Source organism: Quercus suber, unplaced genomic scaffold (genome assembly GCF_002906115.3).
Source record: "Quercus suber isolate HL8 unplaced genomic scaffold, Cork oak 2.0 scaffold_41, whole genome shotgun sequence".
In the NCBI taxonomy this organism is placed as follows: Eukaryota; Viridiplantae; Streptophyta; class Magnoliopsida; order Fagales; family Fagaceae; genus Quercus; species Quercus suber.
Genome location: NW_027069506.1, coordinates 1,470,031 through 1,542,119, shown reverse-complemented (window position 1 = coordinate 1,542,119; position 72,089 = coordinate 1,470,031). Strand labels below are relative to the sequence as shown.

General features: G+C 35.8%; 5 protein-coding genes and 1 long non-coding RNA gene across 6 annotated transcripts in view; 2 read left to right on the top strand and 4 right to left on the bottom strand.

Moving 5' to 3' along the window:
• The window catches only part of LOC111990179 (uncharacterized), a 13,587-nt gene extending 11,931 nt beyond the window's left edge, over positions 1-1,656 (top strand). The window contains 2 exon segments of the mRNA XM_024021969.2: positions 1-255; positions 703-1,656. The exon segment at positions 1-255 is cut by the window's left edge and continues 500 nt beyond it. Coding sequence (XP_023877737.2) covers positions 1-255; positions 703-1,416 — 969 coding nt within the window. The 3' untranslated portion in view covers positions 1,417-1,656.
• Positions 1,657-12,131: 10,475 nt separating this feature from the next.
• Positions 12,132-16,776, bottom strand: LOC111990209 (probable WRKY transcription factor 43). The gene is made up of 2 exons (XM_024021991.2): positions 16,289-16,776; positions 12,132-12,479 (listed from the first exon to the last, which is right to left on the bottom strand). The coding sequence occupies exons 1-2, from the start codon at positions 16,672-16,674 to the stop codon at positions 12,302-12,304; spliced, it is 564 nt and encodes a 187-aa protein (XP_023877759.1). The 5' UTR covers positions 16,675-16,776; the 3' UTR covers positions 12,132-12,301.
• A 13,510-nt stretch (positions 16,777-30,286) lies between these two features.
• LOC111983704 (uncharacterized) lies at positions 30,287-37,817 on the bottom strand. The gene is made up of 10 exons (XM_024015361.2): positions 37,349-37,817; positions 35,903-36,039; positions 35,627-35,800; positions 34,577-34,813; positions 34,361-34,461; positions 34,202-34,274; positions 34,041-34,109; positions 33,827-33,934; positions 31,029-31,154; positions 30,287-30,794 (listed from the first exon to the last, which is right to left on the bottom strand). The coding sequence occupies exons 1-10, from the start codon at positions 37,635-37,637 to the stop codon at positions 30,600-30,602; spliced, it is 1,509 nt and encodes a 502-aa protein (XP_023871129.1). The 5' UTR covers positions 37,638-37,817; the 3' UTR covers positions 30,287-30,599.
• Positions 37,818-40,991: 3,174 nt separating this feature from the next.
• LOC111983706 (uncharacterized) lies at positions 40,992-53,513 on the bottom strand. The gene is made up of 3 exons (XR_002879885.2): positions 53,241-53,513; positions 52,222-52,273; positions 40,992-41,236 (listed from the first exon to the last, which is right to left on the bottom strand). It is a non-coding gene; the product is annotated as an uncharacterized LOC111983706 (long non-coding RNA).
• A 120-nt stretch (positions 53,514-53,633) lies between these two features.
• LOC111983705 (3-methyl-2-oxobutanoate hydroxymethyltransferase 1, mitochondrial) lies at positions 53,634-55,224 on the top strand. Its single transcript, XM_024015362.2, has 3 exons — positions 53,634-54,241; positions 54,766-54,972; positions 55,054-55,224. Exons 1-3 carry the CDS (start codon positions 53,774-53,776, stop codon positions 55,207-55,209), a joined length of 831 nt encoding a protein of 276 aa, XP_023871130.2. The 5' UTR covers positions 53,634-53,773; the 3' UTR covers positions 55,210-55,224.
• Positions 55,225-59,853: 4,629 nt separating this feature from the next.
• On the bottom strand, positions 59,854-60,708 carry LOC136066618 (3-methyl-2-oxobutanoate hydroxymethyltransferase 2, mitochondrial-like). The gene is made up of 2 exons (XM_065771249.1): positions 60,602-60,708; positions 59,854-60,512 (listed from the first exon to the last, which is right to left on the bottom strand). The coding sequence occupies exons 1-2, from the start codon at positions 60,659-60,661 to the stop codon at positions 60,249-60,251; spliced, it is 324 nt and encodes a 107-aa protein (XP_065627321.1). The 5' UTR covers positions 60,662-60,708; the 3' UTR covers positions 59,854-60,248.
• Between the last annotated feature and the right edge of the window lie 11,381 nt (positions 60,709-72,089).

Genomic DNA, 72,089 nt, shown 5'->3' with positions numbered 1-72,089 from the left:
ACTTCAACTCAGGGCCTCACAGCCCAGGGTCAGGTGCCCACTTCATTTGAACAAAGAGCTTTAAATTCATTAACACCCAGTGGTACCATTTCGTTTAATTATCAGAGCACTCCTTTTATGGTACCTAATATGAGTGGATATTATGCATTTTGTGGGGGCAATGATAGAGATAAGCAACTACTCAGGCCACTTGTGAATTCTATACCAGTCTCAGACATGGCTTCGTCTTTCATGCAAAATCATTCATTCACACAGGTTTATTTGATCTTACTTTGTTTTGTAGCTATAGCCTTTCTTTTTCCTAGTAAGCTTGATGCATCTGCATATAAATAGATATAATCATCATATATTGCTTAACTTGATGCGTAAGCTAGATTAGATATGTTGCTCTATGGTGTGTTCCTATTACATTGATTTTTGCAGATTAAAATATTTAATGTGATTTTATCTATTATTTCAATTATAAGGATCATTTTTTGGGCTAAGCTTTTCAAAATGGGATTTAGATATTAAAGAAAAGAGTTTTCATGTGCATAAATGAAACTGCTAAGTAGACCCTTTTCTTTCCCCTCATTCCATCTTGGAAATCAGTTGACCAAAGAGGAAGAGTGTATACGTCTATTTAATTATTTTTCTTCTGACATCATTTTTCGTCCTCTTCACTCCTCTTCCTTTTTTTTTTTTTTTTCTTTAAAATTACAGAACTGGAATGTTGATAGGAACCATTACATTTCTGGTCAAGCAGTCCAACAGGCTGGCAGCTTTCCTGCTCAAGGACTTGGTGCACATCACATTTCTTCCATATCCTCCTTTGGGCATCAAAATCCACACCAATCTAGAGCTCCCTGCTTGAGGATGACTTCAGCTATGACCCAGCCTCAAAATATTGTCCATCCATCTATTCATGAACAAGCTGTTCAGTTTCAGCAAGGAGGTGTCAATAACACACAAACTCAGCTGAGGGCTGCTGCTCCACCAATGGCCCAGATGTCAAGAACAGCACCATTCGTACCAGTTCAACTCCAGCCATCTAGAACAGGTTCATCATTGTCTCATTTAATGGCTTCTGGGCGGTTTAGGACAGCTAATGAGCAGAGAGGGAGAGTGGATGAGACAACACAGCCAGTCTTGTGTGGTGATAGCTCAACAACGGTGGCATCAGTAGATAACTGGCAGCCCTCGGGCAGAATGAGGGGAAGCCTCAGAGGCGATGCTTATGCTGCTGCTCTTAGACAATTCATGCTTAGTTCAACCCAGTGTGCTCAAGTTTCCCAAACCTCATCTGGGTTGATGACTACCCCTCATGGTCCATTGCCAATGCATGACCTTGTCCCAAGTAGCATCAATGCTCAAATTAATCCACCGGTACAAACTCACCTAAGGCCTGGAGGTGCAACTAGTTGGTCAAGCAGTTGATCTGCTTTCCTTAAATCTTTAGGGATGCTAATCGTCATCATTTGAGTCGGGGTCACCCTCTTCTCAAATTTTTGGGATATGCATGATAATTTGCCGAGGTGCATCCTGTAACCATCTTGTGCAGTTACATGCTATCGTTTTGAGATGTTACACGAGTATATTTTGTGTAGTATTACAGAATTCGAGGGTACTTTTAGTTGTATAGTGGTTATCCAATATGCAAGAAGAGTGTTTTTTTTTTTTTTTCCTGGAATCATTGAACTAGATTTGAAAATTTTGAGGGGAAAAAAAATCAAAGGCAAGAGTATTAAAAAGTTACTAGAATGAAGCAACTGTAATATGTCATGTTTGGATAGAATGGAATAGGGGGCTTGTTGAAAAGGTTTAGAAGAATGGTGGCTTAAAACATGATTGTTACTTCAATGCCTACACCAACTAAAAATGAAATAAATTTGACTTCGCAGCCAACATTTACGATAGCTCACTTTATCAACACCGACTCTGTGGTAGTCCTTTCTTTCTTTGGTGGCTCCACTTACCTATTAGTTATTTTAATCCAACCTTTAAGTCACCTTCTTTGGGATTCAACTACAAGGTCACAACTCATTTGATCTCATATTCAATGAGTTACGTTTGATTACTTGACGTGGTGGTTTGTTCTTATGCCAAATGTTAGAAATCTATGGAGAAAACTCACCCTTGAAAATTGACTTGCAAAAGGAGGGTGCTTAAGAGCTTATAATTAATCCCTGTGAAACACTAGGATCATAAGAGTGTGGCTCCATCCAATGATTTAAATGTGTATGGATCGAGGTGTATCCCATACACCACCTTGATAAAAATCAATTCGAATAGAGCTATAGCCCTTTTGAAAAGTTGGTACCTTTTATTACAAGCACTTGCCTAGTACCTAACTTGCACTTGCCTAGTACCTCACTTACTGGGATTAGGATCAAGTGGGTGCAATTACTCCATTCCCCTCTCACTTTTTAACTCTTTCTCAATTTTTTTTTTCAATGGTTGAAATTGAAAATTGTTTTTTTCAACTCTCAATCTCAATCATTGAGAGCTATTATATCAGGTGCAATATCCTCTCAATCCTACTCATAGTTATTGCTCCAGCAATGTTGTCTGACGCAAAGTTTACAAAAGGGATGTCCTAAAAAATATGGTCCTCTTATGAAATTTAATGAACAAAATATTAATGGCTTCCCTAACTTACCACTAATTGTATCTGAAAAATTAGTACCCCTCTTTCATTAGAGTTTAAATAAAACTAGTATTATGCACGTGCGATTCACGGTTTAATTAAAATTATATATAAAAAAAATTGAAACTATACTAATAATTTGTGAGACATTTTAAAATTTAAAAAAAAAAATTACTTAATGTAAATTAACTATCTTAATGTGCCACATGACAAAAAAATAATAATAATAAATAAATAAATAAGAGAAGATATTTTAGTTCCTTTCTTGAGTAACTTCATTATCATCTCCACATATTTTAATTGGTAAAAATAAATATTTTGAAATTTTAGTAAAAATGATTAAATCCACATAATAATAATAATAATAATAGTTTAACCAAAATTATTTATATCACCCTGTTCTTGTCATATATTTTCTTTTTCTTTTTTGTTGAATTTGATTAAGATTTCTTACATGAGTTACATCTTTAGTTGATGTACTCAAAATTTTATCCTTTATCATCATACTGTAGACATTCGATTTTGCACCTATAATTTAATTAAGATAGATAACTAGAATGACCATTCATATACCCAAAAAAAAAAAAAAATCATAGTTGCATTACATGCATTAATTCATTCATTGCATAACATAAAATTGATCTTGAGATTCTAACGGTCATGACGGTATGCCTGATTTCCAAATCAGACCGTTGAATTGAAAGATATCATGGGATCAAGTTTTCACGGTATGCATGCATTTTGTTTTGGTAGAACCAACCATGCATGATTAATTTAAATTAATTCTGATTGGTTGGACAATTAAAATTAATTAAATAATTTTGTGATTGGTTCTTAGTTAGTGACAAAAATAGACTTTCTTGCATGGGAATAAAGTGGATAATCAGATAACAATGAAATTATGGATAATCAAGACTTTTTGGGATATTTATCTACAAGATAATCATTAGTTTAGAGACTTGAATATCCAGAAAAGGGGTTTAATTTTTAGAATACGGATTAAAAATGCGTCTAAGTGCAATTCCTGGCTAAAAAATCCTCAAAAAAGGAGTTTAAAATGAATCAAAATTCAAATGCAGGTCTAGCACCCAAGAGGGCCAATCGGCACTTCCCAAGTGCCGATTGGCACAAACTTGAGGCATGGCCCGAGGACTCTTGGATTGAGATAAACCGTACCATTTTCAATTTATTAGAGATAAGGATGCGTCCCAATTTGTATCTGATCATTCAGCTAATTTTTCGAAGCATTCTCACTTCTATAAATAAAGGATGCCTCTCAAAATTCAGCACACTTTTTTACACTTTCTAAACCCCCTTTTTCTAGCTCTTCTCTTTTGATTTTTAATCCCCTTACGTTAAAGACATTTTGGAGGCTTTTTGCCTTAGGAATTTGTTTTTTGTAAGTAAAGTCTTTTAGGCTTCAAAGAGTTGAATAAATTTCTTTGAATCCTAAAATATTCTTTCAACTAGAAGAGCGTGCTCATGCAAGAGGTATTCTATTTTCTTTTCCTTTCCATTAGTTTTGTTGATGATGCATGAATATGTTTAACATGTTTTATTATTTCGTGCTCTTAATGTATAATTACCATGTTTTGCTTGAATTTTTCTTCAACATGTTCTTAGATGATTACTTATTGTGGTTCTCTTTCTTAAATTTCAAAGTCTACTAACGTCTATCAAAGATTTCTTTAACAAAACCAAAAACTGGTCTAATCTTTCAAATCTAATTTTTCTAAACCAAAAAAAAAAACTGATCTGATCTTTCAGATCTTTTTTTTTTTTAACCAAAAATTGATTTGTATTTTTCAGATCTGATTTTTTTTTAACACAAAGCTGATATGTTTTTTCATTAAATATAGATCTGATTTTTTAGGAAAAGTTTTCTTTGACACAAAATTGCAGATTTTGAAATTTAATGAAGAGACTAAAAGTTAGGTTGTAGTTTTTTTAATATGTGATGCATGCGTAATAAATTCATCATATGAATGTGGATCTTCTTTCAAAAAGCTTTTTATTTTTTTATTCATAAAAACATATATGATTTTTCTTGATAAAATCTTTTTTTTTTTTTAACTTTACACAAAGACAGATCTGATCCTTTTAACAAAAATCTTATTATTTTTTATTCATTAAAACAGATATGATTTTTTTTAATAAAATCACTTTAAAAAAAAAAAAAAAAAAACTTTACACATAGACAAATCTAATCCTTTTAACAAAAATCTTATTCTTTTTTATTCGTAAAAACAGATCTGATTTTTCTTTACAAATCAAAATTTCTTTTATACACAACATATCTGAATTTTCTTTAAAAAGAGGACACATCCATAAGGTAAATTTATTTGAATTAATTTTAGTCAAGTGTTTGTCATGTATATTCAACATGTCATTCACATCATGCAAAAGAGGGTATATTGGTCATTAGAGTCTTGAAGACCAGACTCTGTCTGGGCGGAATGAGTGTCTAACACATTCCCATTCCGTAACCTAGCCCCCGAGCTTAGGGTTTTTAGATAGGTAGATTAGTGTTTTTTTTTTAATTATTATTTTTTAAAAAAAAAATTTTGGTAGATTGTAACTATTTTTTTTTTTTTTTTTTGAGAAACCAACTTCAACTTTATAAAATAAAATCAGCCACCATCGGCTAAAAGTACATCAGCTACTTGTGGTGAGACATCATCCATCCACAAAGACAAGCCAACAATAGTTCTTGCATGTTTAGCTAAAGAATGAGCGAGTTACCCATCCTTCGAGTATGTGAAAAGGAAAAACAATTACAAAAAACTAAATAATGCTTAATAGAAGAAATCAAATGACCAAAAGAAGAAAAAGATTCCTCTTCCTTTTTTAAGGCTGAAATAACCACCTCTAAATCTCCCTTGACGATAAAAGAGGGTAGGTTGAGGTCCTTAGCAAGGGTGATAGCTCGAACAGCAGCCAGCGCTTCCACTTCGTCTGATGAGGATGGCAGCTTGATCTTCTCCGACAAGGATGCGAGCACCTTTCCATAAGAGTCACGAACAACCACACCCAACCTAGCTTCCTCTGTTTCTCTAAAAACTGCACCATCGAAATTAATCTTCAAGTGCGTCGGAGGAGGGGGTTCCCACTTAGGCTGAGACCTGTGAGGAGAAACCATCTGCATTGGAGCTGTTGGTTACACATCAGTGAACTCTTGCAGCATATGCATGGCTGATGGAACAACTTGGGATAGCAGGAAAGCCTTGTTGCTGGTTCGGAGTTGATTACGGCGAAACCAAATTGTCCACGTGATCAACGCAAACAGCTCAGGTCGCCTATCAGACTCCAGCACGAATCTGGTGAGCTCGTAGAAATTTGAGAACCTTTTAGACCTGCAAAACAACCACATTATGTCAGTTTCCCAAATGGCCGAGAGTGCAGAGCAGTCCCACAGTGCATGGAAACCGTCCTCAGCCTTCAAGTTACAATGGTTACAAACATCTTCTTCAATGACTTTTCTGCGGACTAGGTTCATTTTCAATGGCAGAGCTTCCCTACAGGCCCTCCAAAGAAAATTTTTGACTTTGTTTGGCATCGAGAGCCTCCAAATACGTCCCCAAACACTTGCACTTTCACTATAGGAGAAGGGAGATGATGGTGAATCAGACTTTTCTTGGACAAGGAATCTATAACCGGATCTCACGGTATAGACACCATTAGGAACATGTGGCCAAATGAGCTTGTCCTGTACAACGGTTGGGCTGAGTGGGATTTTTAAAATCAATTCAGTTTCCACAGGGGCAAAATAACCAAGTAAAGCAGCCCTATCCCAACTTCTAGGCGTAGGATTGATAAGACAATCCACTGTTGCTTCCTGTAAACCATCTAAAACAGGGGACAAAATTCTTAGGTGCTCTAAGCTAGGAAGCCATGGGTCACTCCAAATCTTGATAGATTCTCCGTTACCCACACGCCATCTAGCCCCTCTCTCCAATACTTCCCTCCCCTTGAGAATACTACACCAAGCGTATGAGCCACTTAGAGAATCCGGGGCTTCCATAAATGAACAATTTGGGAAAAATTTACTTTTGAAAACTCTGTACAATAGAGAATCTTTGTTGTGTAGGAGACGCCAAGCTTTTTTGGCTAACAAAGCATCGTTAAAAAGAGCTAAATCTTTAAAACCCATCCCACCAACAACCTTAGATTGGGTAAGAGTCTCCCATTTCACCCAATGAATCTTTCGCCTATCTCCACGTTGACCCCACCAAAATTTTCTAATAAGGCTCTCCAATTCATTACATAGGCCAATAAGGAGTTTGAAGCAACTCATGATGTAAGTGGGTATTGCTTGCACTACTACTTTAATCAATATCTCTCTCCCAGCTTGTGAGAGTAATTTTTCTTCCCACCCTTGCAACTTCCTCCAAACCCTCTCCTTTATAAAGTTGAAACTAGCTTTCTTTTTTCTCCCCACAAAGGATGGTAACCCTAAGTATTTCTCATACTGCTTGATCTCCGGCACCCCCAAGGTTTGTTTGATATGCTGTCTGATTCCTTCTAAAGTAAGCTTGCTAAAGAAAATGGTGGTTTTATTCCGGTTTATTTGTTGGCCAGAACAACTCCCATATACTTCCAGGATCCCCAAAATATTATTGCATTCCTGCTCAGTGGCTTTGCAAAAGAGAAGACTATCATCTGCAAAAAGAAGATGTGTTAGTCTCAGGCTATTTCTGGACAAAGCAAATCCCTTAATGTCACCACGGTTGGCAGCTTGGGAGATTAGACCATTCAACCCCTCAGTACACAGCAAGAATAAAAAAGGAGATAGAGGGTCACCCTGTCTAATTCCTCGGGTTAGGACAATCATACTAGTAGGCTCACCATTGACCAGGATTGAGTAGGATACAGTGGTTATGCAAATCATCATCAATCTAATCCATTTTTCATCAAACCCCATTCGCCTCATCACTGCTTCCAAATAGACCCATTCCACTCTATCGTAAGCTTTACTCATATCAAGCTTTATGGCCATAAATTCTTCTTTCCCTGTGTGTCTCTACATACTATGTAAAGACTCAAAAGCCACCAAAATATTATCCGAAATCAGCCGACTTTTCGTAAAGGCACTTCGGTTCTCAGTTATAATTTTTGGTAGAATTTTTTTAAGTCTATTAGCTAAAAGCTTAGAGAAAATTTTATACAATACATTACAAAGGCTAATAGGCCGAAATTCAGACACAAATTCTGGATTTTTAACCTTAGGAATGAGAGTAATAAAAGTGTGATTAAGGTTAGCAGGTAAAGATGCAGAGTTGAGAAAATAAAGCACAGAAGAGGTGACATCCTCACCTAATAAATCCCAATAGTTTTGATAAAAGATAGGAGGCATACCATCCGGACCTGGGGCTTTTAGAGGGGCCATTTGCTTGATTGCTTCTTGTACTTCCAGAACTTCAAAATCAGCCACTAATCTTGCATTCATCTCATCACTGATAATGGGATAAATAAACTGAGTAGTGCTCTCTAGATTTATGGGATTGGCCGATTTAAACAAGTCTTGGAAATAGGCTACAATTGTTTCTGCCACTTCAGTTTGGTCCCCACACCACGTGCCATCACCTTTTTCGAGAGAAGAGATTGAATTTTTCCTACACCTTTGTGTGGCTCTTGCATGGAAATATTTGGAGTTCTTATCTCCATGTTTTGCCCATTGCACTTTAGACCTCTGCAACCACATCCGAGCCTCCTTGTCCCTGAGTATGTTAAGTTCCAGCATCAATTCCCTTACCCGAAAATTATGCCCAGATCTTATAGCTTCCTTTTCGGCCTGCACCACCTCCTTCTTCTTTTGTTCTAGCTCTTTTCTTACACTACCAACATTTCTCAAACTCCACTTCTTAAGCTCAACCCCACATCTCTCAATTTTTTTGATTACTTTAGTACCTAGATCAGTTGAATCAAGTTGAATCATTCACGGCCCAAACAGCTTGAATAGTATCAGTACACTCTCTCTCTGTAAGCCACATTTCTTCGAACCGGAAAGGTTTGGATGCACTCGGTAAGATCAAGTTCCTCGGCACTATCCAGATTGGGCAATGGTCTGAAGAAAAAGATTGCAAGTGATGTACAATGGTCCCAGCAAATCGAAGTAGCCACTCACTGTTAGCCAAACCCCGGTCTAGTCGCTCCCATACCGAATGACCATCATTAAAGTGTTTCTTCCAAGTGAACTGAGAACCAGTAAAGCCAAGGTCCATAAAACCACATTCATCAATAGCATCTCTAAAAAGTTTCATTTGAGAATGGCTTCTAACACTACCTCCCAATTTCTCCGATTGCCTCGTTATTTCATTAAAATCCCCCAAACAAATCCAAGGGAGTATCATACGAGAATTGAGCTTTCGAAGTAGATTCCAAGACTCTATTCTTTTGTGTGTAACGTGCTCACCATAAAAACCAGTAAATCGCCAAGCTCCCTCTTTACCTTTGTCTACCATAGCATCAATATGGTTTTTTGAGGACGTTTCAACATGTAAATCAACATTGTTCTTCCAAAAAAGAGCCAAACCTCCAGCTCTATTTATTCTTCCCACAAAGTGCAAATTCTCAAAACTTAAATCTCTTTTGATTTCTTTTAGCCTAGCTTCATCTGCCCATGTCTCGGCCAAAAACACGACAGAGGGATCTTTTGCCCGGATTAAATCTCCAAGCTCTCTCATTGTACATGGGTTCCCAAGCCCACGACAGTTCCATGCTAAACAACTCATTGGGACTGGCAGGGCTGCTCAGCAGCCTCCGCCAATAAACTGTGATCTCCACTAGAAATCTGTAACTTCTTTCGGGATTGTGTTGCTTCATCATCCCCATCCAGTACTGAAGGACGTTTGCCTAAAGTAGGTGCATGTATGTTTTGCTCTTCACTTTGTCTCAGACGTGCCAAACGTTTCCAAGTTCTCAAACATAATTGGTTCTCCTCAAGACCACGTGGCTCATTAGTGGAGTCATGTGCATCATTATGGGTCAAAGGAATAGTCTTGTCACTTGAATGTACCTGAACATAATGACTAGACAAGCCAGGAGACAACTCATCCATAATACCCGGGTTAGCTAAACCAGAAGTATGAGAATGATATTTGTTAATTTCCATATCAATCTCCTGGATTTGCTCTTCAAAGTTAACCAAATTTGTATGCGTGTTACTAGGCATCATAATAGGCAAAGAATCAGAGGAATCCTGAGTTTTACCTACATGGGAAGTATGCGTGACAGATGCCCTATTACTCGGGATTTCAACATTTTGATTAACCTCAGAAGATTCGAGATCAACTAGGTTTGTGGTGGCTTCCCGCGGCGGTGCCGTCCCTTGCATTCTCACCTCTGGTTCACGTCTAGACCTTGCAGAAGCATCTTCACCACCAAAGTCACCTCATGTGCCTGGCACAAACACAAAGGACTTTTTTCCCACTGAAAATGGGTCAGCCCTAAGCCATGAACCATATTCTTGTTGATTTAGAGACAATGAACCCTTACTAGATAACCACACACTACATTCCTAGGCATCATGCAACACCATCCCGCACCAGTAGCAAAAGTCAGGCAACTTCTCATACTTAAAGTTTACCCAAACCTCTTTGCCATCGCCAAGCATAACCTTACGTCCTCTGCTGAGTGGTCTTGTAACGTTGATGCCAACTCTGACTCTTAAGAAATTACCACCAATTAACTCACCAGTTTGTGAGGCTTTTGATACGTCCCCAATGCTTTTACCAATCCCATAGGCTGTCCTCTCATTCAATTTGTTCACAGGGAGTCCATGGATTTGAACCCAGAAAATAACTATAGGAAATCTCAAACTCCGGATAGGGCAGGATCCATCATAATGAGAGAGGATTATGAGGTGTTTATCATAAGTCCACGGTTCGGTTGCTAAAACCCTTGCAGCCTCGTTTTCATTAGTAAACACAAATAGCAAGACATGGTCTCCTACGTCTCGGATCTCGAAACCGTTCCGGGTTTTCCACAACGGCTTGAGAGTTCTTCCAACAGCCTCAACGCTAAGTGCCCTTCGCGTCATAAACTTACCTGCCAGTATCACCTCTTTAGTAGCAGGGTTATCTTGATCCAGAGTAACCTTGCTATTTTCTTCTTCCAAGAGAGAAAAACGTTTCCAGTCGTTCAGTACTTCCTCCATTGTAGCAGGTCAATCCGTATTGTAGAAGGAGAGAAAGAAAAGGATTACTGTTTCCCCACCCCAAAAAAACAGAGACCACTAGCCCTACTATTGACGTATCAATAGAGGGGAAGAATATCACTCCTAACGGAAGATAATAGGTTCTACAGTCGCGCCACTCTAAACTAGGTTAGAGAGGCGTGAACAGAGAAAAAAGTAGTCTATTTTAGAATAATAAAAGCAATAAATTTGGTAGATTGTAACTAGGACCAAAAGCTTTGTATTCTTTTGCATAGATTGTAACTAGGACCCAAAGCATTGTAAGGTTTAATTTACCAAAATTGTACTCTTCTTTATTCAATCAATGACAATGAAGCATTTTATCATGTAATTTGTATTTATTTTTTCTTATTTTTTTGCATAAAAAATAAGTGGCGACTCCACACTTGAAATAACATGTATTTTTTAGAGATTGTGGGTATGACGGTTGGAAGTCTAAAAGCATTGCCAAAGCAAAAATAGATATTGTAGGTGTAACAGTAATGGTGGGAATGATAAAAGGATAGTGGGAATGCTAATTAGAGTAGAGGAAATGCTGTATGGTATAATTAGATAATAAACTGCTAAATGCTGGCCCTTTTTTTAATAGATGTAAATATATAATAGGTAATAACTAAGCAATTGAATTGAAGGAAAGGCAAACGGGATACTTTTTTATTTTATTTATTTTTTATATTTTATATGAAGGATCTTTAGTATAATAAAAAAAAAATGCAATATTTATGGGGGTTTCAAATGTAAGTGATTTTTTTTAAATAATTATTTCTATTTTATAATTACATTGTTCATTATCAAATGGTAATATATATATTAGTGAATAATATATACATGCATCATCACTTTTAAGAGCATTAAATACTAAAAATTTGTAACATACCAATAATTTAGGATTAAATATGATGCCACATGTTAGATGTGATGTGTTATAGAAAAATTATTACTTACCATGTGACATCATTTGTACACATCATTCTAAATGGATAGAAAATTGCGTCACTTGTCATTATTGTGTGCATTCATCAATTATGGAATCCAACTTTTATATTATATTATAAATAGGGTAATTTTAAAAACTTATACATTTTTATTTGAAAGACAAATGTATTAAATAATGTGCGCTTAAAAAGTTAGATTTTCTAAACATGGCGAAAATAGTAATTCAAACTGCACATCTTTAGTTTACATTTCCATCATCGAAGAACATTTTTGCATTTATAAAAACAAGTATTTTAGTGTGGTCATGATGTTTTGGCACAATTAGAATTATCGAAAACGATAAAGATAAAGGTGATCATTATAGAATACGCAAAGTAACATACCAATGCGATCTTGACGATGGTATACAATGAGAATACGTACGGTTCATTTACACAAATTAAGTCACAGATAAGATGCACTAGTATTTGGGGTTATGACCATGAAATAGCAAGAATGAAGACACTTGTGCTTGTTATGTTCTTGTACCATAGCACACAATGAGCTTAGAACCTAGATAGAAATTGCATTTGCTTCAAAAGAGGAGTTAAGGTTTCCATCAGCTTCTCACAGGGATGATTGTGAATGCCCTCATATGTTGTCACCACAATGCTCGTATCTTTGGATAGCCTTTGGACTTGTTTCTTCACATTGCATGTGTGATGCGTGCACCGATAGTAGCTCCTTTGTCCAAGTTTAATAAAGAAAGTCAAAATTCATAGTTTCTTTTTTCAAATCAATTCAGTAAAATCAATATTTCTGGATAACTATGATTTGATTACCACTATCACTAATCCATATGATTTCAGCAAATAAAACTATACATAATTATTAGGATATCCTACAATAATATTAATTTTACAAATCGTAATTATGAAAGTACTATGGTAGCTCAACAAATTTAATTGAGAATTAATTATGGCCAAGGCTCTCTCTAATTCATGAGTAATACTAATACTCAGATGCTCCTAAAGCACATAGAATAATGATCATTCCCTTCACATTTATAGTAGGATCCATTTATTAAATTCATGATGGACCCCACCATGAATTTAATAGACCCTATTATTTATCCATGCTTCAAAAGTACCTAATAATTTTTCCTAATTAAGACAATAAATAATAAGTAATTGATGATATACAATTGATCTCCTAGTTTATAGTCTCATCTCCATAATTAAGAGTGGGCTAATATATTTAAGATTTCGGTTTTATTTTTTACTTTTTTTATGTTCACTTTATTGTGATTGCTCTTTATCATTAGGTGAATATACTAATTTTTTTTTAGTGTAGGCGGGTATATTTGAATTCATTCCCCTTGATGATAAGAGACTTTAATCGTTAATCTAACTAAACTAAAATTCGTATACTCAATATTTAATTGGTATAATTTATTTAAAATTTAATAGTATTATCAATGTTGACATGGTATGCTAAACATTAAACTTGATCACAATAATAACTCTAACGTAATTTCTTTAATGATTACATATGTATTTAGAAGTGAAGTCAGGATTTTAGTTTAGGAAATTAAATAAGATTGAAATAAAAGGTTGAACACAAAGTTAATTTAATTAAATATATAATGTATAATATAATGCAAGTAAAATGTTAATTAAACATTGATTGACATTGAAAATTGGTTTAGCCAAAAAAAAAAAGATTGACAAAACTTAATGTAAATGTTACCTATAATTTATTTTTTCATGCTTAGGGTTAGAGTTAAGAGTTAAGAGCTAAAATACTCATTGTTATTTTTAAGATAGGTGACTATAATTACATATTTCAAACAAATAAAATATTTAAATAAAAATAATCAATATATTATTATAAATTATTTAATTAAAAAAATTAATTTAAATATTAGTTATTCAAAACATTCATTTGATTAATTAAAAGTAAAAAAAAAAAAATTTAACTTAGAATTATTACAAGTACGATAAAATACTCAATATATTATTATAAATTATTTAATTAAAAAAATTAATTTAAATATTAGTTATTCAAAACATTCATTTGATTAATTAAAAGTAAAAAAAAAAAAATTAACTTAGAATTATTACAAGTACGATAAAATACTCAATTTTTAAAAATGTTATATGTGTACTTTGATTTTAAAGAGATTGTATGCATTTTTTTTTTATTAATTAAATTAAAATCATCAATGTTCAAAAGAGATTGTATGACTTTAGATTTTTTTTTTTTTTTTGAAATCACAGTGTATATTCTTTCTATCTTAGCTTCAATGTCCAACTATCAACAGGTGGGTTTATTATTAAAAGCAATTCTTAAAAATTATGTATCGATATAGAAGAATTTAAAAACAACAAATAATAGTAATAAAATTTTGGCACATTTATTAGGGGATGTAATGTATTTTATAATATTAAGACACATATAGACATATTTTCAATAAAGAATTTTTGAATCCATATTACTATTAAAAAAAAATGTGTAAAGACAATATTTTTCACAACCGTATGTTAAATAGATTGTGATGGATATACAATAAAAACGATGTTGCTGGTAGTCCTAGTGAAAGTATCGTTACATAATCATAATTTGTTACATTAATAAGTTGTGAATTATATTGTCCCTAAAGTATTAAATTTTGGAATTTTTTTTTTTTATTTTTATTTTTTTAATGTAAGGCCCCTTCCTCCTTGATCCCTGGTTTCGCTTATATATGTACATCAGAGAAAGAATGCGGAGACCTTGTGCCATTGATGCAATTGCTAAAACAACAAGGAGGAACGGGCCATCCTGAGTTTATTCAAGCATAAATCTATTAAATTCTAGTGCAAATTGATTTTGTTTTTACCTTAAAATAGCAAGTAGGAATAAGAAACATGGTTTGTTCAAGACTTAATTAACTATGTTTGAAATAGAAAGAAATGAGGTGAAAGGTGGCCAAAATATATTAATCTTACTATATTTTGATTGCCCTTCCCTTCTCCTCTCATCTTTATCTACCCAAACGCATGATAAATGAATGGAGAAGAAGGAATGTGAACTATTATAAATAAATAACCGAAAAGTAAAACAAATTACATTTTTTGTTAATATTCCTAATCCATTTTTTGGGCTCCAACCTTACTCCTCAAGCTATCATTGCCAGTCCACTTAATTTCTTGCACTTAAGAAAAAGAGTGGGATGAAATATGGGTACCCTTCTTCTATTTGGATGCCCTCGCAAGGCCCTTATCTCAATTTTCTCTCAAATTTGAAGATATTGAAAGGGAATCATACTAATTTAATGAATTTTTTTTTTTGTTTGTACTTCCCTTTTTTTATCTTGATCTATTATATTTACTAACATTCCAAGAAAACCCTAATCACTCATCACTCTATAATACATTAATACTTCATTTTTTTTTCTTCTTCTCCATTCTGCGGCCAAATTAATTAGGGAAGGGGTACTTATATATTCCCCCCAGCCTCCTATCAAACATTCAAACATCCCAATAATAAATAAGGCATAACTATTTGCTCCTCATCTCTCTCTTCAAAAATCCAAACCTTGGAGGCCATTAAACTTAAAGGAGCAAAGTCATTGTGTAGTGAAAAATGGCAAGGATACAAATATATATATATATATATATATATATATATATATANAGCAATAGATGGTAAGTGTTTAGGACAATAAGAAATTGTTTTGAAAAATTTGCAGCTTTCTAATTCAAAAATAAAAATGTGTATGCATGAAACTTTTATTTCTTTCCATATATAGAGCCAGACATGTTGCTTGTCCTTAGCCAAAAAATAAAAACGTTTGCTATCTTTAGAACTTTAATTAAATGATCATAAAATTATTGAAATCAATGTGTGATCAATAACTTTCTTTTATATATATATTATATATATATATATATATATATATATTTATCTTGCAACACCTTTCATTGTTCTAACATTTGTTTTTTTGGTTCATTGTTCAGATTAATGACAGTATCTACCAATCTTGCTATATATATGTTAAATTTGTTCTCTAGATTTTCTAGACGGACTAAAAAGCATATGGCTAGATTTGTGCTTCATTGAATGTGAAAATTATATATATATATATATATATATTTATCTTGCAACACCTTTCATTGTTCTAACATTTGTTTTTTTGGTTCATTGTTCAGATTAATGACAGTATCTACCAATCTTGCTATATATATGTTAAATTTGTTCTCTAGATTTTCTAGACGGACTAAAAAGCATATGGCTAGATTTGTGCTTCATTGAATGTGAAAATTGAAGTTCGAAGCTGGGATCAAGATTAACGACCTATAATTCTTAATTTGAGAAGATATATATGTTGGTTAAAAGTAGCTTAGCTAATAACAACCAAGAAACATGTAACAAAGCTTATATAGAACCACCATATACACACACACACACACACACACACACACACACACATATATAATATATATCTGTAAATAAAGCCATGCAACGTAATAGGTATGAAAACTTATATAATAAATGAGTAGCCAGCACACCTGGGATAAACGCTGTTCTTCACAGCTTTCTGCCCATACTTTCTCCATCGATACCCATCATCAAGTATATCATCTGCACTCCGAGTCTGAAATGCAAACCTAGGCCGTGTTGCTTTTTTTATCCTACCACCACTTTTCCTCTTCTCCTTATTATTATTATTATTATTATTACCCTTTTCATGATCCAGTACAACCCCATTTGAGGAACCACTTAATTCCATGATAGGCTTAATATTATTCTCAGCTGATGGGAAGCCAGTTGGTTGAGCTGTAGAGAGAAGGCTGATCCAGTCAATTTCTGGGTCTAATGAGGGTGTGAAGAGGAAGGGAGGGTTAATGTTATTTGGTGGTAGTGACGATGGGGTTGAGGAGGTTTGGCCTTCCATTGATGTGTAATGGGCTAGCTCCACTGAGAATATGTTGAGAGAGAAGATGAAAAGGTTGGAGAATGAAAGCTTATAAAGAGAAAAATTTAGGATGGTGCGGAAGGTGAGAAGGGGTTGGACTGACACACAGAGAGAGATATAGATGCTTAATTATTAATATGAAACTTATTATAGGGGTTGAAATGAAAGTAGAGGTATTTATGTCTTGCAACTAAGGTAAAGCCAACAACATTTCAACTACTTCTGTTCAACTGCCCCTGCTGCAAGTAAAAGGAGACGTGCCCCAAGACCTATATCGTTATCATCTATGCATTATTATGCATATATATATATATGTATATATATATATATATGCATTAATGTCTTATCTTATATATTCTCTCTCTCTCTCTCTCTACACGTTTTATATTTACATATAATGTACTATATGTTAATTGTAGAATATATTATATACATACAGCCAGGTTATGACTCTATTGGATCATATTAGAGCATGACAGAACAGAGCTTCAGGTACAGAACAGAGCTTCAGCTACAAGTCGTTTTGTATAGATAATTATAGAGCTACAAGTAGTACAGTCTTGATGTAATTAGTTAGATAATGATAGACACATGTTAGCTCTGTATTGGTAAGCTTGTTAGTTAGTTAGATTAGTCAGTTAGCTTCACCGGGTGATTCTCATTGTATATAAAGTACTGAGTTCCTTTTTTTATCAATACACTGAATCTTTCACATACATATTTTCCCTCTTCTTCCTTTTTCTGGTTCTTCATGAGTTCCACCATTGTTGAGGGTGTATGTGCTTGAATTCTATTACAAAAAGCTAAACGTGATTGTGGGATCCAAACGGTCACTAAGAGTAAGTGAAAACTGCCTTGTTAGAAGTGTTGACAAATGAAATCACAATCAATCTCATTGTTTTTGTTATTGAAAGGCATCATTATGGGTGATTTGAATGGCACTACAATTGTCAGTCGACAGGTGTACTAGTGATCTAAGGAGCATACATGTTAATCAAGAGCCAAAGAAGTTAAGAGTAGCTTGAAGGTGGTTATCGACACGGTATTTTATTCACCTTTGTTTTGCCTGTAAAATCCCAATTTGAGCAAAAAAATAAAAATACAATTTTCATCCCAGGATAAGGAGAATGTTTGATTTGATGTCACTTATCCCAACCAAATGTTGGAATTGTCAATTTTAAATGCCAAGGGGAAAATGACCAAAATATCCTTTGTTGATCAAGTTTTAATCGAATTAAATGAGGGACAAACAACTTCAAAATTTTATTCAACTACTAAAATTCATCATTTTACATTAAAATTGACATTGTCTATTGCTTTTCCCAAGTTTGGCCACGGTTGACCTGGGTCTAACCAATGTTTGACCAAGATTTGACCGTTTAATCTTGATAAATTTGGACACACATTATGAATAATTGAATTCTCTTTAAAAATGATAGCTCATAAGTCGAAATAAGGCTTGAAACAAGCAAGATATTGCAAAAACAGTAAAATGGAATTCATCCAACACTTGTGCAATACCCTGCAAATTTTAACATATTGATTATTATTTTATTAATTACGTATTTTACACAACATAAAAAGGAGATTAAAATTTTTATAAATGGTTTGCATTGAGAGTGGCAACTTTGGGCTGAAAAAAAAAAATTTAATTAAGAGATTGGACTTTGTTTATAAAACCCTAGCCCACCAACCTATCTATATAGTATTAGGCTCCGTTTGAGAGGAGTGAATGGAATGGAATGTAAAGGAATAAAAAGAATAATTTTAGAATATTCTTCCCTTCTCTTGTTTGGGAGTTTTAATAGAGGGAATGGAAAGTCCATTCCTTTGTTTGGGAGTTTAAGTGGGAGGAAATAAAATGGGTAGGAGAGAACACTCATTCCTTTCTATTCCCTTAAAACCTCAAATTTTCATTCCCCCCAAAATTGGGAGGAATGGGAGGGAATGAAATTAGATTTAATGATTTTTTTACTAAAACTCCCAAAATACCCCTATATATTCAACAATTTATTTTAAAACAGGGGTTTAATAGTAATATTGTCATAAAATGATTCCATTCCATTCCCTCAATTTTCATTCATTTCCATTCCTTTATTTTAAGACATCCAAACAAGGTTACTTAATTCCATTCCATTCCATTCTTTTCCATTCTTTTCCCTTACTTAAATACAATCCATTCCTTTCCATTCCCTTATGATCATCTCATTCCATTCCATTCCATTCCATTCCCTTATGAACTCCTAAGCGGAGCCTTAAATAAAAAGAAAGTGTTCCTCTCTCGTTTTTAAGCCGCCAGCTTTTATTCCCACTCTCTTATTCTCACTGCCCTTCCCCCACACACACCTTTCTTTCTCACCAGACCAACCTCTTTCAATATTTTTCACATTGTTTCGTATTTGGGGGGAAAAAAACAAGTTTTTATTTTTTATTTTTGCTAAAAATAACAAGTTTTCTAATTCTGCGAGCCTTCTGTAAGTTCATCATCTTTAATACATTGATATCAATCATAAATTGATGCTGCTTTTTTTTTTTTTTTTTTTTTTCTAAGAAAGCCGATTAGGTGATAAAATAAACTTTACTTTAATAAATTTTAAAAGCAGTGTGATATAGGGCCCGTTTGTTACTGGTTGTTAAACAACAGTTTTCACTGTTTAAATACACTTACTTGCATTTTCACACTTTTTCACCTACACGTAATGCTACAACCACATTTATTTTACAACATTTTACTAACTATTGATATAGCAAATTCTTATTAGTTCTAATATGGATCTACTACTAACATCACATTTATGTTTATCAATGATTATTTGAAAATTACTAAAGCTACATCAGCAATTTGTAAAAATGTTGTAAACATAGTTTGTATCTATAGCATTACTCTTTTCAAAGAGTAATGCTACAGCCACAAACTATTTTACATCAGCAATTTGTAAAAATGTTGTAAAATAGTTTGTGTTTGTAGCATTACTCTTTTCAAAGAGTAATGCTACAGCCACAAACTATTTTTCAACATTTTACAAACTATTGATGTGACAGAATTCTTATTAGTTCTAATATGGGCCACCCACTAATATCCATTCATGTTTATCCATGATTTTAAAAATTATAAAGTCACATCAGCAATTTGTAAAAATGTTGTAAAATAGTTTGTCTATAACATTACTCTTTCCAAAAATACAAACAACGTTATTAGAAATTTCTTACCAACCCGATCCATAACAAATATTTGTCATTAGTTTAGTATGTTGTGGGAATAAAAAAAAGTTTTAATTTTTTATTTTTGCTAAAATAACAAGTTTTCTAATTCGGTGAGCCTTCTAGTAAGCTCATCATCTTTAATAGATTGATATCAATCATAAGTTGATGCTTTTTTTTTTTTTTTTTTTTTTTTTTTTGTGATCTAGAAGTAAGCTGATTAGTTTTATGGCTTCACAGTTTCTATAATTTTGGTTGTAATCCAATTTCATAAGTATTCGTATGTGTTGGGCCTTTTTGTATTCTGGGCTGAATTGTTCCTACCATATTGTGGTCCAATAGTTTTGGGGTATAAGAGTCGAGACTGGCTCAACAGAAACCCACCTTAAGCCAACTTGTGCACAAGTCAAGACCCCTTTACAGAGATCTTGATCACATGTCCACAGCAGGGGATGCTGTCATAAAAACGTTATGGCAGGAGAGACATAATATAACATGATAATAACAAGAGGTATTCTAACTAAAGTGCTCGCTGCCAACCAAAGATAATATCTAAACAACTTTGCAACTAGAGAAATGCGATAATATAAGTATGGCAGAAATAAGTTAGGAATAATGAAAAGAATAATGTTAATGCTTTAACAATCATACTAAAAGAGGGGAAGGGGATTAGTCTGCTAAACTTGGCTCCTTAGCAGATTTAAGTCCAAGAAGTGAACCAATCTCCAACGTGGGCAATCTCACAAGGAAATCCTGCCATAGAAATTGCGTACTTTGAAAGAATGGGCTTAAGTGGCTCAATCTCGAATCCTTTAACTTGCTAGAGAGTAGGCTATTGAGAGGGAGAGAAGGTAGTATCCTATTGGTGCATGCCCTATTACACTTTTGTTTTTCTCACTTCACTTCCTACTCTCTTATTTTCTTTCTTTTTGTTTATCCTCTCTGTTTTTTTCTCTACTTTCTATTTCTCTCATCTTTCTATGTTTCCTACTGTTCTTCCTTATTCTCTCATTTTGTTTACTGTGCATAGCTAAGGCTTTTTTATACTACCTGCTGTGATAAGATTTATCATTTTACCCCTCAACTGCTTTTGGTCTATTGTGGATATCCTTCCTTGGCCAGCCATTAGTCTGCTGGCTACTAAGCTACCACAATTGCCATGTGCTGGTTGCGCCACATTCCACTCCTAGACAAAAGGAGTTTTGTTTTATTTTCTTGTTTTTCGTAGCATTCCCATCCGGATAAGGGTTGGGTATTCTCTCTTACTAACTCCTACGGCATGCACCTAGTAATTCCAGCGCATCTTTCCCTTTTTTGAGTGGTATGTCATCCCAACAGAACATCTCTCCCAAAAGAGCTTGAGCAGGAATCCCAAAATAGACTTCCCCCTTCTCCCCACTGCTAGACCATACCATCTCTTACCTCTGACTCATGGCACACCGCCCCTGTATTGGCTAGGTACAAGTGAGTGGTGTCTAGACCTTGTGCTTGCTCCACTCCCATATAAGTCCATGGCTTGTCTGCTATTCATGCATTTGCCATTGCCTGCAGGTTTGTTTGATCTTGCTGCGCATTTTGCTTCTTAGTTTTTAACTCTTTGTGGCATGGATGAGTCATTGGGTCTTCATTCTTTTCATCTCGTTTCTTCTTTGGGCTAGGTATTGCTTAGGCATGGGCCTTTTCTTCTTTAATTCAGCACTTGTCTCCTTTTACTTCTGGTTTACAGGTCAATTGGTATTCTTGCCATGCCGCTGCACTACTTCTGCCTTGATATCGCTTAACTTGTGCTAGCTGGACCTCTTTTGGGCCTGCCATGTATTATTCCTTCTCTTAGTTCAAGTCGCCCAGTATTTTTGTTGGGTCAATTCTTATATTATCTTGGGTTTCCTCGGCCCATTTTATTCCTTTGGACATCCCTGACCCGCTTTATTCCTTTGGGCCTCCTTGGCCCACCTCATTCTTAAATTCTCATAGGTTTTTGCTAAATCTTTTGGACTTCCCTGGTCCAATTACTGTATCCTTTACTTTTGGAGTTTGTTGGCCTTTGCACCAATCCCAGCTACTAATTTCTCTCTTTGGGCTCTTTCGGCCAATCTTTGCTTACTTTCTACTTCTTATGATTCCCATGAGCTTACTACTTCCTTCTCTGGGCTCCCTTAAGCCCATTTATTTTCTGTAGGGCCCTTTTTACTATTTCATAGGCCTGTGGACCATTATTCATGTCATTCAGGTTTAATGGTTCTTTCTTACTTTGCTAGTTCTTCTTCCTTCACCCCTTTTATATTGTTGGGCTTCTTCTTGTTATTGGGCCTTCTTGCCAAAGTGGACATCAACACCGTGATTTCACAATTTTTTATCTCCCTAAATGTTAAGATGCTTACAAATGGTTATATGTAATAAAGAAGAGAGATACAAAGATGGGTTCAAGTTACACCTAATGTAACTTCAAAAGAGTTACACCTATTATAAATCACTAATTTCTCACATATCTAATGGTAGAAAAAATGCTAATATTTATTTATTTCCAACTCATCTCATCTAATTAATACTAGCATTTTTGTACCTCTCTTATTTATTACATATAATCATTTATAAGCATCTTAACATTTAGGGAGATAAAAAATTGCAAAATCAAATACCTATGAAACTAGATTACATCCAAAACTAAAGAAACTATGAAACCATAAAACTAATCAGCTAACTTCTAGTTCTCAAAAAAAAAAAAATTAAATAAATAAATATTAGCTAACTTCTCCAATCTCTATCTCTCTTGGTTAACTCTCAAACTCAAATGCAGGAATTTATCAATGTCCATCACAAGAACATTTTCAATGATACTTAGCAATTTCAGTAAAATCGAGAGCCTCAATGTTTGCGACTACCTTACTGACTACATGCCCATGGGAAAAGGAAGAGCAAGCCAAAGTCACTGTGGCCTTGCCCAAAGGTAACTATATAAGAGTTACACAGGTATAACTTAAACTCATCTCATATATATATATATATAGAGAGAGAGAGAGAGAGAGAGAGAGAGAGGAGGTCGTCAATGTACAAAGGAGAATTATTCTTGAAGAAAAGATACATTAATCATAACACACGCAGATAAACCGATTCACACTCCTTACAGGAAGGAAACAAACAACAGACATAGGATATAGAAACACAGTGGCGACCCCCACTGGGAGTTGCATCTGTAGGTGTTATGGCGTTTAAGATATCTATGATTGGAGCACTTATCTTCACAAGCTTTATCAGGCTTGTACACGGCATCTTCGCCTGGATGTTCTTTTGGTGGATCAATAAGCATTCGGCTTATATAGGGGCTCATCAGGTACTCCAACTCCACTTCGTCCTCGATAAGGCATTCGCTGGGGTGGTCATTGCACCGGACAGAGGCATTGCTCTTAACAAGGACAGCAGCACCAAAACAATGTGCGTTAATGAGCATCAGCATCACAAAGAATGCCACAGGATATATCCCTCCCTTGGCCTTCTGAACTTCCATTATTTCAGGGTTCCTTTATCTCACCCCTACAAGTATAGCTACTTGATCTTACTTTTCACAGCTCTTTCTCACACATTGTACTTGTATACCTTGAGAGGAGTACTTATAGTGATTATGAAAGGAGACTAGCGATGAGTGATGACCAAACGAAGAAGAATAATGCACCAGAGAATATTAGTTTAATTCGATGATTCTGTGTCATGCTTTTGTGGAATTCTTGTTCTATCCTTTTGTTACTTGGCTTACATGAAATCCGATTGAGGGTTTTATTTTTTTCTGTTTAACATAGCCAATATTTTTTATAACTTTCGATATAGGATGTTGTAATTAGGGCAGTAACTTTTTTTTTTCAGGATTTTTTTTAGCAAGACCATTAAGAATATTAAATTAAACAGAATTTAATAAAAAAAGAACTTAAATATATTGAGTTAATGACACTAGAAAAAAAAAAAAAAAAATTATATATATATATATGCATTAATGTCTTATCTTATATATTCTCTCTCTCTCTCTCTCTACACGTTTTATATTTACATATAATGTACTATATGTTAATTGTAGAATATATTATATACATACAGCCAGGTTATGACTCTATTGGATCATCTGCACGTACCACCTTTCTTTTTCTTTTTTTCTTTTTTTTTTCTTCACAAACTTTCACATGTATTGAAAACATGCAACAATCATATGTATGCAAGGTGTTACATGTCGTAGTAATTAATTTCAGTTTTTTTTTTTTTATTCATCCAAAAAAAAAACTATGGATTCCAACTCATCAAATTTCATATTTTTTAATGTGAAAATTTTTAATTTGCATTTTTACATGATATATTGTACATCTTTTGCAAAACATACATTTTGTGTATCTACAATGTAGGTTTACTTTATTAGTACAAAGTAGACCTATAAAAGTCCTTTCCAATAATAATTCCAACTCCAATGTTAATAGCGTATTATTTTGTCCATTCGATCTCAAATATCTGACTGATGAGGTGGTTGGGTTTTTTAGAGGAGAAATTTGAACCTTTGAGTTAAGTCTAAACATTAGAAATATCATAACATACAAGTTGACTATAATACTCTTAACCAATAGTATTCTATATTATGGACAATGTTTTTGCATATGCACAGCTTCCCATTGCTCTCTTCCCACCTCAACTCCAGTCTAGTTTCACCAAATTTTCGTGGCCTAATGTTCATTTTTTAGGACAGTATTATTCGGGCAGAAATAATTACTTTGCGTATCTCCCAAAAAAAAAATTAAAAAATTAAAAAAGAAATAATTGCTTGGTGAGTACATTGTGACTAATACAGATGTTTCATGTTTAAAGTAACTAGACATGGTGAACTCATAATACGGATGTTTAAACTAGAGAAACACTTCAAGGGTGTTTGGTACATGTTTTCAAACAACAATTTTCAGTTTTTAAGTGCATGTACCAATCATTCCCTTCATGTTTAAAATATAAATCATTACAGTTTATCAAAAAATATATATAAATTATTACGTGGGTTGTAGTTGTAAATTTTTTTGTCATCTAATAAAATATATGAAGTTCAATATTGTTGTGAAAATATTGTAAATGTAATATAACTTAATAAAGAAATAATAATTATCATAGAGCAAAGGTTATCAGTTGAAATTTTGAGAGAAGTTAAAAGGCTACCCTAGTTTGAAAATAACCATCCGGTGATGAAAAGGAATGAAAGATACAGGGATCAATTTTCCAATATCTTAAAATGCTGACTGCAATAATCAAACATTAAGTGACTTATTATTATTTGGTCAGAGTGTAGGGAAGGCGAGCCTGTTTGGGCACCAGAATTGTATAATAAATGGCAGTCGAACATATATAAATAAAGAGAAATTCTACGTTTACAACAATTTTACAATAAATTACAGGTGGTTAATTGTTATTGGTTCAAATTTGAAACTAACACTAAGATTTTTTTTTTGCTCCAACAATAATAACCAGTAACAACTTGTCACTTAAAATTTGTTGTAAAAATATTGTAGTCATATCATTTCTCATAAATAAATAAATATTTCAACCCAAGTTACTCTCAGCATATTTCAGCTATCAAAGGCTCCCAGTTACTAGTTCATTTGCTTGTGTGACTCTTAATTTGTGTTCTATCAAGAACTAAAAGATAAAGAATTCTAAAAGGGTACTTCAGCAATAATTTTATATATATATATATATATATACAAAAAACAAAATCCGAAACCTTTTTATCCCTCATCCGTCACAAAAAACTTTTGTGACGGGGAAGGGTCAGTCCTGATTAGTTCACCGACAAAGGACTTCCAGCTTTCCCATCAAATTAGTTGACCCCAATATTCCACCCACAAGCTGATGAAAATCCCACACAACCTGAGTTTTATTAAAACTTAAATTACTGATTGATATGCACATTACATTAGCAGTAGTGAAGGCTAAATTCCAAAAGAGATGAAAATTAAGGTTGAGGTTCCCCGAACAATCATAACAATCATCACCTGCTTTGTGTAATAGATATCACCCTTTTAGTGAAAGATGAAAGGACATTTTAAGACCAATAGATCACGACAGACATTAATGTTTTATCTAAAGAATTTGTTTTAGATAAAGAATTATTAAAACATGACTATCTAAAACCCGAAAACATTGACAGGAAAAACCAGTTTCTTGAAGATTATAATGAACAAGAATTAAAGAAATAATTTAAAAAATAAATATTATGAAATGGTGACAAACTTACAAACACACTTTAGTTTCTTTGACTTCTTAGATTATCATAATAAAAAGATTAGGTGTAATAGAAAAAACTTTATCATGGACAAAGACGGAAAACCATGAAAAAGTGTACCAAACTTATCCGCCATTTGAATTAGTCATACTGAATCAAAGTGGAGCTCAAATATTGGCCACTCCTATTAAAAGACTTAGTCTAAGTGATGATCATAAGAATCTTGATAATATAATTCAATAGAACAATTACACTAATGTCTATTTAAAATCAATTGGTCAAAAGCTACAAGATATAGAAGACAGAATAACACCCTCTTCCATCTCCATAAAAAAGGAAAATGAATCTAATACCCCTTTATTCATTCCCCACAAAATACCCCCTCACCTTAGATCACCCTTAAAGAAACCCATGACAAATAAAACAAATAATTTACTTGATGAAATAGCCAAAAAGCTAGATTTAATAAAATTGGAATCACAAAAAGGCATGGAATCACTAAAAAACAAAGAAATAAGATTAAATACAATAAAGAAAACTGAGTCTTCAGAGGATAAAGAATCAGAAGATGAAAATCAACCGACAGATTTGACATATTCATCAGACATAGATAAAATAGAATCACAATTTACAGACAAATTACAAGTTAATAAATTGATTTTAGGATCTTCATCGACCGTAAAAAGGAAAAATTGATGACATATACCCCATAAAGAATTGGTATCCTAAACCTACTCCCCCTGATTTACAATTTGAAGAAAGACATACTTTTGTTAATGCATCTTATTCACTATATTTAATATATGAATGAAATATAGACGGAATGTCAGAATATGAAATAATAAATCTTTTACATGAAGTGACCTTGCTCACCAATGTCTATAAAAATAATGGAAAATCAGATCAACAAATAGCTCACTTAATTGTTACTGGTTTTACTGGCCAGTTGAAAGGCTAGTGGGACCATTATTTAAGTAGTGATGACAAACATAAAATACTAACAGCCATTAAAAGAGAAACTGATGGAAGTGTAATAATGACAAATAATCACCCCTCACAAGACGCAGTTAATAGTTTAATTTTCACCATAACTAAACATTTTGTTGGAGACCCTAATCAATATAAAGAAAGAGCTTCAGATGTTCTAATTAATTTAAGATGTCCACAATGTATAAAGATGTATTTATTTCAAAACTTTTAAGTAGAAATGATTGTCAACAATCTTACTGGAAAGAAAAATTTATTGTCAGTTTACCTTAACTTTTTTGCTCAAAAAGTTAGACTTGACATAGCTAAGAATGACAAAACTATAGACTATCGTAATTTGACTTATGGTGACATAATATCCTCAATCAACAAAATAGGTCTATAGCTATGCAATGATTTAAGATTAAAGAATCAAATAGAAAAAGAAAAAATATATGCTAAAGAAGAATTTAGGTCAAAGACATAGGTTGAGTTCTTAGACAGAACCTTCTCCCCCTCCAAGATAGACTCTTGTAATCCCTCCTCTCCTCCTCAACCCAACCTTAGACCTCACAGACATAGACATAACCTTGTAATATTTTATTTTCAAAAGATAGATTTTATTTTGTAATCTTGTAACCCTTCAAACAGATTTTATTTTGTAATCTTGTAACTCCAAGACAGGAGTTTATTTTCAAGATATTATCAAAGACAGAAGTATTTATTCCAGTAAAATTTTACTAGCTTCTGTTGGATAATAAGCTGTTTCTATTGGGATTAGGGTTCTTCTAGTGTTTATTGGAGGAAGGTGTTTGACTGAGGGAAGGGTTTGAGGAAGTAGAGGCCTAGAATTTGAAAAAGATGTTCTAGAGGAGAAGGAGCTTCTGGGGGTAAACATCATAGGGGTTTTTCTCCTTGAAGAGCTATTAGATCTACTAAGTCTGTTGGTTTGTTTATCATTGCAGAAAGAAATAATAACTGTAACATTTGTATTTTGGGCTATAAAATCGGGCTCTGTGTTTTCTATCTTTGGTGGGGAAGCAATGGCATCTAGTTGCCATCGTTTAGGAAGGTTTATGTCTATCCATTGTATCTGTCGGGGTACGCGAAGTCTACTGTTTGGGGTTGAGGCTTGAAGAAGGAGAGTATGTCCTTTGGGGGAGGTTATCATGGCTTGAGGGTCAAGAGTGGTTTTCATTAATTTATAATAAATTCTATAAACAATAGCTAAAGGTTCTAAACCTTCTTTCATATAATACCCATCTATTTTTATATTTAAAGTTAAAGCATCCATTATATTTCTATCTAATAAACTTAAAGCAAAATTGAGATAACAAGTAAAGTATATCAGTCCATTATGTAAACTTGTTTCCATCATTTTTCCATCATTCCTACGAGTGAATCATTAAATCTTAAATGTCTGTCATCTCTTAAACAAAGTAGAATACTTATATTTAAAGCTTCTCTTGTTTATGGTTTTACAGCCACCTGACTAAGCCAATATGTAAAAATGCATATTTTTCTTTATATCGGTTGATTGAGTCTGTTGAAAATAATTGGATTGTTTCATATTCATTATATAAAGAGTAAGTTCTTTCAACATTTTTTATAGTATAATCTATCAATAATGATATCTTAGAAAATGAAGTTTGTTAGTAGATTTTATCAAGTTTTTCTGTCGGTATATTCCATTTATTCCATTCTAACAAATTTCTGTCTATATCTTCCATGCTATATTCTTTAGAATTAACTATTCTTTCATTATCCTTGTTCTTATTAGTGTGTGCTTGACCTAAGTGAGAACTAGCAACAAATGATGAGCTACAAAACATATTCATTCATTTCTAAACAATTAATAATTACTAGCGGAACTTATTACTAACCACTGGTGTCCTTGTTATCGTGACCACCTCCTCGGGAAACTCCATTGCGGGACCACCCAAACAACGTCTGTTTGTTGGCTAACAAAATGGGCTGACCAATGCGATTCTATGGTTTGCCAACGAGTATCTGAGGCTAACCAATGCTACCAAGGAGCAAGTAGTGGTTGTCTAGTAATAAATTGTTCCTAGTAACTTCTTAATTGCAAAGAAATAAAACTCATACATCTACCATCCATGGCTTTGATAACATCTACCACCCAGGAAAGAGCACAGCAATAATATAGAAGCATAAACAATTATAAAATAGATAATAGAAAATAAAACATCGAAATAGATATATTCAAAATAAGTTAAAATGGAGTATGGAATATGAAAATAAAAACTAGTAAAATCTTACTTGAATAAATACTTCTGTCTGTGATAATATCTTAAAAATAAAATCCTGTCTTGGAGTTACAGGATTACCGACAAACTTCATTTTCTAAGATATCATTCTTGACAGATTATACTAAAAAAACTGTTGAAAGAACTTACTTTTATATAATGAATATGAAACAATCCAATTATTTTTGACAAACTCAATCAACCAACATAAAGAAAAATATGTTTTTTTTACATATTGGCTTAGTTCAGGTAGTTGTAAAACCATTAACAAGAGAAGCTTTAAATACAAGCATTCTACTTTGTTTAAGAGATGACAGATATCTAAGATTTAATAATTCCTATTAAACTATTACCGTTCCTTTCTACTTTAGTGTATGTTACAAGTTTATCAATTGATTCTAAGGCTTTTAACTTATTATTAACTATTTCTAAAAGGTGATTATTACTCTGCTGTCAGTATGTCAATTACTTTTATATTCTGTTAATGTACTCCAATTATTATGTTCTGTGTTCCTATCATAGTTATAATCTGTATTATTATTATAGTTATAATCATCTATATCACTATAAGAATCATAGTTTGTTTTATAACTATCCATGTTACCATTTAACCAATTATTGTCTATATCTTTTATGTTATATTCTTCATCATAATCATCTATATCATCATAGTCCATGTTTCTTATCAGTGTGTGCCTAGCCTAAATGTGACCTAACAACAGATAATGAGCTACTAAATGTATTTATTCTATTTCTAAATAATTAATAATTACTGGCAGAACTTATTACTAACCACTAGTATCCTTGCTTTTGAGACCACCTCCTCAGGAAACTCCATTGCGGGACCACCCAAACAACGCCTGTCCGTCGACTAACAAAATAGGCTGACCAATGCAATTCTATGGTTTGCCAATGAGTATTTAAGGCTGACCAACGCTACCAAGGAGCAAGTAGTGGCTGTCTAGTAATAAAACTCATACATCTACCATCCATGGCTCTGATACCATCTACCATCCATATTACATGATACAATGGTTTTCAATTTGATATCTTGAAGAGACAACAATCAAATTATACAAGCTTCATTTTCAAGCATGAAGATTCTTAGACTGGCTCAAAGACATGATTTTTTTCCAACAATTAAAACATGTTAATTTAATTTACTGAGGTAAATAAGGTTTTAAGCAAATTTAACTAGCACAAAAGTAATCATGTAGGAGTGATAATGAAGATCAGAACAAAGGCTTCTTCCCATTTAACATTCCCATCAAGTGCTCGAAAACCTTTCCTCCTCTATCACGCAGACCAGAATGCATATACTCGTTAGTGATCCACAGCCTAATCCCTGCAATCTGAGAAGCTGTTTCCATAGCTATCTTGAAGTTGACAAACAAATCATCATAATAAACAGCTGCTGCAACAGGCACCTGTCAGCATGGAAAGAAATAATTTGATAAAGCACCAGCCAAAGCCCAGTGAAATGCAAAAACCTGTTTTCTCACTCATTAACAAAATATCTATTACTACTACTAGTATTACTAATAATAACAATATAATAATCACATTTTGGGCTGTTGGAAAGTTGAGATCTCCATTGGAAAATCTTACAGCCAATTACAATTCACAAAGATTGACTAACTACAACATCAAAGGTAACAAACCTTGTTATTATTCAGCATATTAGTGTCATATAGTGGAGGCCAATCCTGCTTCTCAGCCAATATATGAGCAGCATCTTTGAATTTTGTCAGCGCATGAATCTCATCAAACATCCATGGAAATATCATCTGCACAAGTAACAAATCCAGAATATATGAAATCAGTTCATAGTCAAACGCTACAAGCAACACATGGTAAAGACCAAGTCCAAGTGAACTTCAGCAATTTGGCTTCTACTCTTAGGCCATACTACTGACTCGAATCATTGAACACCTATACAATAGCGTGCCTCTTTGTAGCAACCATATTAAAAACCGACAATTTAGGTATTGAATGCAACAGAGTGTTAACATGATCAAAGTCTAAGTGCACTACAATGTCCATATTATGAATCAGGGAAAATTCCACAGATGCTCACAAGGTACACATGATTTAAATTTTAAAAAAATAAAAAATCCCATTGCCCTGTGGTTCATAATGTTAGAGGATGGGTCAAGCATCATACAAACAATTTATCTTTGTGTACTCTGTACTTGAAGCATATTCTTTTTTTTTGTAAAAGAATTTTATACTAAGTATTGAATGAAATAAAAAGGGTAAAAGGCAGAAAGAAAGACGTCCGATATATTTGGCCATGGCCAGAACTACTACTAAACTACTGTCAGTCCACCCATAAACCAGTTATAGTCTCTACAGTTGCAAAAATATTGCATGCCTCAGGGCAATCAAATCTTAAATTGAAAAAAGTTTTGAAGCTAAAATATATTTTGCTGCTTCCAAGTTTAGACTGGTTGGTTATTGTCAACATAGTTCTGCCCAACTCCATTAATAAAGTGCCATTGTCACATGAGCTGCACGTGACATAAAATAAACATTGTTTCAGTGAAAATTTCATAAACAATAAACAAATTTTGAGGAAAGAATAGATTTAAAGAAGAATAAGAAGAAATGTTAAATTTGAATTCAAATTGTCCAAATTAAAATTTGAAAAATACAGAAGATTGACTGATTCCATTATAGGTACAAAATACAATCAAGACAATTGCCTAATGCCACAAATTCAAATCATTTGCACTTTGGCAATAAAAAATTCATCAAAAGATTTAATTGGTTTTTATGCCCAGACCCTAAAAAGCAACCCTTTGAGAAACAAATTGAGCAACCGAGGTATTTGGCAGAAGCAAAACAAGAAACATTCAAAATCTACTAGCAATTTGGAAAGAAATTCAGTGCTATCACTTAATAGGGTAACCCAATTCACTGGGGACTTACAGGGTTAGTCAAATCCCAAATCCCAACATGACCACTTTCAGATTCTCCATCAAGCTCAAAGGAACTAAATTCCACACTACAGAAGAACATTTTTCTAACTAATTTCTCCAACCAGCAAGTAAATCAATCACTTTGTTCAAGATCACCAATGAACTCCAAAAATAACAAAAGCATAGCTCCACAAACCATAAGCAAGATCACAATGAAGTAACAAATGGTCCACCATCTCCTCGCTACTCCTGTACAATCAGCACCAATTTACTAGTGCAAATCCTTTCTTTGAAGATTATTAGTAAAAATCTTCCCCACGTTGTTGTCCACAAAAAGAAAGCAACCCACTTCAGGGCTTTGGCATGCCAAATTCCCATCCATGGAAAATAGATCTCTTGGAGCTCGCAACACAACATAGTAAGACCAAATATCAAACCACTATTTTTTTTTAAAGATAAGGACCAAATGTCAAACCTCTCTAGTCCACCCACTATAATACTCTTCCAAAAGTTACAGCCATGAGTTCCTCACATTTGCTTTGTTGTCCAACCTCTCTAGTCCACCCCATTCTTTAATGACATAACCCGTCTCCACAAACAAGTTTCTTCCTTCCTGATATGCTACAGCCATTTCCCTAAGAGCACTTACTTAAAGGTGTCTAATTTGTGCATCTCCAAACCCCTCACAGAGAATGGGAGAGATCAGAGAGCACACTGTGTTTCAATACACCAAATGAAATTTAAACCCATCCCTGGGCCCACCCCAAAAGAAATTACTCTGCAACCTCTCCAATCTATTTGACACATGGGGTGAAATAAGTAAATAAAGAAACGTAGCAAGTTGGAAGGTTTAACAGCACACTCTTAATAACATTAAGCTTCCCCCTTTCGACAAATATAACTTTTTCTAACCTGAAAATCTTCGCTCCATTTTCTTTATAATGGGATCCCACACTGTTTATGCTTTGAAAGACAAATGCAAAGGCATGCCTGAATAGTTCATTGGAAAACTCCTAATTTTGCAACAGAGAATATCAACTAACTCCCAAAATCTTCTGCACTTTCCAGCTAATTCAGCTATTCCAACAAAATTCTGTTCTAATAGCTAAGTTGAAAAGATCCCCAGAATGGAATGCAAAACATTGGTGCCAAAGCCCCAATGAAGTTTTGAACCCAAGATACTGCTCCAGTTTTGCCAAGAGCCTTGTAACTCAATGACACTCCTTTATAAGGAGAACCATGGTTCAAGTTCCCCACAACTGAATTATAATGTGCAAAAGATCCCCTTTTTATTGGCATATTGAAACAAATAGGTGTGTAAATCCATTTATCGGATAACTTAATAAGCTTGTTCGTGGTTTCCTGATAAGCTGTTGAGTTCACATTTTCATAAATATCTTGCCTTAACTAGCTGATCTTTTCCATTCTACATCTAACATTTACCAATCAGTTATTTTTCTATCCAACAGACTCCAATAACTGGAAGGAAATTACAGTTGATTGTGAATTATAAAGGAAAATATTATTGCCATGCACACCTCTCCCATGAAAAGTACGGGGTGACCTTCTTTGGCAGCTTTGATTGCATCAAATTTTCCCTCATCTTCACTCCTTATTCTGTGAGCAGACCAACTTGATGAAGCACCCTGAGAGAGAGAGAGAGAGATTAGAATTTTTTTTTTTTTTTTTTTTTTGTAAAGTTACAATCAAATATGATTTGATTAGTAGAATTATAGACAATAAAAATTCTACCTGACAGTAGATTGACTCGTGCAGAAGTGCATAGAGTGGGTTTGTATCAAAAGCTATTGACCTTTCAAACTGCATAAATGGAATGACTTGAGGTCAATTCTAAGAATGAGATCCACATAACATTAGGTTCAAGATCAATAAGAAATTAGTAATTCTCTTACAGCATTCAAAAAGTAGTAACTGATTTGCTTGGGTGATCCCGGAACTAGTACAGGATCCCAAACCCCCTCAAACCTACAGGCCATAGTAAAAATAAACTTGAATTAAAGAATAACAAATTTTAAATCATAATAACTATTTTGGTATTCATGGTGACTTACATATAGTGTAACCGCTCAAAACCAGCAGACGTTCCTAAACAAGAAAGGCCAAGAGTTTGAAGTCCCCTTGGGGTTAAGATGCCCCCAGATGGAAGAAGCACCTATACCAAAATAGAAGAGAGAAGAGGGGGCAGGGGGGTTGGAAGGATTCAAAAGATTCAGCTTGAGCTTTCAGCATTGGGAATAATAACAAAATCATATGTGGCAGATCCTCACCCCACCTCCCTCAGACGCTGTTAAATAATTAACAACTTCTCTAACAATTTCAATGTCTTGAGGATACCTCTTGTAGTACTTTTCATTTTGGAGTATAATCTGTTCAGAGCATACTCTATACACAGTATCTGCAGTGCATCCATTTCCAATTGGAGGGGTTCCACCAGTTAAAAGGACTTGTCTCAGTCCTTGTGGTGCAAAACTCAAATAGGTTACTGCACAAAATCCACCATAACTCTACACAAGAAGGAGAACAAGCTGTCATTTAGATAAATAGTTGGCTTCAATGAACTAGAAGCAAAATTGTAACAATGACTAAATGCTAGGAATGGACAAATGGTGAGAAGGCACAAGATGAGAGCAACAGGAATGCAACAAAAGGAGAGAAGCTAATGCATACATATATGCATATGTGAGTGAGTGCATGTGGGTGTGGGTGAGGGTGTGTGTAAAATGGAATCAATTTTGACAGGGAGGCATCCCATAAAGATTGATTCGGCAGTGCATTGTTACAAGCTTTGATCGGATTTAGAATAATTTAAACAATTCAAAAGATGGAGGAGAACATATACGAGAGGAATTAAGCATTGACATTGTAATCTTAAAGCTTTTCTTCAGGAAAAAAAAAGTGCTTTCCATAAATGAAATGTTATAGGTTGTTCAAATACTTGCAATGGTTTTAATCATATGACTCTAATAATTTGTGCAAAGTGTAAATAATTTCAATTCAATTATTTATATATTATGTAACAGTTTACATAAAAAAGAAAAATGATGAATACATGTAAAAATGGGTGATGCTCTAGCAATTTTGATGCTATGCTTCCTAGCAATTTTGATGCAATGCTCCCCTATCATACTTTGTGTGTGTGTGTGTGTGTGTAATATGCAAATAATAAAAAATTCTTGCAACTTGCTTGTGGAAATTGTTTTTTGCATGGTCTAACACTTGTAAGTAGATTGAAGCCTCAGCAGAGGGCAGGCCCATGACTATGTACTGAAAGATCACATTCACTCACAAATAACAAAAGGAAATGGTAATCTTTATACCTGACCCAAAATTGTCCAAGGTCCAGCATCAGGAACAAGACGTACTCGCATAAACTCAGCATCATTTACTATATTGTCAGCTCGAAAATGTTTTAAGTAGTCAACCAAATCCTCTGCAGACTTAAATTGTGACATAGATGATGCCATCAAAGGAGTCGATAACCCTGTTCCTCGCTGCAAGAAAATTTCAGCAGTAGGATAAAAGGAAATATATATATAGATACGGATATCAAATATCAATAAAAGCTTTTTACTACAAGCATCCAGAAACCATGCCTGATCCATCAATATGAGATGAAATTCTTCACAAGCTTTGTGTATCCATCCACTAGCTTCTGTTGGTCTAGGGCACTCAAACCCAGGTCCACCTTGTAGGAATAGTAGGTATGGCAGCAGTTGATCTTCTTTCCCAACTGCAACACGGATATGTGATTAAAAAAGAATTTTAAAACTAGTGTCCGTGTAGAAATAACCTAATAATAATCTATATAAGCATTTTACAGAACTATTCTACATCAAACACAGTTTGCTTGGCAGCAGTTGATCTTCTTTCCCAACTGCAACACGGATATGTGATTAAAAAAGAATTTTAAAACTAGTGTCCATGTAGAAATAACCTAATAATAATCTATATAATCATTTTACAGAACAATAGTCTACATCAAACACAGTTTGCTTGTGAATCACATATCTATATCGACTGTTCAACAAGAAACGGAAAAGATAATTAAAACAAAGACAATATTTCACTTTAGTTAATAAAATGGAAACTTTTCATAGGTGTAATTTGTACGCGGTGACTGCTTGCATGCATATTCAAAAAATATCAATTCATCCTGAAAGTCAGACATAAGTAAGCTGCGCACATAATGATGCAACAACATTGAACTTGCCCCTAATATACTTAGCATTGCCATTATCTACAATTCCACGCTTTCAACAGACAATAACCTGCTAATAACACAAATTATCACTTTTATGAAGAGTTACCGTAGTCAATATTCTTAGTGGAAATTGGTGGTTCTACACATTTTGGGGTTTGGTCCATGGTCCATCTGATAGAGAAATAAAGCAAGCACTTTGTGAAAAATGCAAATCACATTGCTTCGCATCAAGAACAAGAATTTGAAAAACGGGAGAAATGGACTTCCATTCCCATGTATGTGGGGTCTACACACATTTGATTGAAAAACTCACTAATTGACCTAAAATTTCATGCACATTTTATTGCTGAAACAAAACAAAGACATCACCAACAACAATAACAAAAATCCTATATAATACATGTACAAACATTTAGGAGCAACTAATTAAACCTTTTTAGTCAACTATTTATATAATTGAACTTTTTCTCTATTCGCAATTCTCTTTTGCATTTACATTACTCTATTTTCTGAGCAATCACACAAAATTTTCTTCTCAATCTTATAATTCAAATTCAAACACAATGATCAAATAATAATAATACGAATTAGACTTTGATTTAGCCATTGACAACCTCACTATTAACCTCAAAATTCATGCACATTTGATTTGTCACCTAAATTTTTTTTTTTTCCCCTCTACACGCAATTCTTGTTTGCTTCGACATTCCACTATTTTCTCAGCAATTAAACAAGTAAGCCACATAAATTCAAATTCAAATACATTGATCAAACAATAATGACAAAGATAACAGAATTAAGGCTTTGTTTTAACGAAATAAATAAAGTTTTCCAGTACCGGCAACGACTTCGCGAGCGAAAACGGAGATCTTAGGAGAAGAGCGGGGTTCGAGGGAGTAATCGAGAGGGACAACGAATCGATGGTTTCGGAGCCGGAGCTCCGGCACCGAGTACCAGGTTCCGACGACGTGGTCCGGCGAGGAGTTCACTCCGGCCATTGAAGCCACCGTTCGGACGAAGAGAGATCTTGTAGCTGAAAATGGCGAAATGGTGCGAGAGAATAGAGAGTGAGAGCGAAAGAGCTGGAGTGGGTTTATGAGTGAGGGTGGCGCGTGCGTGGCCAACATTTTTGATAGCGAGTGTGCTAGAGGGACACGTGGAGTGAATCTGAGGGTTTTGGGTTTGGATAAGATTTATGTGAGCCGTTGGATATTGATTGAAGCTTTTTTGACGGTCAAAATTGGTGGTGGGTTTCAGAATGAGTAATTTGCTGGTCAAATTTTGATTAGTGCTATTTTTAAGCAGGGAAAAGATAGCGAGTGCGTCATTGTATACTCGCGCAAAACTAGCGGCAATGTATAAATATGATTCATGATTGCATGGAAAAAACGCATATAATATATATTTTTGATAATTTATTTCATAGTTCTATAAATCCTTGTCCTTCCACTAATGAGAGATGAGGATTCAAATAATAATTCTATGAATTTCTATTCGTAAAAAAAAAAAAAAAATTATGTTATTAAATTATAAGATTCTTAACTCATAATCATTAACAAACATGAAAAATACACAATTTTATTCTAAATAATTTGATATTAATGGCCTAAGGAAGGGAAAATAAAGGAATAAAATGGGATTAAGTAATTTTGTTTAAATATTTTAAAATGAAAGAAATATATGTAAGTTATGTTGTTGGAGAGTAACATTAGGTGGAATAGAATGCAATCATTTATAACAACATAATTATTATGTCCCTATTTTAAAATAAATGGCTAAATATATATATATATATATGTATGTATGTATGTATGCATGTATGTATGAATATTTTGAGAGTTTTATTGAAATTTTTTTAAACCAAATTGCATTCCCTCATATTCTTTCCAATTTTGGAGGGAATGAAACTTTGAGGTTTTGGGGAATTGAGAGAAACAAGTATTCCTTCTTATCTATTTTACTTCCTTTCGCTTAAAATCGCAAATAATTGGATGCTCTTTTCATTCCCTGTATTAAAACTCCTAAACAAGGGTCAATGATTTTTTTTTTTTTTTTGGTATGTATATATATATATATATATATAAACATCTTAAGTGAGGGTATAATTGGATGCTCTTTTCATTCCCTGTATTAAAACTCCTAAACAAGGGTCAATGATTTTTTTTTTTTTTTTGGTATGTATATATATATATATATATATAAACATCTTAAGTGAGGGATGGGATTTAAACATTAGACACCTCTATTAGAAACATCGAGATTTTGGGAAGTGTCAATTAACATAAAGCTCATTAGCTTCTTATGGACACCAATGAACAAGGATTTACTTATTGGAGAAGTAAACTATCTATATGAGATAAAATACAAACTAGGAGCATCCACATCGAAGGTGCTAAAATTGATAAAAAGTTATTTTAGTACCTCAAATATTAAAAAACCTCCTACATTAATGGTATTATAGCTTCTTCTTTTTTTTTCTTTTTTTTCTTTTTATCTCACTACTACAGTAAATTGTTACTTGTAGTAGTTATTGTAACTAGCTGCCATACTTGAAAAACTAAATTGTTTTTTTTTTTTTTTTAATAACCCCTAATGATGTTGAAAAATTAGTGAGTTGAATGGGCGGGGCTTCTACAGCAACTTCATGACCTGAAAAGAAAAGAAAAGGGGACTGACCAAGGACTCTCCAATGACTAAGTTAGTTCTCTCTTCCAATGAACGAATATGGAGAGAGCTCCCTGCTACAAAATTTATTTTTAGTGACGAAAATTAGTGAGGAAATATTTTTCATCACTAAAAATACAGCTTTAGTGACGAAATATGAATTTCGTCACTAATAATGAAAAAAGAAAAAATTATAACATTTAGTGACGAAAAATAATTTTCATCACTATTGTGATCTGAAAAATGGGCGCCACCATGGGAAACTTTGGCGCAAACTTAATTAATCTATAGCGACAAAATATTTCAACGCTAAAGGTTGAAATTTTTAGTGAGAAAATATTTCGTCACTGTAGGTATTGCTGTGGATAGTATTAGTGATAAAAATCATTTTGTCGCTATAAGGAAGAAGTAGCGACGAAAAATAATCATCACTAAAAATTATCATGGTCTTACATTCCATTGTTTTAGTGACAAAATCACAATTCGTCACTAAAAGTATGCAATAGCGACAAAATATTAATTTCGTCTCTAAAAATCTTACCAAAATCTGGGTTCTTTAATGATGAAATTGACATTCATCGCTAAAAACATTAAAACCCTGATACTTATTGCAACGAAAAGTATGCATTAGCTACGAAAATAATTCGTCGCTAAAGACCTGACTATATATAAGACCTTTCACACTCTCCTTGCCCACCTCGTCGACTTCCTTCACCTACAACGTTGCCTCCCTCACCAATCTCGGCATCCGTTCACCTTCCCATCGATTTGCCTCCCTCGCCAATCTCGACATCCCTTCACCTTCACTGCGTCCCTTCGCCTCGACCACCAATTCAAGCTCTCTGTCCTCCGATTATGAACTTTAGCTGCCGACCGTTCAACTCCCGACAACCCTTAGCCTCCCAACGACCCTTCGCCTTGCTTCCCCTCACAAACCCATCCCAACCCTCCCTTCCCTTCACAACCACAACCAACACTAACGCCCACGCCACCTCCATAACCCCAGCCGACAACGCCACCACCACACCCACAGCCTTCACTGATCTTCTTTCTCCCCATCTCCCCTCAAACATTGATCATCAGCCACGACGACAGCGTCTGGGCCTAGAGCGCCACCTTCCCTCAGGTCCTCTCTCTATCTCTCTAAATTTTTTCAGATTTTTTTGGTTTTGATTTTCAGAATTCAGTTGTTTCAGTTGTTCGATTTTTATTTTTCTAAATTGTTTTTTATTTTTTTATTTTTATTTATTGTTTTCCACATCTTTTGGATGTTTTCCTTTGATTTATAGAGAAAATGATTTAGAAATATAAATTACCCTCCAATCCCCTCTATCTCAAAGCATTTAAGCAAAATTTTGTCCCTTGGATCATTTGGATAAGAGGGTAAATACAAAATAGGGCCCAAATACAAAAGGATGCTTTTTCATAATGTCAAACTTCATCTCATAATCAACCGGTTAATTTTTTTCATTTATCAATTCAACGTAAAATCAATGCTAGCTAGCTAATCAAGGAGTTCAATTAAACAATCGAAAATATTAAAGGAACATTCAAAGAATGTTTTGGAGCATTGATAGTAAATTTAATGCAACAGAATATATAAACAATGTCTTTTGTATAGGTAAAAAAAAAAAAAAAAACCTTTATATTGTTTTTATTGGAGTTACAGTGCCTTATAAATTAAAAATAACTAGTCACTAACCTGTGCGATGCATATAATTGTTTTAAATTAAATGTTAATATGTTTAGGTTTAAACATTTCTCTAATTTCAATTATTGAAAGCTAAATTGGCTCTAATATAAAATGAAACATGTAATTATGATGAAACTATCAAAATATTACACAGAAAATCATTAAAAATGAGATAAATACAAATATTATGAAGTAATATATTACAATAATCATAATGTGTTCTTACATTTGGTTTAATAAGTATTACAAAAGAACTAATAAATAGAATAAATATACAATTGTGCTTACATCTTCAAGCTTTATTCAATGCTTTTCAAGAATCTATTTCCTCCATTTCTTAGGCTCTTCTCTTTTCTCAACTTCTTTAAGCTACTTAATTTTTCGCCAAATTAGTATCAAGTATAACACCAAATTATACCAATTCATCAAAGATTTACAATGTAAAACTAAACACTCTTAATGTCAATAACTTTCATAATTACCCCCCCCCCCCAACTATTGAATTATTTAAAAAGTTCAATATGTCTATAATCTTCATGAAAATAAGTATTCCATTGGTTTTCATTATGAAATTCAGAAATAAATAGAAAAATAGATTATTCACACACACAAAAAACTTCAATATATCCAAGTTATAAATAAAATACCAGTGCGAATTGTGCTAAGGTGGAAAATGGTATTATCTTTTGCCATATATAAATACAACATGACCTGAGACCTCAAAAGCTTATGTGAAACATGTTTAAATTGTACTATATGGTTTTATTCAAATATTAAGAATACAAAAGCTACAAATCTAGATATGTATGGCATTTGTTTCAAGTTTATGCCAAACCAAAACTAAAGGCATGCCTGAGTGTAGTTCACAAAGGCTTTGTGGCTTGGTAGTGTTGTCAAAATTTGTGTAGTCTTCTAAAAAAAAAATAGTCAAAATCTATGTGGTCTTCCAAACTAAAAAACAACCCTAAATAAATTAAATATGTATGGCATTGTTAATTGGGAGATGACAATGACTTCCCCCGACTTCCACCAGATGACCGGCCTTTGGCGTGATGGGCCCCTCACTAATTTGGAGGGCGAGTCAAGTACCCAGCTGAGCATAGACCTATTGGGGCATTGGTACTCGAGCAAGAGCATTTGTTATTTCAGTTTAGAGGCGGACTACAGGCCTTATTCTCAGGCGACGCCTAATGATTTTGCTCGAATGGCTAGGGCATTCTTACTATATATACTGGGGGTGTATCTCTTCGCCAATGGAAGGTAGACAATGTCCTTGAGTTGGTTGGCTCTCTTTCGTGACTTTGGGCAAGCTCAGGCGGCAAACTGAGGCTAGGCTTGTCTTGCCTACCTGTACTCGTCCTTGGACACACTTAGCCAAGGGACTCTATGCCAGTTGGCAAGGCCTTGGAAGCTCCTTGAGGTTAAACCCTTTTTCCTTTTCTTATGTGGCTTTACAAGTATGTACTTCATACTTTTGCAAACTGTATTTATTTTCATGTCATCTAGGTTTACAAACTGCATTCCATGCTCTTGCAAAATGTGTCTATCTCCTGCCTTGCAAACTATCATTTATCTTGCATACTATCGTCTTGCAAACTGTCTCTTTCCTTATCATCGTGATCAAAAGCTCAAAGACAAAGAGATGGATCCTGCCAAGCTTACTAAACTCATGAAGTATCTTACTTCCTTGGATGTCCAATGGGTTGTAAAATGGTGGCGCATCAAGGCCATGTCTAGCTGTGGTTTCAAGGGGAATTTTGTACCTTTGGATGGGATTCTCCGCTGTTCTTACTATCCGACCTACCACATAGCAAGACAGTTTGATGACCGTCAAGGGGTTCCTTGTGGTAATGGTTCTTTCCATACCCTAGTATTCATTGAGAAAATCTTGGGTAGAATCCACTAGACTTGGCTGCCGAAAGGCAATGAATAGAGACATCCATTTTCCTTAGTTTTTTCATCCAACTTTGGGATATAATGATTGGTTATCCACTAATATGAGAGCAGCCCATCGGGAAAAGAAAGATCATAAGAAGTCCAACAAAAGGAAGAGGACTCAGTGACTACCTTGATATGTCCCAAATTTTACTTTTTTGCATTTTATGACTCCATGTCTTTTTATTTGAGTTTATAAAGGATTGGAATGTTCCAAATCCCCCATACAAACAATTTATCATCTTTTAATTTGAGCAATAAGAGAATCAACCATTTTAATATCTTTGCTTTTTGTCTTTTTTTTTTTCCTTTTTTTTTTTCTGTGTCATGTCATTTTTGTCCATGACGTCCTTGTGCAAATTTTTGCCATGCCTATGGTCTTTTCCCCTAACTTTTGCCTAGATTTCCATTTTCCTTAACTTTTGCCTAGGCTGCCCTTTTGGGTTTTCAACCTAGTAGGCTTTTTCTTTTTCAAATATTATATTTCTGGAGCCTATTCAAGTTGAGTGGGCAAAGCATCTCTTATCCATTCAAATTTGTAATTCTTGTAGCGCCTCTTGACATGATCTTCTTGATAATAAAAGGCCCAGACCATCTCAGCTTCATGTTTCCTCTCAGATCGAAAGTTTCATCTCTAAGCACCTTTAGGACTAGATCTCCTTCCTTAAGGTTTCTAGGTTTCACCTTCTTGTTAAATGCTCCAACAATCCTCTTTTGGTAACCCTATGCATGATATTGAGCTTTCATCCTCTTCTCATCTATCAAAGCTAACTGTTCGTATCTTTCTCTCATCCAATCCTCTTCTAGGACCTTAGTTTCCACCAACACTCTTAAAGATTGTATCTTAACCTCAATGGGAAGCACCACTTCACTCTCATAAACCAAAGAGTAGGGCGTTGCCTCAGTTGATGCATAGATAGAAGTTCTATAACCCCATAAGGAAAATGGAAGCTTCTCAGCCCAGTCCTTGTATGTCACTAGATGTTCTTGATATTCTTGTTGGTTGCTTCTATAGCCCTATTAGTCTGCGATCGGTATGGTGAAGACTTGTGATGCTCAATGTTGTACAATTCCATGATTCTTTGGACCTCTCCCTTGAAGTGGGAACCATTGTCGAAGATGATCTCTTGTGGTACTCCAAACCATCAGATGATGTTGTTCTCTATGAATTAGGCCACATGCTTGGCTTTCAATACAGAGTAGGAGGCTGCCTTTACCCACTTGGTGAAGTAATTAATTGCCACTAGAATGTACTTATACCCGTTTGAGGCCTTAGGAGCTATTCTTCCAATCACATATATGCCCCAGATTGAGAAAGGCCAGGGAGAGGTCACACTGTACAGCTCGCTAGGTGGTACATGGTTCAAATTTGCTTGCGCTTTGTAGTCATGACAACTCTTCAAGAAGTCCTCATAACTCTTCTTTGCCAACATTCTCCCATTCATGTGAGTACCGCAAATCCCTTGATGAACTTCTTCCATAACTCTTTCCGCTTCTTCTTTCTTTGGACAACGAAAGTGTACACCATCATAGGACCTCCTATAGAGCTGACCTCCACATATGATGTATTGCATTGCCATTATCCTAACCAAACTATGTTCTTTCTTAGCGGCACCGTAAGGATAAATTCTCATTTCTTGGAACTTCATGATGTTGTAATACCAAGGGACTCATTCTTCTTCTATGGCCAAAACGGATGATTCTACCTTCTCCTTATGTGCCAACTCATAACTTTGTTCAATTTCCAAAGGTCACGTCTTTTTTCCTTTAGGTATTTCAACCATAGAGGCTAAAGTAGTCAAAGCATCTACAAACTAATTTTGAGCCCTAGAGATAATAATGTATTAAATCTTATCAAAAGTACCTTCCATAACTTTTGTGCTTGGGCTATGACCAAGGTCAAATCTCTAAAGACTTTGGTCTCCCTTACCCCTAACTCTCAGAGAGCTTCCATTCCAGTAATACAAGCCTCATATTCTGCCATGTTGTTGGTTGCTTCGAAGTTCAACTTCGGCCAAAGGTATGTGAGATCCATTAGGGGTGATCAAAAGTACTCCTATCCCATTTCCGTATTGGTTCACGACTCCATCAAAATACAACTTACATGCCCCTAGTTCGATGTCCAAAATATCTTCATCTAGGAAATCCTCTTTGCCATTTTCTCCTTTTATAAAGGCATAAAAGTCTAACACAATGCTTCCTTTGATGGTTTTTCTAGCCACATACTTCAAGTTGAATTTTGCCAATAGGATCAACTATCTTGATAACCTTCCACTCAAGGCAGACTTTTAAAACATGTACTTCAATAGTCCATCCTAGCAACTATCCATATCTGAAAGGGTTGGATAATATGCCTTAATTTCTACATGGCTCATACGAGAGCGAAGCATGACTTTTTTATAAGCATGTACTAGTCTCATAATCATGGAATTTCTTGCTCAAATAGTACATGACTCTCTCATTCTTATCATCATCTTCTTGTGCGAGATTGCTCCCAACCGCATCCCTTATAATCCAGAGGTAGAGGAGTAATGGTTTTCCATGCTCTGGAGGTACAAAGATAGGTTAATGGAGAAGGCACTCCCTGATAAGTTCAAAGGCTTCCTGACATTCATTTTTCCATGTATGTTGTTCATTCTTCCTCAAAAGCTTGAAGATAGGCTCACAAGTAAAAGTGAGCTTGGCAATGAATTGGCTAATGTACTACAAATGGCCTAAGAATCCTCTTATCTCCTTCTCACTCTTGGGTGGAAGCATGTCCAATATGGCTTTGATCTTTGAGGGGTCAACCTTTATCCCTCTATCACTCACTAGGAAGCCAAGCAAATTTCTTGCGGTCACTCCAAAGGTACATTTCTATGGGTTCAATCTCAGTCTATATTCTTTGATTCTCTTGAAGAACTTTTTCAAGTTAGTGATGTGGCCTTTTTTGTCTTTGGACTTTACGATTATATCATCAACATATACCTCTACCTCGTTATGCATCATGTCATGTAGCAAGGTCGTAGCCTTTCTTTGGTAAGTTGCTCCTGCATTCTTGAGTCCAAATGGAATCACTGTGTAACAATAGATGCCCCATTCAATGGTGAAGTTAGTCTTGGTCATGTCCTCAAGAGCCATCTTGATTTAGTTATATGTTGAGAAACCATCCACGAAAGACATTAAAGCACTACCAGCGGTGTTAACCACTAAGACATCTATGTGGGGTAAAGGAAAGTCGTCCTTAGGACAAGCCTTGTTTAAATCTCTAAAGTCCACACACATTCTTACTTTCCCATCCTTATTGGGTACATGCACTATGTTGGCTATCCATTTGGCTTGGTGCATAGGTTTGATTAATTCTACCTTCAATTGCTTGGTGACTTCCTCTTTGATCTTAAGAAGCCATTCAGTTATCATATGTTTCAACTTCTTGACGAGCACCATGTGAGAATGAGTATCAATGTGATGTTGTGTTATCTCAAGATCAATGTCAGACATATCTTCATAAGACCATGCAAATACTTTTTGGAATTCAGTGAGAAGTTCTTTGAGATCTTTTCTTTCTTGTTCACTTAGAGTTGAGCAATTTTAATTAAGTCTGGATTCTCATCATTGCCTAAATCAAAAGTTTCAAGAATTGGTTCCATAGGTTTTATTTTCTTTTCCAATTGTTTATTAATTTCACTTCCAAATTCTTTGGAATTATTTAAGTGCAGAATTTCAATATTATGGGATACATCAAAATAAGCCAAATCAGAATTCATCTTATTAAAAATGTTGAGAAGTACATTGGAACTTGCATTACAAGATATCTTTCCCATGCTATTAGAAAACCTAACCCAAGTCCAATTGCTAAGTTGTCCATCAGTAGGCATGATGAATGTAGACGGATCACTTGGTTCCTCGGTGATGATGGCGAGCACATACCCTTCCACTTTCAGCATAGCTCCCATTGCTTCAGCATCCATGTAGTCCACCCAATCGACCTCTTTTTGAATTTCCTTAATCACCACAGTAGGCTTTTCCTTGAAAGTGAGCTTCTTTAAAGAATATCTCCTAGTTGAGATTCACTTTTTCATCCTTATCTACCCATAGCTCGAGAAAGCTACAGAAAGGAAAGTCTCCTCCTTCCTTCATAAAGTTCCCATTGAGAGTACCGAGATTTTTCTTGATTCTGTCATAGCCTTCAAAGAATCTCAAACGTTTCTTGGTCAGTTAAGTCTTGAAATCGGGGAATTCAACCACCCCTCTTCCTTCTTTTCCAAGACCTATACTAGGCATGTACCCCATTTTCTTCATCATCACAATCACCTCATGAATACAATATGGGAGTAAATCTGTAGTATACTTTTCATCCTTCAATCCATAATTAGCCATGTTTACAAATTCAAAGCCACTCATTTGAAACTCATTCTCCCTCTCTTCAAGTCCACAGACAAGTGCAAAATAGAAGGAATAACTCCAACAGGATGAAACCATGCCCTCCCTAAGAGAATGTTAGAAGTGATGTCCATCACATGAAATTCCACAATTGTTTCCAACGGACCAATTTTTCAAGAAGCTTTAAAAGTCCCATAACCTTCCTTCAAGTGTTGTCATATGCCCTAATAGTAAAAAAGGAATCAATGATTGTTTCCAAGTCTAAGCCAACCTTAAGAGCAGTCCTAAACAGGCACACATTCACTGCACAGCCATTGTCAATAAGCACCATTGGAAACTTGGCACCTATGCACTCGATCGTGATTTGTAAAGGCCTAGTATGAGTGGCTTCTTCGAGAGAAGTTATTCATCGGAAAGGGTGAGATAGGGCCTTAACCCCCATGAGAGGTAGAACCTCTTGAGATGTAGTTTCCTTAGGAACTTATTTCCCATCCAAAGTGTCTAGGAGTGCATTGTGGTGCTTGTGAGAGACCATTAGCAAACCCCAAACAAACACATGAGCTTGAGTTTTCTTCAATTGGGTTAAGACTCTATCCTCCTCTTCTTTTTCTTCCTTCCCATTGAGTCCAATAGGCTTTGATCTTTCCTCCATATTCCTGCCAAGATGATCCTTCTCCAAAAATGATGAGTTGTAAAGCTTCCTAATTCTAGTGATGTTTGCCACATCATCCTCTAGGACCTCTTTTTTAACTTGAGCATTCATTTAGGGAGTATCCCCCACACAGCTACCGCGCTCTTCAAAATCTCATCTTCTTCATCCCATTTTCCTTGAACTTCCACCACTTTGACCTCCACTCTCTCTATTAATTTCGAGCAATCTAAATCAATTTCTTCCACTTGCACCCAATTTTGATATAGGGGAGGAGCTCGATGATAATTGGATAAAGGATTCTTCTTAATATTGGGCTTAGTGATGATGTGGGTATAGGAGAGTCCCATTGTCTATCAAATCTTATATCTCATGTTTCAAGTGAAAGCAATTATTAGTTTTATGGCCAGATTTCTAATGGAAGTGATAATATTCATTGAGGTTCCAAGTATAAGACATAGGATTAGGCATTAGTGTGGGATCTAAGGGTTTTAGGAATCCTTTGGATGGTTCTCACATGCTTGGGCAAGGGTCATTCCTAAGTCAGAAAATTCTCAAGCGGCTTTCTTTATGAAGTGTTGGTAGGCTAGAGGTTGTTGAGGTATGATGACACTCACATTTACGGGATTGGGTGCCTTAAAGGTGGTTATTCCTCCCCCATAAGTCTTCTTGATTGGAGGCTTGCTCTCCCCTTTCTCCAATTGTCCATTATTGATGGCATCCTCAATCCTAGTCCCACAATCACACAATTCTCCAAAAGAACTAATAGGTGATGACAACAACCTTTTATTGTATGCCAGAAGCAAGTTTTTAATAATCATGTTGATTTCATCCTTCTCATATGGCCTATTAACCATCTTGGATGCTTTCCCTTTCCACCTTGTCATGTATTTAGAGAAAGTCCCCCAAACTCCTTGCTTAGTGGTTTCCAAATCTCTTAAAGTTACATCAATCATAGTATTGAAAATGAATTGATCCACAAACAACTCTACTAGCTCATTCCACACCATAGTCTTGCTTGGATCCAAGCTATAGTACCATCTTGATGCACCTCCTATGAGTGAAAGAGAGAATGCATGCAAAGTTTACTTCTCATCTAACCCCTTCATTTTAGCAATGCTTATGTATCTCCTGACATGTTACTTAGGATCTCCAGTCCCATCAAACCTTTTAGCATCAGAAATCTTGAACTGGGGGGGGGGGGGGGGGGGGGGGGCCACCTAACTTGCCATTACCTATAAGAAAGGATTGAAAAGAGAAAAAAGGAGCTAAAGGAAAACTAACCTGCCATTATGAGAAGCTATCCACCCACACCAAATTTCTTCCTTTCCACATCAGAGCCAAACCACCACCCCACCCATCACTAGGAACAATGAACAAACCATCAAAATCTAACTTAAACTTAATCCGTTCCATTTGTGCCTTGCTTGACCATGTTTCCGAAAGAAACACAATCGTGGGATCTTGAGCTTGTATAATTTCACCAAGCTCTGTTTCTGCACGGCGGTTCCCAAGCCCCCGGCAGTTCCAAGCTAAGAGATTCATTGTGTCTGGCGGGCTGGGAACCAACCTCCAACGATGTCTCATTGTTTGTCTCATTCTTCCTTTTTTTGCAACATTCTGCATGGTTCTCATCTTCTAAAAAAACTCGTAAATTTCTTTTCAACAAACTGGGCTCTTTTTTCATCACACTGCTCCCTATTTTAATTGATTCTTGGTGGTCTGGACTCATAATTGGAGTCCTTGACTCTACCCCATTATTGCAGTGCTTGACTCTACCCCATCAATGGAGTCCTTGACTCCACCATTAAATTAATGGAGGCCTTAACTCTACCAAATTAATTGTGACTAATTCTTTGAGATTATTAATTAGAGTTAATCATTCTTAAAATAAAATGACCATAAAATTGGGTTGGGGAAATTTTTCAATTTCAAAAATGTTCACAATAAATAAAAATTGCTTCAAAGGAGTTTTCTTTCACTTAATGAAAATATTTAAAATTCCTTCAATGAAGCAAATGAAAGAAAAGGAAAATTACTTGGAACTTTAACTTCTCAAAAGAAGAGAATCCTTGATTCAATTTTCATGAAAACTTAATCTTTGACTTATCCTTGAGATTAAAACCAATTATCTCACCCAAATACAAAATTATGCCAACACTTAATTAAAAGTCAAGTATTGACTTAGAGATCTATCATTTAAAATAAGTGAAAACCATATTTGAGACTTTAAATCTAAAACCTCAAATTAAGAACTACGAAGTGGCTTGATCCCTGCCAAAGGTACGTAGGCAACCTAAACAAATTATTAGGTGTAGCCACAAATAAATAAAAATACATATTCCCTTAAACATAAATAAACCTATGTACAAAGACAACATGGTTGGAATCAAAGGATGTTCCCTTGAAACAAGGGATTGTAATTAAGAGATACATTATCTTGAATGGGCACTACTCACATCAATAAAACTCATACGCTAAAAAGGCCTATGAGTGAAATTATGATTGACGAATTTGACTAATTGACAATGTTTGTTAAACATAGTTTGACAATAATTGTTAAACATAATTTGACAACGTTTGTTAAACATAAGTTTAACATTTGTTAAACATAATCTAACAATTATTGTTAAACATTGGTTAACAATTTTCGTCAACAATATGCATGCTTTATGCATGCACATACACTTATGATATGCATACACATACAACTAGGTTGTGTACGCATGGCCTGTGTATGCGCACGCAAGTCTTTGCCCAAAAACCCTAATCCTTTTTTGCATGTTTTCCTTTTGTTTTATTCAAATGTTCTAGTTGCTATTTAACTGGTTTTATTTGTCCTTAAGTTTTTGTTTCTCTGTTTTGATTTTTTTTTTTTTTTATATCTTTTATGTCTATTAGGGTTTTGATTTGTTTAAATACCATGAACATGCGTATGAATATGAACATGCATTAATGCATAGGTGCTATGATGCTGTGTAGTATGTCATGCACTCACATGAACATGCATTGGTTGGAATATGAGCTTGATATGTCTAAATAACATGAACTTTTTTGGTTGAATGCCATGTCTATAATGTTTAGATGCTTTAACATGTTTGTTTGATTCTACCATGTGATGGTTCGGCCTTTGGAGATTTGTGTTTAAATGCCATGATAGATGAATGATTAGGTCTGAGATGATTGTGCCATGTTGTGTGTCTTAGATGCATGCTAGTTTGTGTGGGGGTTAGAATAACATATTAAATTTGTCTTTAATAAAATTTAGATCTAGAACACAATGAGTGGAAGCCAACCAACGAGTTAGGTGGGATTAGGTGCCTAACACCTTCCCATTCCCATACCTAAACTCTGGACACGTGCTTTGGTAAAGATTAGTCCTTCTATGAAAGGCACTATATTTATGGTTCCTAGACCTAAATTAGGTGGCAACTCCATTTACACCTTCCGCCATGGTCCACCCTGGGCCAAGGCGTACTTCCCAATCTTGAGGATGAAACCACATTTGTGGGCACTTGCGCCCACAATGGCGACTCCACTAGGGATAAAGAGTTTGATTCCAATGTGTTCCATTTCTTAATCTTAATAAAGGCTAGCTTAATATTGTTTGCACACACCTTCACATGAGAGGAAAGAGAATGATTCTTGTAATTGGGCTTANGGAGGTTGGTTCCCAGCCCGCCAGACACAATGAATCTCTTAGCTTGGAACTGCCGGGGGCTTGGGAACCGCCGTGCAGAAACAGAGCTTGGTGAAATTATACAAGCTCAAGATCCCACGATTGTGTTTCTTTCGGAAACATGGTCAAGCAAGGCACAAATGGAACGGATTAAGTTTAAGTTAGATTTTGATGGTTTGTTCATTGTTCCTAGTGATGGGTGGGGTGGTGGTTTGGCTCTGATGTGGAAAGGAAGAAATTTGGTGTGGGTGGATAGCTTCTCATAATGGCAGGTTAGTTTTCCTTTAGCTCCTTATTTTTCTCTTTTCAATCCTTTCTTATAGGTAATGGCAAGTTAGGTGGCTTTTAGCGTCACGTGGACTCCCTTTTTTTTTTTTTTTTTTTAATACATATATTCATATATATTAAATACTTTTTGGTCTCATCCTATTATTTAGTCCACAATAGTGTCACTTCTATTTGTGTTGCTGTGTAGGTGTATGTACCTATAACACTTTTTATGGCACATTTTTTTAGTTTCAACACATATACACACCTAGAACACAGAACCCATAAAATGCAGAACAAAAACTCAAAAAACAAGAATTTGACAACCTAGCATGCTTAAAACACAAACACAAAGTAAACCTTTACTAAATGAACATATTACAAACATATAAATATGTATACAACATAAAGAAACAAAGAAAAAAACAAAGAAAAGTAAAGAGCCAAAGGTAGAACCTTTACCTCAACACAAGAACTCTCTAGAGCTTGATTTTGACCATTCCTTTCAGTCAATCTAGTCACAACCAATTCAAAATAAGTTAGTAAACTTCAGAACTCAAAGATCAAGACCAAAAAAGATCCCAATCACATAAAATTCTTACATCATTAGGGAACAGGGGCTTGAGTCATAAGGGTTACAAAATGCGATGTCTACACTAAGCCCATTTATTTTGTGCATCAAGCATGCTCTAACTTGGGGCATTGGCCTATTTATATTGTGTGCGGATATGTCCTTCTTGCATGAAACCATGTTTTCATTTCAGGCATTAACCCATTTTTTTGCAAACATATCCACACTAAGGACAATGGCCAAAATATTTTCATGATAACCAGTTTCTAACAAGCTAGAGAAAGAAAGCCATTTTGTAGGAACCAAGGATGGCAAACCATGATCTTCTTCCATGTTCTCCAGTGATCGCAACATCAAATTAACTCAACTTCCATCCAAGCAAGGAATATGCCCCAAACTAGGGGCATTGGCACTTCTAATCCATTTCAAAGAATAACTCCATTGCTAATTGAAATTGTCTTTTTGTAGGAATCAAATTGAAGGACTCATTATCTCATTCAACACAAGTTATCTCAAATACGCACTATCATATAGCCAGATAATAATATGAACTATACACTGTGGGATCGATAATAGTTCTCCTACCTTCAAGGGATCGACCTTATTTCTCCCGAAACTCATAGGATCGACCTTAATTCTCCTATATACTGTAGGATCGATAGTACCTTCAAGAGATCGACCTTAGTTAAGGTAAAAAAAAAAAAAAAAAACACCCTGAAAGTTTGCACATTTTTACAAAGACTAATATGTGTGTTTTTCGGAATTAAAATGTACAAAATTGAGCACTTTTTACATTTTACACATTTTTGCAACCACTGATGCGGTTGCCCTAAACCCATCAAAATTTCAAAACCTCAAGTTTAGGAAAATAACTAATCAAACAATAGGTACATATCATAAAAGAACAAACCTTGAGGTTTGGTGTGATGACACCAGCTCCTGACTGACATGTGCTGCGGCGCCAGCGCGGGGGAGCTCCGGTGCTAAGGAGAGAGGAAGAGATGGAATCCTTTAGGCATTGGCGTTATTCTCCAAGTCTGAGCGTGTTTGAGGATTATAGGTTTAATTGGATTATAATTGTGTGTGCTAGAGTGTATGTGTGTTTCATCAAAGAAATGACGTGGCGTCCATTGGTTGGTGGCGTAAATTAGAGGCTTTACACCAACTCCTGACCGAACGTTTTCACGAATAAAAAATGACCCTCGAAATGAGAATTTCCTGTTTCCCAAATCAAAGTTGCGCCACGATAACATTCAGCCCCGAAAACGCAAAAGTTAGGTAGAATACAAAGTAATAAATGAACCTCTTCACTCTTTCATTTCCACAAGTTGGCTGGTGGTTCCTTAAACAATTCAAAAAATAGAAAGAAATGAAAGAGAGAATGTTGGTGTAGGTGTAGGTGACACAGCCAAAAACGCCCACCTTCCGTTATTAAAATCATTCATGATACACTATAAATTCAACAACCCAAATCCAACTTTTCCACTCAAAAAAATGACCACCCTCGCTTTTCTCTCTAAAGCCAAAACTCTAAAACCCAATTCCAATTTCTTCACCCTCCTTCGCTGCATGAGCAATGTCCCAGAAAACACAGTGTACGGTGGGCCAAAGAATCAGAATCCAAACCAAAGAGTGACTCTCACCCATTTACGGCAAAAGCACCGTAAGGCTCAGCCCATAACGGTTGTAACTGCCTATGATTACCCGTCAGCTGTGCACTTAGACACCGCAGGTATTGATGTGTGCTTGGTCGGTGACTCGGCTTCCATGGTTGTTCATGGTCACGACACTACTCTTCCTATTTCACTCGATGAAATGCTTGTTCATTGCCGTGCTGTCGCGCGTGGCTCTCAACGCCCACTTCTTGTTGGGGACTTGCCCTTTGGTACCTACGAATCTAGTACGAGTCAGGTATTGGTATTTTGTTAAATTCTCAGTTTCTGTGTTTGATTATAACCACTTTTTATGGGGCTTTCGTCTTGGAAAATTCTATGTAACATTACCAACGGGTTCTGTATGTGAGTGTCTTTGTCTGTGTTTTTGATATGGTACAGTACTTATGATTATGTACTTTAATATTCCCATTTCGTAGTGAATATAAACAAAATGCTATGATTAAAACACCTTTTTTTATTGTTGAAATAATTCGATAGCTGAGGCCGGGAAGTACTAGTTGAGTTAAGGCTCTTTGCTTGATTAAAATACTTAAAATATGCTAGATGCTACCATGCATTATGGTGATCGGGTTTCTGATACATATTTCATGGCTGTTAATATGCCGTAATTTGATTGGTGCACAATAAAAGTGGGTGTCAAGGGTGAGCTTTGGTGAAAGTAACATTGCTTCAATAATCAGTTGTGAAAATGCTGTGTTTGTTGAATTACTCTTTGGTTAAGTGTGCAATGGTTGGTGATTGGTGATGTTGCATGCGCAGGCAGTTGATACGGCAGTGAGGGTTTTGAAGGAAGGAGGAATGGATGCCATAAAATTGGAAGGAGGGTCTCCTTCAAGAATTACTGCAGCAAAAGCTATTGTGGAAGCTGGAATTGCAGTTATGGGGCATGTGGGACTTACTCCTCAGGCCATCAGTGTTCTTGGGGGATTCAGGCCCCAGGGCAAGAATGTTGCCAGTGCTGTCAAGGTGCCCTACTCGTTTTTTCGTATGTGTGTGAGTGTGCACTGTGTGTTTTGTTGTTATGTTGAAGGGAATTGTTCTGTGTAGGTTGTGGAGACCGCAATGGCTTTACAGGAAGCAGGGTGTTTCTCTGTTGTTTTGGAATGTGTTCCTCCACCGGTGGCTGCTGCAGCCACATCAGCTCTTCGGATTCCTACCATTGGTATTGGGGCTGGACCTTTTTGTAGTGGGCAGGTATGGTGATTAACTAGCTCAATAATTTTTTTGCTGGTGTATATATGCCTGAGATAAGATGTAGTTCTGCCTATATCATGCTATTATTGATGTTAATTTTATATGTATTGTGACTTGAATTAAGCAATGTGATAGGAGACCTTTGACAGGTAATAAGGGACTGTCATGGTATCTTAAAACTGTTGTCCAACTTCATACATAGTCTCTCTTGATATGAGAAGGTCAAATAAAAGTATTTGGTGCTGTCACCACCACTTTTGCAAAGCTCTAGGATTCATTACTCCTTGAGCAGGGTTAAAAATGTTAGTTTGTAGAAAGTTTTGATTATATCAGATAGAGCTTGGGCATCACTGGTTTTACACCTCCATCCATTTATTGAAACTTCTAGTATAGACCTTACCAATTCTTTTGTAGAACCATGATCACTATTCTCTGTTTACTTGTTTGATGGATTTATTTTAGGCTAATTGAAAACGGTCTAGAAACCTCTGCAAGAAGAAGTAGCAACCTACTTTCTGATAGAAGAAAATCAGCCTTAGAGTCATTGAGTTTGGTAAAATGAAATCAGTTCAATTAGTAAACTTGGCATTATGTTTTGCTTTTGCTTATGTGGGTTTGTAGTGGTTACAGACTTACAGTAACTTAAATTGGCAACTCCCACTATAATATAAAGATTGTCCTCTGTGCTTAACAGAAAGTATTTTGGCCCATTAAGAGTGATGAGAGCATCAGTGACATGGATTAAAAAAAAAATTAAAAAAAAAACTGGAATTCTGCCTGGGAGGCTTAGACTAAGGCTATGTTTGGCTGGGTGGATTTCGGAAAGGATGAAAATTAAAAATAAGAGAGAAAATGAGTAGGAGAAGTGTTTGGACTTGATATACCCAATATTTAAAAAATGACTTGGCATCTTTCTTGAAAGTTATGCTTAACGAAGGTCTTTTATAAAATACAATTCATCATGGTGAAAATTTTAGCAATTTCTTTTCTTCCTCTTCTTTTATTTATTCAAGGAAGATAAATTTGTTGTGGAAAAAAAGTAAAGTGTAAATGAAAGTCAATGAATTGTAATGACTAAGTGCCCGTTCGGTTTAGCTTTCATGACCCAAAAGCACGTTAGCGTTTTCAAATAGTGAAATGGTGTGGCTTCACCGGCTCTCATTGTAGCTCAATGGTTTGGCTACTTATTACAAGTAAGCCTTGGGTTCGAGGGCTGGTGAGTAGAGAGAGAGCAAAAACAAATGGTGTGGCTTCAAGTTAACAAAGCAAGCTTGCAAATAACAAGGGCAGGTGGGGGTGCTAAATTTTATTCTTGGAGGGCCAGCCCTTTCAAAATTGTGGGCCATGCCCAGTCCACCTATCAATGTAGTTCCTCCCCTGAATGATATGTTTACCCTTTCTTTTCTTTTTTCTTTTTTTTTTTTTTAGAAACAAACACAAAGGAGAGAGAAATGTGTTCTAACATAAAAACATATCACAATTTTACTTAAAAGTCATGATAACTTTTAAGAGAGAGTGAGACAAATTATACTAATATTACACATAACACACACCCTCTTAAACAATGTGGGACAATTACCTTTTTTTTTTTTTTTTTTGAGAAACAAACACATACACAAGGAAGAGGGAAAGAAAATTATATGTTTAATTAGTTATTACTGATATGCATTCAAAGTTACTAGCTTACTCCTATAAAATAAATAAATAAAAAGTTACCAGCTTATTACTATTTTTATAAATATACATAATTAAATGTAATAAATATTATTTTCATTGACATAAATTAAATAAAAAAAAAAAACTATACATCTCTACAAAATATATAGTTTTACAAGACTAAAATATTTTCTTTTAATAATTGCCCTCATGAAGAACTTGATTTCTATGCAATCACGGATAATGAAAACAGCCCCAAATTGATCTTGATTTCTTTCCCTATCCTCTGTTGAAGTCTCCCTTTCAGGTTTCAACATGTTCTAACCAACTTGTTATATATTCAAGAAATCACACTAACAAAGTCAAGCAAACCTGTTCCTAAAGCTAGGTCTGAATCCTAATAGATTGCTCTTACAAATGAGTAATGAAGAAACAAATGCTCCAAGTCCAACAATTCATATTCATGATTGCAATTGCAAATAACACAGATGAATTTAGGCTAATATTATGAATGGTAATTGGTCTTGAAATAACTTTTAAAAACTCCTCGTTTGGTATTTAAAAAAAATTTATATCTTTCAATCCTCTTTTTGGTTGTCTTGATATTTACTTTTAACAGGAAATTGAATGAAGAATTCTGTCATGAATCTGTTAAGGACATCCAAACTTGAAGAATTTTTTTTTTTTTTTTTTTTTTTTTGAGAAGACAAAGTTGAAGAAACTAGAATATGAATGTTCAGGGGAATGAATAATTTAAGATATCATATAAGCTAAGAGTTCCTCGTCAAATTATAACAAAGTGAAAAACAAAAAATAAATATTTTTCTCCACAATGTATTGAATATTGATCCCCTTTAGAAGATCATATGTATTCGTAATTCATTAGAACCACTAATTTTTAGAAGATCATATGTTGCTCATATGTATTCGTAATTCAAACTCAAATACGCAATTATATCATTAGAATCACTATTTTTTAGAAGATCAATTTTAATGTTATACACATTTATTTACATAGTTTTATCTATAAATAATTTTAATATAGATTAATTTGGGGTAGTGTCCAGTGTCCCCCAAACTTAAAAGTAAAACAATATTACATTTTTTATGATTAAAAAAAAACCTTTTTAAAGTATAATTATTATTTATTAAATTTATTTTTATTGTATTTATTTATATAAGAAAAACCAATGAATTAAATTATCCAAAATGGATCATAAAATGGATTTGTGGATTTTTGTCACATGTTGTGAGCGAAATTAGTGGCAGAGCCAATATTTTAACTTGGCGGGACATTAAAAGAAAAAAAAAAAAAATCAATCCTTTATTCATTGAACCATGTTGAATTAAATCAACAATTTATTTTTTTCATATTCTCTTTGTGAAAAAGTATGATCAACTAGTTGACAATGTCACATTGTAGATATTCATTGAACTTGATCTCTATCATTAGGATGATAATCAGAAATTTTTCTTCTTAAAGAAGGATTCGAAGGAAAATTTGCAAAATTTACCTCGATATGAGTTCATTTAGAATTCCCTGCACTCAGTATTACCTTTAGAATTTCTCCACAATTTCAATTTATTACAAATATATATTTCATATATTAAAACAAAGAAATAAATTTAACTCATCCATAGTTACTTACAATCAAAGTAAGAGATTAATCAAAAGGAAAAAAAAAATTTAGACATCTAATTTGATTGCTCAAAATAACTTGAGAAAATAATCCACTCTAAAAGTGTTAAGGGTAATATACTTGGAAAATTACAACTTTGATTACTTTTCAATCTTTCGCTCTCTATTTTTCTAAGTAATAAAAATTTGAATTTATAACAAAAATTCATACTTTAAAACTCTGAAAAAGTATGAAAAAGTATGAGATAGAGGAGTAAAAAAATATAATGGAGGCGGTAGGTTTTTGGTTACATTTTATTATTATTTTGCTTAGAATTTGAGTCACATAGAGTGAGTTTCCGTTAAAAAAAAAAAAAAAAAGTGTGGCATGAATAGGTATAAAAGGATGACAAGTTTAGCCATACAAGAGATGTATTTTTGTTATATATATATATATATATATATGGGGATTACGAAGTGTGTTAGGTTTAGCTAAGAAGAAGAAGGAGGAGGGTAAGAGTATTGGGGCATTAAATTCGGTGTGAGAGGTTATTGTTTCCTAGTGGGAGACGTTTTGTTTTACATTGCTTCTCTTTTTCTGTCAAGTGGAGTATGAGCAGTTAGACATTAATAAATAGGTACTTGTTTGTCTTTTTTCCAATCAGGAGGGCAAAGAACTCAATTATAGCATGCTTGGTTGTGTAAAAAAACATTTTATTGAATAAGAACCAAACAAGCCCAAATCCAATCTGTAATCAGTGTTTTCCTCATGAAAGAGATCTTCGAAAGCATTGGCGTGGCCTTTCCTCATTATGTGGTGATCAAGCTGTGTACGTGACATGAATGAATCATTTGTTAATGCAATATGCAATGTACCTCCTCATACAACAAAGCCATTACGATCTTGAAATCAGCAGCTCCAAGCTCATTACTATTGGCTTTTTATCTCAAGTTGTAAAGGATGGGAGTGCAATTGGAATAGCTATCAGGTCCTAATATATTACAAAGAAAGAAGGGGAATTAATAATTAATTACTTTCATAATAATCTACTTACTATAAGATTTCGGAATCTATGCTTCATTCGAGATACTTCGTCCACAAGATTTCGGAATCCATGCTTCCATATGTCCCTACTTTCGCATGTTCATTACACATTCACATTCCATGACAGTGTGCTGCAGAGGGACCACTACAGAAAGTAGTATTCGTGTGCCCAAAACAAAAGGAATAAAACAAAAAGGAGTTCATCTCTGCCTATTTGATGGTAGAGTGAATCAAGTCATTATTAAGAGTTAAATATTCATTTGGGATACTTATATAATGTTCGTATCAGAAATAATCTCAAGATGGTTTTTAGCCTTTTTCTTATGCTGCTTGCTTAAGTTAAGAATCTCTAGAAATATTATTCCAAGTTCCGAACAAAGTCATGCAAGAATAACTTTTTCATTGTGCCTGAAAATGATTTCCAAAAGCACATTTTAGACACCTTTCTTTAACATTACTAAAGGAGAAAGGGAACTGGGGAATGCGGAGCTGCTACTTCTTCAAACTGTATCTAAAAAAATCCTAACCATTAAGATTTAAGAAGACAAGGTTGAATACCCACAACTGCCTTTATCACTGCGGTAAAAATGACAATCTTGACTTTTCATTTCTATCAATGGAGAAAAAAGAAAGTATAAATAATAAAGAAAATTAATTAAAACCCACCAAGGAAGAAGGTTGCCACTGGACTAGTCCAAAATTCAATTACTGGCTGGACCAGTCCCATTATCAATCACTTGCCAGGCTTTCACCACCAGGGGATTCGGCCTTACTAGTCTTCTCAGCTGCTTCAGCTGCTGCAGATGCAGCCTTCTCCAAACCTAACTTCTGCAACTCATTTAAGAAATCTTTAACATCACTGCCACCGATTTTATATGGGCTGTGGACAGGACCAGGAAATGAACCATTTGTCACTTCTTCCCTGTACTCCAAAAGCGCTTTGTTGATGACATCTCCAACACGAGCAAACTGCTTACAGAACTTTGGGGTAACCTGCAAAAGAACAGTCTCTCATGATGGAAACATGCCAATTAAAAGGAGAGAAGAAAAAATTTAGCCAGAGTTACAATTATGGAACCAACCTTGGCATGATGGGGGTGCTGAAGCATTCCAAGCAGATCATGGTAAACCAGAACCTGCATAAGCAATGAAGTTTCATTATAGTGAAACACAAAGAAGCAGAGGAGGTACACTGTTATTACATCAAGAAATAATTTGATGCAGGAGGCAATGGGAAGACAGATTTATTATATTTTATTTGATTTTATGTATCAAGGGCAATTTTGTAATTTCATAATATTATGGAATGGGCTGTGCTAATAGTACATTAAATCATCTTTTGGGCTTTATTTTAAGTTTGGTTATTTAGTTGGGCTTAGTAGTAAAAGCCTGAGTTCAACTCCAAGTCTTATTAGGGTTTTCAGAAATCCTAATTCAATTAGGATTAGGTATTAGTTTTCTATTTAAAGAGTTGTAGTACTTTCTATTAAGTTAATTATTAATGAATGCTTTCAGAATTTAATAGCTATGCTTTTTTTATGGTTTGTGTGATGCAACCTCCTCCGAGGTGTGATGCCAAGGAACCCTAGGTGTGATGCTTAAGAAGTCTAGGTGTTATTTCTAGAATTTATTTATTTTCTTTAATTTTACTATTCACGGTTACTGTTCACAACAATCCAAATCTTGAATTTCACATTTGATTTCATTCCTAAAACCCTATTAATCCTTGTCCCTTTGGAAACCCTATAATCCCATTATTTTCTAGCCTATTCCCCACCAAAACCTAACCCTAATTCTTCAAAACTCAAGCTATCTGCCCCTGGTATTCTAAATCGGATTTCCTTGATCCCTCTTGTCCTATGTTAGTTTGGTATCAAAGCAGGAATTTTGCATCATGTCTACACGATCAGGGAGATTGTTTAGGGAGAAATTAAGTGAATGTGAGCAAGATGAAGGTCGTGCATTTGATTATGGAGATTTTGCTATGGATGACTTGGAGGAGGATGAAGTGAATAGTTCTCTTTTATCTGTAGTGAAATGTATTTTAGCAGCCCCTAAAGTAGAGAAAAAGGAATGGAGGTGAACTTCAATATATTAGATGTTGGTTCGTTGTGGAAACCAAGCAAAGAATCTTATTGTTGATGGAGAAGTTGCATGAATGTTGTGTCATCTTCCACGATTGAATGCCTTAAACTTACAGTTGAACCTTATCCTCAACCATACAAAGTGGCTTGGTTAGACAACACTTCTATTTTGGTAACTCATAGATGCCTTATTTCTTTTTCTTGTGGTATTTATAGTGATTCTATCATGTGTGATATAATTCCTATGAAAGTTACACATATCCTTCTTGGTCAACCTTGGCTCTTTGATCAAAATGTAAAACATTATGGGAGAGAAAACACCTATGCTCTAATGGTTGGTAAGAAGGAGGTTGTTTTGAAACCTATGACCTTAGCCTAGATGGATAAATTTAAAGTATCAAAGCCAAAAGTTATTGAAGGAAAAGATATAGAAGCTAAAAATTATGGTGTAACAACAGAAGCTACCAAAATAAAACCTGACCAGCCTATAGAAGTGCCTCAAATTCCAGCATATTTTTCCAAAGATTGCACTGATTTTTCTTTGAAAGATTTATCAAAGCCCTTATGTCCTATGCATGAGTACTCTATTGACTTTGTCAAAGGTACAAGTTGTCTAGTGAGCAACATAGGGGATGCTGAGTTGAAGATAGATGCAAGTGATCAAGGGAAGCTTGAAGTAATGCAACAAGACTCGAAAGAGATGGAAACTGTTGATGAAGTAGTTGGAAATGAATGGGCAGCGTATCAAAATTACAAGGCAGAAGTGAAGACTATAACACTCAAAGCATCTTATTCCCAAGTTCATGTTGCTTGCCAATGTAGGGTTTTATTGCCTACACCAACTTTTCAAATTGTTGATTATTAATGAGTGCTTTCAGAATTTAAGAGCTATGCTTTCTTTTATGGTTTGTGTGATGCAACCTTCTCTGAGGTGTGATGCCAAGGAATCCTAGGTGTCATGCTTAGGAAGTCTAGGTGTGATTCCTAGAATTTATCTATTTTCTTTAATTTTACCATTCACGGTTACTGTTCACATCATTGTTCACAGCAACCCAAATCTTGAATTTCACCTTTAATTTCATTCCTAAAATCCTATTAATCCTTGTCCCTTTGGAAACCCTATAATCCCCATTATTTTCTAGCCTATTCCCCACCAAAACCTAACCCTAATTCTTCAAAACCCAAGCTATACCAGATCTGCCCCTGGTGTTCTAAATCAGATTACCTTGTTCCCCCTTGTCCTATGTCATAATTGGCATGTGGGAAATGGGAATTACATAATCCACTATCATTTGCACACTATGAGAATAGGAATGTAATCAGAAGAATCTTGCAACAGACTTGTCCCCCCCCTTCTCCCTTCCTTTCTCCACACCCCCCCCCCCCCCAAAAAAAGAAAAAGAAAAAAAAAGAAAAAAGAAAACTAACAAAAAAGGCCAAACTGTTCACTTATAGTTTTGGTTCCAAAACAAATTATGAAATACTTAAAGATTAATCATCTTTAAATTTTAAAAATATTTAGAGTGGTCTAAAGGCCTGCTTTTGACACCTAACCTAGCTTTTTTCTTTATTTCTTTTTCCCCTTGTTTTAAGATATATATATATATATATATATTTTTTTTTTAATTTTTTTTTTAATCCATGTCACTGATGCTCTCATCACTCTTAATGGGCCAAAATACTTTCTGTTAAGCACAGAGGACAATCTTTATATTATAGTGGGAGTTGCCAATTTAAGTTACTGTAAGTCTGTAACCACTACAAACCCACATAAGCAAAAGCAAAACNAAGCGTTAGACAGAACCAAGGCATTGCATGGTCCTCGGACTCAAGCCTATGGGGAAACTAACCGCTCAGCTACACCTGGGTACTAGACAGAACCAAGGTATTGCATGGTCCTCGGACTCAAACCTATGGGGAAACTAGATACCTACAAAGAAATGAAAGCGTTAGACAGAACCAAGGCATTGCATGGTCCTCGGACTCAAGCCTATGGGGAAACTAACCTCTCAGCTATACCTGAGTACTAGACAGAACTAAGGTACTGCATGGTCCTCGGACTCAAACCTATAGGGAAACTGGATACTTACAGAGAAATGAAAGCGTTAGACAGAACCAAGGCATTGCATGGTCCTCAGACTCAAGCCTATGGGGAAACTAACCGCTCAGCTACACCAGGGTACTAGACAGAACCAAGGTATTGCATGGTCCTCGGACTCAAACCTATGGGGAAACTGGATACTTACAGAGAAATGAAAGCATTAGACAGAACCAAGGCATTGCATAGTCCTCGGACTCAAGCCTATGGGGAAACTAACCGCTCAGCTATACCTGGGTACTGGATAGAACCAAGGTATTACATGGTCCTCGGACTCAAACCTATGGGGTAACTAGATACTTACAGAGAAGTGAAAGCGTTAGACAGAACCAAGGCATTGCATGGTCCTCGGACTCAAGCCTATGGGGAAACTAACCGCTCAGCTATACCTGGGTACTAGACAGAACCAAGGTATTGCATGGTCCTCGGACTCAAACCTTTGGAGAAACTAGATACTTACAGAGAAATGAAAGCGTTAGACAGAACCAAGGCATTGCATGGTCCTCGGACTGATTAAGCTGAGCGAAAACATCAAACGCGTCCCCTTCCCCCTCTGAAGCTTCCTCGGCAGCCTCGGAGAATGGTTGGGAAGAGGAGGGGACTGCTAGTGTGACAGCTTCCTGGTCGGAGGGCTCCTCAGGGAACGAAAATCCGTCCTTGGTCACAGTAATCCTCTGAAGCCGAGGATCGTTGGCTCGGATGACGTGTTTTGGAACTGGGAACGATTTCTGGGCAGGTTTATACCCCAAAATTATGTAGGCGGCCCTAACCTGATTGTCGTCCTCGTTTATATACACCGACGCCCTCAGTACCTTCTGCAAATCTTCCCGGTTGACCAAATGGAAATGACACTCAAAAGCGTGCGGGTCTGCAAACGGAAAGCACCACCGCGTTAGTAAAAAAGAAAAAGGGGGAAGAAAAAAGGGGAGAACTTGAAACCCCTCCTGTTTCCCACTGCCCCACCTGGTATTCCCTCTGTTGTTGGGCAGTGAAGGCCAGCGTGCCACTCCCCTGACACGATGAGGAAATCCTCGTTGAACCCCTTGCTGGACTCGGGGAGGCACTGAATGAGCCGCACCCTGTCGTCTCTCGTCTTCAGGTAATACGACTTGCCCTTAAGAAGCTGAAGGATGTAACACCAGTTCACATCGTGGTGGGTCAACCTCAGCCCCATCCTCTCGTTCAGGGTGTCCACACAACCCAGAATCCTAAAGACGTTTATCCCACACTGGGTGGGAGCCAACCGGAAGTGCGTGAGGTAATCCCTCATCACCGGCCCCATGGGGATCGTCATCCCCCCTTCAAGGAAGGCGACTATGGGAATTACCACCTCGCCCTCCTGCTTGTGTATGCTCCAATCCCCGTCCTTACAATATCTCAGACCTACATTACCGGGAATTCTGTGGTCGGTGATGAATTTCTCCATCGCCTCCGCAGTATCGACGTATTTCTTAAACCTACCCATCCCAGTTGACACCTAAAAGAACTAAGAAAGAACAGGCGAAGTAGAAAAAAGGGTAAAGAGAAAGAGAGGTCAGAGAGAGACAGAGCGACTTACTGGAAAGAGGAGAAGCTCCTCGGGCAGGCTTCTTGTGCTGGAGGTGCTAGTGAGAGTGTGGCTGAACTCAGGAGGGGCGCACGAAAATTCTTGATTACAAATGAGGAACAGGAAGAGGTAGTTCGTACAGGTATTTATACCTCAAATCGAGGAGCCATGCGGGTTTTTCCGCCCATAAATGCGAGACGAACCTCCACCGTTGGATGGGTAACGCCTCATTAGATGTGGGGAGCACAGAGCCGCCTGAATTTAATGATGGGCATGTTACTTGCTTCGAAACGTCAGCGACGTGCCTTAGGCAGAAGAATAGACCCCAGTACTGACGGGAGGGAGGGGTAAGGTCGAGGATGTCAAAATCCTTCTCCCCGCCCGAGGATGCGTACAGCAAGATTTTGAGGGGCTATTGTGGAGCCAGAAAGTCGGGCAGCCTTGGCCCACTTCAAACCAGGCCCAAACGGCCCACGCCGAGGACGCATGATGGGTTCGAGGATGACCCTATCCTCGGTCGTCCGAGACCTCGGAAAAACACGAAGGCCGCCCCACCACAGGACTCCTCGAATATCCGAGGAGGAGAAGGGCCCGTTGCCACGCGTCGGCGGCAGAAACACGGCGAAGGAGCGAACCCTGGGTGGACTGTCACCTCTGCATTGAATACGCTCACCTAACCCTCCTGGCCGCATTAATGGGGATGTAACCCCTTGACAGGGTAACATCGATCAGAGTGAACCACTTGAGCACGGACATGACCTTTAATGGGACAAACTGTCAGGGAGGAGGCTAATAGATGATCGACAGAAGGAAGAAGGATGGGGGAGAGTGAGAGATATATAAGGAAGGGGAGCAAAGTGTAAAAGTGGGAGTTTTTGGGAGGAGGGGAAAAAACCTCCTCGGCCATGGGCCGAGGAGCATCCTCCAGTTGTAAATTGTTCTTAGTATTTTTCAATAAAAGAAAAATAGTTCATGCTTCATGCACACCGGCGAGCGCCTAAACCTTCGATCCATTCTCTACAAATTCATTGTTCTGGGTTCGTTGGGGCCTGGGGGAACTCATATCTTTTAGGCTACAAAAACTGACCCTACACAAACAAACTAAAAAAACAAGCATAATATTTAAGACATAATATTTTTTTATAATTATTGACATGATTTATTATTATTATTATTATTGGAGCAAAGTACTCTCATTTGGATGCACAAATCACAATGAACAATGTTTAACAGTCTTACAATATATATACCGTTGGAATTTTGTATGTTATGGACTAGCAGAGTCATTGTTTTTTTTTTTTAATAACACTTGGATTAGTTAGAGTGTATTTTACTAAGCATATGTTGGACTCAATAGTGGATAGTGATCATCACATATTGTTCAAGTTCTCAAGCCAATCACGAAGCTCAACCTCCTCCCGTCAGCTTGAGCTATAGAAGTGGGAGGTGCGGAGCATTGCTTGACTCTGGCTCGAGGGAAGGACTAGAGAACGCTATTGTTGATGGAGACAATATGGATTCTAAGGAAGGAGGTGCTGCTCCCTCCTTATGATGTTTGTCCCACCCCAATCCACTATCTTATCATGTACATCATTGCTTGGAACTGTAGAGGTGCACTTAAGCCCTCATTTCAGGAACACATTCATGATCTTGTGCAACAACATGATCCTACAATTCTGGTGGTTATGGAGACCAAAGTGGGCGAAGCAAGGGCAAAGGAGGCCGATTGCCTTTCGATGGAGCAATTCATACAAAGACCATTGGCTATGCTGGTGGTCTCTGGCTGCTTTGGAATTATGACAGCGTGGAAGTGAAGGCTCTTGCCAGTATAGAACATGAAATTCACGTAGAAGTTAAGGTACGGTCCTCCAACCTGACTTGGATTTTCTCTACTATCTATGCTAGTCCTAGGAGTGAGGAGAGATGCATTTTGTGGGATAACTTAACCAAGGTTGTAGAGTTGCATAAGCTGCCTTGGATCATGGCGGGGGACTTTAATGAGCCCCTAGTTGATGGTGATAAGTTTGGAGGCAGAGGAGTTAGTATCAATTGATCCCTCGCCTTTAAAGATTGTCTTGACATATGCAGTATGGTAGATTTGGGGTTCTCAGGTCCAAGGTACACTTGGACTAACAAAAGGGACTTCTTCAATATTATCCTGGAAAGAATAGACAAGTTCTTTATGAACCTTGATTGGTGCATGCTCTATCCAAATGCTAAAATTACCCACCTCCCCAGATGCCACTCTGATCACTATCCAATCCATCTAGAAGCTCTTCCAAATAGAACTTTGCACCTCACGAGACCCTTTAGGTTCCAAGAATTTTGGTTGTCAAATATTACCTTTCCCAGGGTTGTCTCTCAAGCTTGGAGCTAAAACATGAATTTAGCTGATTCCATCGAGTGTTTCTCCATGAAGGCTACCTTGTGGAACAGGAACCACTTTGGTAACATCTTTCATAAGAAGAGAAGAATAATGGCAAGATTATATGGTGCCCAAAAAGCATTGGCCAACAATCCGAGACCTAACCTTATTAATCTGGAGAGTCAACTCCAAAAAGACCTTGAGGAAGTTCTGGATCATGATCGAGACCTATAGATGCTAAAGTCCAGACTGAATTGGATGATACAGGGGGATCGTAACACCTCATTCTACCATGTCTCCACCTTAGCCAGAAGAAAGAGGAATTTGATTGCTTCGGTCAAAGACGAAAGGAGGGGTGTGGATCGCAGAGGAAAGGAAAGTTATGGATTATTTCAGAAGAGGTTTCATGGAGCTCTATACTACCTCTCAGGTTGAGGTTAAGTGGACCTCTCATCCCATCAGTCAATGGCATGCGCAATTATCAGAGGAAGTAAGCCAGTTTATGGTTGTCATGGTCACTCCTGAGGAAATTAAGGAAGCTCTATGGTCAATGCAACCTTATAAAGCTCCTAGGTCGGACGGTTTGCATGCAGGGTTCTTTCAGAGGATTTGGATGATTGTGGGTAGCTCAGTGGGAGATGAAGTTGAGAAAGCTTTCCTAACCAAGAAAATTCCAAAGTATCTTAACAATAGCTACATAATGCTAACTTTGAAAATTTAGGGGCTTGAAACCATTGGCAAATATAGGCCAATCAGCCTTTGTAACTTTATATAAAAAGTGATTTCTAAGGTTTTAGTCGCTAGGATCAAGCCCCACTTAGATTCACTTATCTTTCCTTTTCAAGCTGCTTTCCTTCCGAGGAGGAGAGGGGCGAATAATGCCATTATTGTCCAAGAGCTCATCCATACCATAGGAAAAACGAAAGGAAGTAAGGGAACTATGGCCATCAAGATAGACCTGGAGAAGGCTTACAATAAGATTGAGTGGAGTTTCATTAGAGAGATGCTTATCAATTATAACTTCCCTGCCAATCTCATTGACCTTATCATGAGTTGTGTCTCCTCAATTTCGTCCCCTCTTCTCTTCAATGGGGGTTGTCTTGAGCCCTTCACTCCTTCAAGAGGCATTAGGCAAGGGGACTCTCTCTCCACTTACTTGTTTATCTTATGTATAGAGTATTTAGGTCACCTTATAGAAGAAAAGTGTACCATCAAAGCTTGGAAGCCTATCAAAGCTTCGAGGAGTGGGCCTGCTTTCTCTCATCTGTTTTTTGCAGATGACTTAGTCCTTTTTGCGACTGTCGATGTGTATAACTGCAATATCATTAACTCTGTACTCCAGGAGTTTTGCTCTAAGTCTGGGCTGAAGGATAGTGTCACCAAGTCTAGGGTGTTCTTCTCGCCAAATGTGGAACTAGACTAAAGGGATAGTATGGCAAACTTGCTTGGTTTCAGCTCAACTTCCAATCTTGGCGAGTATTTGGGCTTCCCTTTAAAGCACCCAGGGACCAGGAGGCATGATTTTGATTTCGTGCTTGATAGAGTGAAGAAAAAACTTGCAGGTTGGAAGGCTAATCTTCTTTGCATGGCTTGTAGGCTGGTCCTAATTCAAGCCTCCTCCTCTACCATACTGAGCTATGTTATACAAAACTCCTTTCTATCCAGTAGGATTTTGAATGGCATAGATCGAGTCAACATGAATTTCTCGTGGGGATCTACGGATCAGGTAGAGAAAATGCACTAGGTGAACTGGGGGGAGGTTACTAAACCCAAAGAACTAGGAGGCCTGGGTCCTCAAGGGTAGAAATACGACCCTTCTTGCAAAGTTAAACTAGCGATTCCACGCAGAAAGGGATTCCTTGTGGGCTAAAGTACTCAGACATAAATATTGTACTCACCAGATGATCAATTCAAGAAACACTTTTAGGCTTCCTAAATCTCCCACGTGGAAAGGTCTGACCAAGGGTGAAGATGTTTTTAGGCAAGGTGTCAAGTGGATTCCAAGCTAGGAAAGCAACTTAAGTTTTTGGACTGGTTATTGGTTAGACCGTGGGCCCATTATAGCTTCCATCCAAGGCCCACTCACTTTGGAATTGTCCAATCTGAAGCTCAAAGAGGTAAGGACTGCTTTTGGGTGGAATTGGGCTAGTCTTCCTTTTGTTTTCCCTCCTGGCCTCAAAAAGGCTATTCAAGCTATGCCTATCCCGTTGTTCTCCAAAAGTAGTGATCAAATGGCTCGGAAATATTCTCCTAAAGGGGGCTTTGACATGAAAAGTACGAATTTGTTAACTAATAATTTGTTGGGAGCTGAAGTCTTCTCAGGAAAGTGGATTTGGACTGTCCACACCTTGCCTAGAATTCAGTTTTTTATCTGGAGGTGCATGCATAGTAGCATTGGTGTTAGAGAGTCTCTGGCAAGAAAAGGCATGCCTGTTGAAACCACCTGCCCTTTATGCAACGATGTAGCAGAATCTATCGCCCATGCCCTTCGTGACTGCCACATGGTCAGGGCAGTGTGGTATCAACTCGGAGTGTGTCATTCCAACTCCAACTTCTTCACGCAAAACCTTAGGAACTGGTTGAAGTCCAATGCCACGGCCAAGGAAAATCTGACTCAAAGGGGCTTACAATGGAACATCCTTTTTCCCTTTGCCATTTGGTTGATCTGGAAACATCGTAATCAGGTGGTGTTCAAGAACAGGCGTGTTAACCCAACCTTAGCTAAAATGATAACCATGCAAGCCACAGAATTCTTTCACTATGTAAACTACCTGAGGAATAGTAGAAGGTTAGTGATTAAGCAGGTCAGGTGGGAGAGACCTAGTGAGGGATGGTTAAAGCTAAATATAGATGGTGCTGCCAATGATATGTTGAACTTAGCTGGGGCAGGTGGAGTGGTGAGAGATGATAGAGGCAATTGGGGGGTAGGATTTTTTAGAAGGATCGGGAAAACAAGCAACTTCATGGCAGAAATCTGGGGACTCCATGATGGGCTCATTTTGTGCAACCAGATGAATCTTAATGGCATTATCATCGAACTTGACTCGAAGGCCTTAGTTGATGCCGTCAACAATCCCTGTTATGCTAATTCAGTAATTTCCTTGTTGTTCGATGATTGCAGACACTTGGCTAGCATAATTCCTCGCCTTTGTTTTAGACACATTTACCGTGAAGCAAACATGTGTGCTGATAGATTAGCTAAGATAGGTCTTTAACAATCTCTGGATCTTGTTATCCATTCTAGTCCGCCTATGGACATTGTTGCTAGCTTAAAGGCTGATTGCCAAGGATCTTTTGTTAAAAGGCTCTGCCTTATTTCTTGTAGCTCTGTTTAGTTGTTTTTAATGTTATCCCTCTTACTCAAAAAAAAAAAAAAAAATCATCACGTATTGTTAATATTGGACCCTTTTAGTGCACTTCATAATTAATAGTATGGATCTTCTTATGGTTCTTTTTTTTTTTTTCTTTTTGAAATAGTTTCAACCTATGGCATTCATTCCTGATTATGCATTTATTTAATTATAGGCAGCCTTTAATGAAACAGGCTTGCAATTTTATTCTAACATGGAAAGGTTTCTACCCTCTACTTGCTGAAGTATTGGTTTGCCCCATTAAAACCATTACACTCTGATACTGTCTCTCACCCATATATATATACCTCTCTTGTGTTGGTAGTGACTAGAAGGTATGTGGGTTTAGCCAATTATGGAGAAATAGAGTTTTGTTGCAAGGGAAGAGGTGTAGCTTTCCTTCCTCTCACACACACCCAATCATTCTCAACATCACTTGAGCTTGTGGCTTCTTCCTCGTGTTCTTGCTTTTGGCTCCTCATCAGGTGTGCTGTGCTTGTCTACTCCTTTATTTTCTTGCAAATATATGCTACTAATGGTAGACAGTTATTAAAGATCCTTTACACTTTTGGTTTTGTGGATCTTGATTCAAGTCATTTTCATCGTATCTTTGATAGTGAATAATGATGTGTCCTATACATATTGAAATAATAGAAACTCATCCAAATATTTAGAACTTTTGAGATTACTACATGTTCTACAAATTCATTGAACCTCTCGCTCATGAAGAGTTTAGTAACTCAACTAGTTAACACTTTTTAATATTTTCAATTACACCTAAGGTACATATTAGGAGTAACAATATTCGACACACCCCATGAGTATGACACGGTTAGTGTTTTTGCGGGTTAGTGTTTAGTGTAAATGAGATAGTGTCAAAAATGAGTTGACACACTTTAATAGGATTGATAAATAAGTCAATTTCATGTTAACTATTCAACCCGCAATCAATTTGAAATAACCCAATTAATACAAATAAATGTCAAATTTTCTCTAAAATAAATATGAATTCTTAATATAATTAAGTAATAAAAAGAATTTTAATGGCTATATTGATAAATTCTTCATTGAAACTCTAAAAAGTCCTCAACCCTTTTACCTAAAATAAAGATGAAGAAAAATCCCTT

Bases quoted from the DNA above. Each gene is read 5' to 3' on its own strand.
- LOC111983705 (XM_024015362.2), top strand. From the start codon at position 53,774: ATGATACACTATAAATTCAACAACCCAAATCCAACTTTTCCACTCAAA. The intron at 54,242-54,765 runs GTATTGGTATTT...TTGCATGCGCAG, and splicing joins ACGAATCTAGTACGAGTCAG to GCAGTTGATACGGCAGTGAG. The intron at 54,973-55,053 runs GTGCCCTACTCG...TGTTCTGTGTAG, and splicing joins ATGTTGCCAGTGCTGTCAAG to GTTGTGGAGACCGCAATGGC.
- LOC111990209 (XM_024021991.2), bottom strand. From the start codon at position 16,674: ATGGAAGGCCAAACCTCCTCAACCCCATCGTCACTACCACCAAATAAC. The intron at 12,480-16,288 runs GTGTGCTGGCTA...ACTTGGACAAAG, and splicing joins AAGAACAGCGTTTATCCCAG to GAGCTACTATCGGTGCACGC.
- LOC111983704 (XM_024015361.2), bottom strand. From the start codon at position 37,637: ATGTTGGCCACGCACGCGCCACCCTCACTCATAAACCCACTCCAGCTC. The intron at 34,814-35,626 runs GTATAAAGATTA...CTTCTTGTGTAG, and splicing joins CTTGGACAATTTTGGGTCAG to AGTTATGGTGGATTTTGTGC. The intron at 34,275-34,360 runs GTAAGTCACCAT...TATGGCCTGTAG, and splicing joins TTTGAGCGGTTACACTATAT to GTTTGAGGGGGTTTGGGATC.
- LOC136066618 (XM_065771249.1), bottom strand. From the start codon at position 60,661: ATGCAGGTTCTGGTTTACCATGATCTGCTTGGAATGCTTCAGCACCCC. The intron at 60,513-60,601 runs GTTGGTTCCATA...GTTCTTTTGCAG, and splicing joins AGCACCCCCATCATGCCAAG to GTTACCCCAAAGTTCTGTAA.